General features: G+C 35.0%; 3 protein-coding genes and 1 non-coding gene across 5 annotated transcripts; 1 reads left to right on the top strand and 3 right to left on the bottom strand.

The window, feature by feature from the left end:
- Positions 1-13,325: 13,325 nt before the first annotated feature.
- LOC132600589 (ferredoxin, root R-B1-like) lies at positions 13,326-17,286 on the bottom strand. The gene is made up of 2 exons (XM_060313854.1): positions 17,131-17,286; positions 13,326-13,973 (listed from the first exon to the last, which is right to left on the bottom strand). The coding sequence occupies exon 2, from the start codon at positions 13,964-13,966 to the stop codon at positions 13,514-13,516; it is 453 nt and encodes a 150-aa protein (XP_060169837.1). The 5' UTR covers positions 13,967-13,973; positions 17,131-17,286; the 3' UTR covers positions 13,326-13,513.
- Positions 17,287-22,508: 5,222 nt separating this feature from the next.
- Positions 22,509-22,612, bottom strand: LOC132601015 (small nucleolar RNA snoR86). Its single transcript, XR_009567467.1, has one exon. It is a non-coding gene; the product is annotated as a small nucleolar RNA snoR86 (small nucleolar RNA).
- Positions 22,613-24,502: 1,890 nt separating this feature from the next.
- Positions 24,503-56,727, bottom strand: LOC132600588 (large ribosomal subunit protein uL1z-like). 2 transcript variants are annotated; one of them, XM_060313853.1, is made up of 6 exons: positions 56,613-56,727; positions 56,386-56,430; positions 55,120-55,339; positions 54,388-54,553; positions 54,071-54,276; positions 24,503-24,571 (listed from the first exon to the last, which is right to left on the bottom strand). In XM_060313853.1, exons 2-6 carry the CDS (start codon positions 56,388-56,390, stop codon positions 24,518-24,520), a joined length of 651 nt encoding a protein of 216 aa, XP_060169836.1. In that variant the 5' UTR covers positions 56,391-56,430; positions 56,613-56,727; the 3' UTR covers positions 24,503-24,517. The 2 variants fall into 2 exon arrangements, with proteins under 2 accessions (XP_060169836.1, XP_060169835.1); XM_060313852.1 differs by lacking the exon at positions 24,503-24,571 and adding an exon at positions 53,609-53,964.
- A 7,656-nt stretch (positions 56,728-64,383) lies between these two features.
- LOC132600587 (cytochrome b-c1 complex subunit 9) lies at positions 64,384-69,764 on the top strand. The gene is made up of 3 exons (XM_060313851.1): positions 64,384-64,741; positions 65,429-65,476; positions 69,453-69,764. The coding sequence occupies exons 1-3, from the start codon at positions 64,619-64,621 to the stop codon at positions 69,501-69,503; spliced, it is 222 nt and encodes a 73-aa protein (XP_060169834.1). The 5' UTR covers positions 64,384-64,618; the 3' UTR covers positions 69,504-69,764.
- Positions 69,765-72,089: the final 2,325 nt, after the last annotated feature.

Genomic DNA, 72,089 nt, shown 5'->3' with positions numbered 1-72,089 from the left:
TAAAAAATTGTGTGAGTTTAAGTCCAAAGCGAACAATAAGTGTCATGAACTTGAATCGTGACGAATATGTTATCAAAGTCGGTACTCACTCAGTATGATGGTGGGACTCAGCAAGGACACTGAGTCTCTAAGGGGTTGGGGGTGAGGTGTATGTAGGGGTGGGCACAATTTGGGCCAACCCGGAATCTAAATCGAAATCCAAATTTTTTAAATATTTGGATTATGGATTGGACTTTGGATTTTATTTTTAAAATTTATGAATTTCGGATTGGATATAGATTTAGTGCTACGGATTTTTGGATATTCGAAAATCCTAAATTTTTATACCTTATATCTAGCCCTACTTATATCATATGTGCTCAATACTAATAAGTCTAGTTTCTAAAGGTCTAATAGATTAGTACCTAAGGCCTACCCATAAAAATATTACGTCCAATATACAATTCTCTACTAAATCAAATATAATATAGGGTTTTCTTACTTCTCAAGCTCAAAAGTCTTACGTTAGTGTCACCCGCGGCAGAGTTCTTTGTTATTTTTCCAGATGACTGCTTAGATTTTATTTTGTTCATTTCCATTTTTCCAGAATGCTTTTATTTGGTATGGATTTACTATGTTGGACATGACTTGGATTTGTTAATCTTAATTTGAACTGGAAGGCTTTTTTACTAAGCAATTAAGATTTAGATTTACATATGTGGAACTAACACATGAATTTCGTTCCTAATAAGTTTGCCTTGAGTCTCAAGAGTCAAATTCGAAAATTCGAAATATCCAAACCGAATAATCCGAAACCGAACTTAAATATCCAATCCAATCCGAACTTGTTTGGATCAGATTTGGATTGTAATTTCTTCAATTCAAAAACCGAATATCCAAACCAAAAATTTCATATTCAATCCGATGGCCCGAACGCCCACCCCTAGGTGTATGTGATGCCTCTTGCTGATGAGGGCGAGTCACGCAGGACTAGCAGTACATTTAGGCTAGCAAGCTTCTGAAGATGAGGTGCACATAATACATTAGGTGAATTCCACTTTTAAATATGGGGGGAAAGTAAAAAACGTTATAAGACGTAATTCAAATTCACCTGGCACCTTTACTTTTGAAACTTGATGTGACATGGTTCAAAAAATAAATTTTCCCTAATATACCAACCAGAAAGAAGGATTTTGTGCTTTTCGTGGATCGGCCAATGCTCAAATTGGATAATACACTCCATGGAATTGAGATTTGACCCATGACAATTACTCTTTTATACTCACTAATCAGCAGAATAAACTTGAGAAGAAAATTCATTTTATTGGCCTTTTTTTGTTTTCTACTAATGGCCAATTTATGCCTTATAAAGGCCTTCCTTTTCATACTAATGATTCTCTTGCCCAAGCAATTGATCGGTTTAATATATAATAGGATCACTAATTGTAACTTATACGTTACTCTAATTTCCCTAATAATACAAAACTATCATATTCGCATTTATATATACATGTCAATGATATCACGAGGAAGATAATTTATTTAATTACTTTTCATACTCTTGTTTTTCATTGTCACATTATATGTTATTATATATTCACAAGAAAATATTCTTAATTTTTATTTGAAATGTACCTTAATTCATATTTGTAATTCCTTAATAAAATAAATAGGTTGATTAGTCCTTTGAATAACTTTATGGAGGCAATATCTTGAGATATGTTATCAATCTGCTTTAATGAATTAATCCGGAAATAAGTTTAATATAATTATCACACAAATAAATTGAAAAAAAAACCCATAAAATATGAAAATATTCTTAAACTTATATTTATAAAATTATTATATTATTTCTTGATTTTCTTTAGCAAAAAATGAATAAACGATTAATCAGAGATTCCAAATTAAGAGGACTATTACAATTTACAAGTATAGCACAATGTACAAAATCCATTTTTACCCCCAACGAAGCCCATTAATTTGCCTTTGGTAAATTATAATTTTTAAGCATTTCCCTTTTTAATGTTCAAAGTTATTTCTTAATTCATTTTTGCCAACATAAATTGTGACAAAATACAGAATACAACCTCAACCTCCATAGATCCCTTTTGATATTTGGAGAGCTAAATAATGCTTAAATGTCGACGTTTGATTGATTTTGACAATTGAGATATGAAATTAACTAATTATAACATGATCACCTAGAATTTGACCTACTCCCATCAGAGGATATTGCCCTACTTTATAATCTAATTTAAGGTCATCACAATAAAAAAATAAAAGTATAATCCACAATTTTATATCCAACTAAAGTGTATAATTTGACATGCAATGCACGAGTAACGTCCGACTCATAATAAATTCAGATAGAGATGCCTTTTAACGGGAAAAAATTTAAAATTCAGGTTGTGGGGTTTTTTACATGAGCACATCAATTTTCAAGTGGAATTTAGGGCCCGTTTGTTGTCATCAAAATTGACATTTGAATCTAAATATATATATAAATATTAAGATATTTATTAAGATTAAAACGTTTGAATATTAAAATATTGTATTAAGATTTGAATATTAAATAATTAAAACTGTTTGTTTTTTCAACCTCTTAATACATAGAACATTTTTATTTAAAAAATATTAAATACTAATTAATCTAATACTGTATCAACAATTTTTTTTTTAAAATTTATATGGACGTTGCCGGTGGTGGTGGTCATGGCTATCGATGATGGTTGTGGGTGCCGATCGTGGGTGATGGTTAGTGGTGGTGTTGGGTGATGGTGATGGTTGTTGTTGCTGATAATAGCTATTAGTGACGGTAGTTAACAATAGTGGTTAAAAGTGGCGGTCAGTGGCGGATTCAGAAATTTTATATAATGGGTGCTCAATTGTTTTTTAGTTTGGAAATTGTTACATCAAGTGGGTGCTCAGATAGTATATTTGAATTAATTACTAGATTTTGCATGTAAATAATAGTGTGTCACAAAAAGCGATGGGTGCTTAAGCACCCATAGTACACTACATAGGTTTGCCACTGGTGGCGGTTGATGGTGGTGACAACTAATAAATGTGGTGGATGATAGTGACAATTAATGGTGATGGTGAGCTAATAGGCTAATATCAGTGGTTCATGATATATATATTTTTAAAAAGATGTATGATGATTGATGGTGGTAATGACCAAATAGTAGTTATGGATGACTATATTTTAGAACAACATTATATAAAAAAAATGTTACAAATATTTTGAAGTTGTCATACATGACGTAGAAACACAGTTAGTAATCTAAATAATAATAATAATAATAATAATAATAATAATATGAAAGGACTATGAGAAGTCGAAATTGATTTCATCAACGAATACAAACATTATTATGTTGTCCAACAGAACTCGTTTTATAAGCAATAGTGCTCATTACTTATTAGCTCTCTTAAATTGACATTTGACTGGTACTATTGTCTAACTCTTTATAAAACGAGTTTTGTTGGACAACATAATAATGTTTGTATTCATTGATGAAATCAATTTCGACTTCTCATAGTCCTTTCAATTTTTTTTTTTTTTTTTTTTTTGTAGTTTACTAACTGTGTTTCTACGTCATGTATGACAACTTCAAAATATTTGTAACATTTTTTTTATATAATGTTGTTCTAAAATATAGTCATCCATAACTACTATTTGGTCATTACCACCATCAATCACCATACATCTTTTTAAAAATATATATCATGAACCACTGGTATTTTGGAGAGCAAGATCATTTCTTAGTCACCAAATATTTTGGCAACTATGTTTCCTCTTATACTTTGCCATCAAGGATTTTTGGTTTGGTCACCAAAAATCTTGGCCACTATGTGTCCTCTAATCACTTGGTCATTAAGGATTTTTACTTCTATAAATATGTGGCCATATGTTTTGTAACATAGAACATAAGCAATACACAATCTTACTCTCTCTCTTTATATTTCTCCCGTGTATTTATTTTATAACACAACTCCATTATTAAACAAGGTGAACATTTTCTCTAGAATGATTAAGGATTGAAACTCTTGTTAGTGTGATAAATTAAACAGTGTCATCAAGGATCGTGATGCGATGGATGTAATTTTTCCATCCTTTAACGAAAAATTTCGGGTAAATCCAAATTAATCAGAACCCTAAAACAAATACTGTAAACTGAGTGGGAAACCCCTCAAAAAAAATGTTTCTAAAATGATCAAGGATTGAAACCCTTAGTTAATATGATAAATTGAAGAATAGAAACCATTGAAGATTGTTGTCGGATAAATAAGACTTTTTTGACCTTTAATCAAGAATTCTGGGTTTGAATTCAGGAATTCGAAAAAACCCTAATAGTGAGTACTACTTCTTTTTACCACGCCTTATATGATGTGAATCCGGATTAATCATGTCCTCAGATATTTTAAGGCCTAAACCAAATACATGACACTAGTGAGAACTCAAAAATAATAAATTATAAAATAGTTCCTAAGTGATATTAAATTGCAAAAAGAGAATTCAAGTCAGATTCAATGTAAGGAACTAGACGAAAACGATTTTCGTGGTTTCAAGTTTTACAAGATTAGAAAAAAGCAAAATTGTTTCACATCATCCTATCTTTATCATCTTATCCTATGCCTATTTATAATTCTTTATGTCCGTGAATGGAAAGGCAGCCTACCAAAAAAACATCAAATCTTCATCCACATTTTTCCAGTTTCTCTTATCGTCTTATTTCCTTAATTTTTAACCCAATGTTTATTATTATTAATTATAGTGGTGGGGCCAGAAATTATTAAAAGATCAAACCGTCATCCACATTTTTGCAGCTTCTCTTGTCTTTTTACTTCTTATTTTCAACCCAATTCCTCCTAGTGATAATAATAGTAAATAGGCAGAGTTAGAAATATAAACTATAGTTTTTTTCTTTACACTAAACTTTCAATTAATTGAATTGTGTTATTCTGATCCCTTTGTTAGTGAATATTCACATATTTAGCATATTATTGTTACATCATTTAGTTACTCGTGTATTAGGTGGTAAATTTATATTATTACTTTATATTTGACATTACAAAGTATTATAAATATCTTAATATATCATATTTCTACACAAAGAGATTGAAAAACCACATTTTAACTAATTAAAAATCAAATATATTGCGTTTATAATTCAAGGAGCAACAATAATATTTATCAACAACTTAGAGATTGGGCTAAAAGTATTATTATTCCATGAATATACTTGCTGCCAATGCCATTGAATAATTCACACACACACAATATATATATATATATATATATATATATATATATATATATATATATATATATATATATATTCTGCCTCCATGCATCCATATTTATTTTTCATGTATTAACTTGACACGTCTATTAAGGAGCCAAAAATGAAATGACAATTTTACTATATTACCCTTAATTATTATTAAATAACCTAATGATTGAAATCAATAAAATATACTTTAAATTTTTTGCAGCCATTAAGAATTACCTGAACTTTCCAACCTAATAATCAACGATAAAATAGATATAAAATGATATATTATCTCTTGATTTTTCAGACTGAATAAGAAAAAATGGACAATTTATTTTTAATATACACGATAAATAAAAATGGTCCGAGGGTGTATAAATCTTAGCAAAAAGATAAAAAATGAATTTAGAGGAAAAATAGTTTCCATTTTTTTTTAATGATAAAAAACAGAAAATAGGATCTGCTGATATTGGTAAGAAGGGGCACGTGTCAATCACCGTCTGTGATGCCGTCCTCCTCGAAGTTCACGTCAATTGTCAAAGGTCGGTGGAATTTCTCGATGTCCTCATCACTTTCCTTAACTTACACTTTTCCCCCTATAATATCTTTTCTTTTACAATCTTGTCCGCCCTTTTTCTTTTTCTTTTTCTTTGTATTTGTCTTTTTTGCTTTTTCTAGACACGGTTTAGGTATTTGAGTAAGGTAAATCAGCACCCAAGTCCAATATGGTACAGCTCATTGTTTTAATATTTTCTATACTACTACAAAATTTCGTTAACTTGGCACTAATTCATAAACAGATCAAGACATTCTGTTTGAAGACAAAAAAAAAAAAAAAAAATCCTCTAGCCTGCTTTTTTTTTTTTTTTTGGTGACATTTGAATGAACGCGTATCTAAAAGAAAAAGAGAGGTTTTACAAATAAATTGGGTATGAACACAATAGCAAAAGCACCTTTACTACCAAGTAGTATTCTTTTTCTTTGTAATTCAGTAGAACTTACATGAAGTTGTGTCAATGACAATAAGATTGTATATATTAGATTCCCATATCTATGATAGAGAGGAATTTTGACTTGCTTTGTTTTCTGCTAACATTCTAACTTATTTATTGGAAGCTAGGTTTGCTCTTCCTTGCAGATTCTTCAAAATTCGTTAACACTGATATACTTAATCTTTGGCATGACATAAAATAAACCAGTTTAGCTTTTGGGATTGAGTTAAGTCCAAATTTAATATTCTTAATTAGCATTGCATTAGAGTTAGACTCATTCCGATCCTCAATTTACCGATGTTGGGCCCCTTTCTATATTGTCTACGCTGCAATTGATAAGTATGATCATCCGGAGTTGTTAGATTCCCACAACAGTAATGGATGGAAAACTTTGATCTCTTTATATAATCTTGGACAATTTTCAGCTCATAAACCAACTTTTGAGTCACTAGGTCTAGGATTCATTTTCATAACAAATAAATTTTACAAACAACAACATACCCAGTGTAATCTCACAAAGTGGGATCTGCGGAGGGTATAGTGTACGCAGACCTTGCCTCTATCACGGAGGTAGAGAGACTGTCATAATATAAATTTAAAAATATGCCAGTTATTTGAGATAGATAAAAGAAAAAAGAGTGTCGAAAATTAGAACCAAATGTGTGTGTGGTGTCCGAATCCTACCGGTTGTATTCTCTTCTTTCCTCCTTCCATAACTAAAAAGAACTGTATCATGGGATCTCCACGAAATTTTCAACTCCCTCCCAAAGGTCTTTTTTTTCTTTTTTTGCTTGCTAGAAAAGACACATGCAGCGTGTCATTAAAGGTTGTGATGGGTGGTGTCCTTTCATTAATCAGATAAGTTTCGAATTCGAACTCTAAAAATAAAATTGTCTCTGATAGGGAGCACTTTACCTTCTTAACTGGGACTTTTTAAGGGGAATCTAAATTAGTCGAGCCCTAAAATATTCCCTCCCAAAAGCAACTCTATTCGCACAACTCGATCCTGAAACATTTGGTTATGGATGGAGGGGTAATCAATCTTATAGATATATCAATACTGTTTTCATAATGCAAATGTTTTATGTCGATTTTTTTTTTCAATATTACTTAATTCTAGCTATAGCCAATAAAGTTTAACGCCTAACATGGTGGTAACAAATAAAGATCCAAATTCATTAATGTATTTGTCAAAGAATTTTCTTTGGAAAAACTGTCACATTAAAAACAAGCAGCCTTCACTCCACTTGAGGCATAGACACAGGCCAATGGAAAGTAGAAGAATTAAATGTTTGTTTGATCAACTAGTGATTCACTACAACTAGCTTTCGATACCACTGTATCAAGATTGTGGTGGAATAAATAAAATTACTCCATCATTAACTAGAATTTCGGGTTTAAATTTTTAAACAGAAAAAGGGATGTTACACATTTGACTCTTCAGCCAAACAAACTTATAGTTGCTCGCCAAAATACATATATTGTATATAATTATACATCTAGCGCCTTTTCTTTTGTTTGCTGTGCGATAATTTTTTTTTTGTTTGACCGCACGCCAAACCTTAATAAGAAGTGTTTTTCTAATGGACCTTATGCGTTGTGAATGCAGATACTAATATGAATCCTAAATTAAATTTCGTACGCTGATTGAGAAACCAAAAAGAGAAACTAGCTTTTGATTGATCTTTGAGAAACCAAAAAGAGAAACTAGCTTTTGATTGATCTTTACATGATTCCCGTTTAACCTTTCCCATTGAAATTGAATGACAAATCCATTATTCTCCATAATTGCCAATTATGAAATGATTGACATTTAGTTTGCAACATAAGCTAAGTGATACTACTAATTATTCTTTGTTATCACTTGACTTTCTAGTTCTTATCTCCAAATCAAGCAACTGAGCACTAAATAGCCCTTCTAATCCCTACCAACTTTTCTCTTATTGTCTTCTTTTTTTAAGTCTAAATTTATTGGGATTAAATTACATAGATTAGGAAGAACAAGAAAAGAACCACCAAAAATTGCGGTGAAGTCATGAGAACTTTTCATCTTTAATCAGAAGTTTCAAATTTAAATCATGAGAATAAGGCCGCCTTTGATAGGGAGCGCTTTTCTCCCAAAGTGAAACATTCCTATATGAATTCGGAAAATCCAGCTCAAAGCAGATACTGAAAACTCGGTATAAAAATAAAAAATAAAAAAATAAAAAGGAAAGACAATGCTTGAAGTAACAAGGAAGGAAGACTAGCTAGAGGATAATGCTTACATGCACCTTTTCTAATTATTTACTATTTTAGAGAATCTTTTTCAAAACTTCATGGAGGTCGGAACCTTCATAATATGAAAGGAACATTTACTAGCATAACTTAACATAAGGGTGTGGTAGATGTGCATTAGTTCATCTGGTATTAGTTAGTATCTCTAATTAAATTAAATTAATTTATCATATTCATTAAATTTTAGATATTTTATTCACAAAATATCAACCTTTCCGATCCCCAACGAATACTTGCTGTCAGGTTTGACATAAGTGTAGTTGGAGTCCGGAGCCTAAAGGGTATAAAAATACACGGTCACGTTATACCCCCAAAAAATTTTCAACTGTCAGACCACTGAAAAATTAAAAAAAATAAAATTAAAAGGTATAACGTGGACTGATCCACGTTATACAAAATTATTTGTATAACGTGGATCAGTCCACGTTATACCTATTTACTTGTTTGATCTCTTGTGTTACTGATTTTCCTTCCTGCTCCAATTTTGTTTCACAATGAATTCCATTATTATCGTGTAGCTCCTTGGCTACTGCCTCAACTTTTCCCTCCATCACTTTCTTTCTTGCAACTATAACCAGCAGAGAAGTATACAGAGGAAAACCCAACTTTCAAAATAATATAATGTTCTACTTTAATTTATGCCTAACATAGAGAGGAAATTAAATGGAGCCATTTAGGAGGTTAGAAAATTTAAGACTTTGTCTGAATGAGTAAATCAAATGGGACCGCAATGGATGCAGTTGAGTGATGTATTTAAAGGGACCAAATACTATACAACCTTCAAGATGAGTATCTATATACTTGTATTCTAGCTCTTACAAAGTTAGAATATAACATATGGCGGGATAAGAGCCCAAGACTTCTGTAACTTAAAAATAAATTTTTGAATTAAAATAACTCATTAAAAAATAAAGAAATTAAAATAGGCTTTACGCACAGAATATATGCATAAAAGGACCAAAGTGTACATTTACACTTAAGTTCTTTTATGCATAAAAGCACTGAAATCCAGCTTTTGTTTTTTGAAAATCACTCAAAATTAAGTTTTTTTCTGTACGTTGACTGAAGATTAGTAACGTTTCCAAACTCCAGAATATAAATATTTTATATAGAACTTAATATCTCTTTTAGCGTACAATAATGTCGGCTCATTACATCAGGTATACATATATGTTTGGATCGTCGTTTTAGGAGTTGTAAAGTGCCTCGAAGTAAGCTTGGAAACTTGTTATCTTTAAGTTTTTTTTCGTACTTTGACCAAAGATATATAAATATTTTATATAGAACGTAATATCTTTTTTAACGTACAATAATGTCGGTTCATTACATCAGGTATACATATATGTTTGGATCGTCGTTTTAGGGTTGTAAAATGCTCTGAAGTAAGTTTGGAAACTTGTTATCTTTAGGTTTTTTACGGTACTTTGACCGAAGATTAGTCAGGTTAGTATGGTGGATCAGTTCACGTTATACCTTCAGTCCACGTTTTGAAAGTTGGGTTTTCCTCTATATACTTCTCTGCTGGTTATTGTTGCAAGAAAGAAAGTGATGGAGGGAAAAGTTAGAGGCAGTAGCCAAGAAGCTACACGATAATAATGGAATTCATTGTGAAACAAAATTGGAGCAGGAAGGAAAATCAGTAACACAATAGATCAAACAAGTAAATAGGTATAACGTGGACTGATCCACGTTATACAAATAATTTTGTATAACGTGGATCAGTTCACGTTTTACTCATATATTTGTAAAATGTGGACTGATCCACGTTATACAAAATTATATGTCCACGTTATACCTTTTAATTTTATTTTTTATTTTTAAAATTTTTCAGTGGTCTGATAGTTGAAAAAAAAAATTGGGGTATAACATGGACTGGTCCACGTTATACCCGTTTTGGTTTGTAAATTTTTGGCTATCCCCTTTTGATTTATACCGTGTATTTTTATATCCTTTAGGCTCCGGACTCGTGTAGTTAATTGTGACAAGAAAAAACATCATTACAATAATTTGATGAGCTTTTGTTCAAAATTAATCATCCAACCATACGAAGGATTGTAATGAAATGAATAATATCCCTTTATTTATAACTAAATATTTCCAATTTGAGCTCTGAAAAGGAAAAAAGTTTCGGTACAGAACATTTTTCCTCTTTACTAAACCTTAATGATGTACGAATCTAAATTAATCGGGCCCCTCAAACAGTAACAGACATCGGATAATTAACAAAAATAGTATCACCCTGCCTAAAAGGATCAATCAGGATGTGGAACGAAGTTGGTCATAAAAATGGTTTACTCTCTTTATCCCAACTTATGTGAAGGGATATATATAGGAGTATGAGTATGGAGTACATAGATTAAAATACCTTTTCGATGTGAATTTGGATATAAGATTTTCACGTTCTTTGAGAGAAAATTTATATATTTAAAAAATATATGAGGAGCACTTTAAACCAATATAGTTAATAATTAAAAAAAAAACATGTAGTTAACTTTCAATACTTTTAAAAAATATTTGAATAAACAAATTGTTTCCTATAATAGTAACACCTTCACGTAAAATGAAACGAACAGAATTGTCGTTAGAGATTATTTATTGGTGAATTATGTTCTTACAGCATCATTACCACAAACAAAAACATTTGCTAAATACTACTAGTAATAAATAATCATAAAATATTGTTTCCCTTACAGCAAGAATCCTCTCCTTTTTCAATCACTAACTATTAATCATACAATTCTTTCACTTTTTCGAGAGACCTTTTAAACCTTTTTATCAAATTTATAGGGTGACTTCTTCTCAAGTGGTCACACGAAGATGCTACAACTCGGAATTTAATATTACAAATTAGTCTTAAATTATACTAATAAAACCATCTTTTTGCACAATTAACTAAGTGGATTTCACCCCAAAAGGTCCTTTCTTAAAGTATTATTCTCTTCAAGTAGTCATTATGGACAACTTTGTCTGATTGGCTCTCCCTTTCTATCTAAACTTTAGGATTGTAGGCCAGGGTTATATTGAACTTTATTCTTATTCCAATCCAATTAGCTCCAATTTATTCTTTATTTCTTTCATGTTGTTGTCCCTTTGAACAAAAAGTTTTTGACCATACAATATTACCATAAAGTCTTTTGGAGCCTCTAACATGTGTTTTTCTTGTTTTCCATGCCGCTATTTAAATTTTGTTCCCGTTTAAGGAATTTGTGTAAAAAAGGCCTCAACGTTATACACCCCGAAATCATTTATACAAAAATACATTTTAATGATAGTAAGACTTTGTTCAATATTTTAATGATTACGATCTATTTAGACCAAATAAGTGCTTAGATCTTAATGTAAACAAAATACACTTAATAGCCTAAGATTTGAATCATCCAGATTCAGACCTCCATTAAGTGCAACTATAATTATGAAGGTGGTAGGTGTTGTATTGACTGATAATAGTGGTTGTCAGTGGTGGTGGTTACTGGTGGTTGAGTGGGGTGAGAGTAGTGGCGTAGGGGTGGAGAGTGGGTGGGTGTGCGGCTAGGGTACGTGGGTGGTGGGGTTTAGGGTGAGGGTGGTGGTGGTTGACAGTGATAGTGGTTCTTGTGATGGCAAAGGTGGTTTGTGGTGGGGGGGGGGGGTTGGGAGGGTGATGGTAGTGGTGATTGTGATGGAAGATGTGGTTAGAGATGGTGGAGGTGGGTTGGGGTGAAGCTGGTGGTTGTGGACAGAGTGGTGGTAAAAAAAAATTATTCAAAAATACCTCTTAGTAATATTAAGATTTTGTTCAAGATCTTAATGATTATGACTTATTTATACCAAATAAGTGATTAGATCTTAATGTAAATAAATGTACTTAATGACCTAAGATCTGAACCATCTAGATTCAGACCTCCGTTAAGTGCAAACATCTACGGCCTAACTCTTAAACATAGTGGTACTGGTGGACTTCAGCCCTTACTACGGGTCTTTTGGGCTAGTCAAGATTGGACCCAGAATAGTTCAATTTTAGTCCTTTAAGAGATTGATGGGACCAGCTTCAGAACCTTGAAGTCCATAAACATCAGCAGGCCCTCAATTAGTCCAATAGAGTGGCCCAGAAATAGAAACTCAACATAATATTGTAAAGTAGGTCATTGGCACTTATGTCCCTATTCTGTGCTGATCTTTAATTTTTGCTCCTCACAAAAAACTTTTAGCGAGACATAAATTTATATTTTCAAATCATAATATCCCACAAGTTATGCCCTATATTACTAAAGAACTTATGCCCGCTACGTATAAGTACGACTGCTAAATGACAAAAATTAGAACCAGCTCATTTGAAGAGCAAAAGTAAAGACCAGCTCATTTGAAGAGCAAAAGTAAAGAAAGACCAGCCCATTTGAAGGCCAAATCGTGCAGGACTTTCTTCATAATAGGGAATTAACATGGCTTCTTGTGAAGCTGTAGAGTTAATACAATTTGTACTCTGTTCCCTATTATTTTGTATCATATCATTTAGTCCAAAAACAAAGTCTTCTTATTCCAACTAACAAGTTTATGATTAAGCAATCTCCATGTAACTATTAACTTGATCTAATGAGAAGCAAAACTGTGTTTGCTCGCTTATTTTTCTTTTTCTTTTATGATAATGATGGTATCCAGGCCAGATTACGCGCACCTCAACTATTATGCCGAATACATGCTACCTCCTAGCCCACCCCAGCTTCACCTAGCTTCTTTAGACTCACAAACTTGAAAGCAAATTAGCACAAACAGCCCTTATCCCATGCATGGTTGAAAGCAACAGAAGTAAATGAAACATCAAGACTTGGGCAAAATATAAAACCACCAGGCATTCATATATAAGAAAGGCTGCCATTACATAAGCATTTTATGAAACAAAAGATGTCCTTGATTGAACCTTAGTTCCAATACTAGAGGGGAAAAAAAGAAGCAAATTTCTAGCTGCTTTACCTCAGCACCAAGATCTTCATCATAACTTAGAAAATTGATTATCTAGTAAAGATCCTCCTCCTTGTGAGTGTGGATCACACAATCAGAGGTCGGATACGAAACACAAGTGAGCAAATATCCCTCTCCCATTTGGTTGTCATCCAGAAAAGAACCATCCGATTGATCAACAGTGCCCGATTTTATCTTCCCAGCACAAGTCGAGCAAGCACCAGCCCTACAAGAATAAGGGAGTTCGATTCCAGCATTCTCAGCTGCATCGAGGATGTAAGTATCAGAAGGTGCTTCAAACTCGTGTTCCGCGCCATCCGGACAAACCAATTTGACCTTGTACACGTTCGCCGATACTCTAAATCCAGATTCAGCTTTCAAGCCGAAGGATTTAGAGACGCTCCTTACTGATCCCAGGGAAGATGGGATTTTAACGAATGTAGTCTTTGTTTGGGCCTGAGGTGTGGCTTTGAACATGCAAGCGGAAGGAAGTCTCATGGTCGACATGTTTTACCTGATCAAATTTAGAAATAATCATGAAATACACGAGTAATATGAAGCTTCAGAGTTCAAAATACCAAGTGCAAGAGTAAACGGAATCAAACTCAAGAGTGTCGTTTGTTTGTTGACAACAACATACCCGGTGTACGCAGACCTTACCCCTACCTTTGTTGACAGAACCCAAACTTAAGGGGCACAGGGTAAATTCAAGTGTTCTGATTTATCAAAATTCTTTTCCAACATATCAGTGAGTAAATTATCATACTTAAAGACATGCATATAGATATCACTACTTAAAGCTATGCATTAACCCACATCTACATAAAACTGTTGATGACAAGCCCAACAGGTTAGGGAACTAATTTGACATTTCGACGATATCTGAAAGAAATGAAAATCTGATAGTCCATTTCTTAAAAGATCAAGGCTTTGAATATTTGGAGCATTATGAGAAGAAGCAAGCGAGTGGCTTCGTGCTCTTCACTCGAAGCTCCATGCAGTGAAGATAAAATCTAGTAGCATAGTAATCTATGATTCTCCAATTAAGTTCCTATTAATGGCTATGAATGGAAGGATTAAGATCCACATAACACAAATATGAAGAAGAATTAATTTGACATTTTGATGATTTATGCCGTGTGGTAGATGAAAAAGAAATGAAAATCTGAAAGTCCATTTCTTAAAACACTAGGCTTTGAATATCTGGAGCATTATGAGAAGATGCAAGCGAGTGGCTTCCCGTTCTTCACTCGAAGCTCCACGTTTTTGAAGATAAAATCTAGTGGAATTGTAAAATCTATGATTCTCCACTAAGGAAGTGTTAATCCTTGTTCCTTTTTACAATGTCAAGGTTTGGCTATGAATGGAAGAGTTAAGATGCACATTACACACAAGAATAAGTATTAATTTGACATGTTGATGATATATGCCCTGTGCGTAGATGAGAAAGAAATGAGATACTGATAAGTCCATTTCTTAGACAACAAAGCTTTGAATATCTGGAGCATTATGAGAAGAAGCAAGCGAGTGACTTCCTGTTCTTCACTCGAAGCTCCATGTTGTGAAAATAAAATCTAGTAGCATGGTATAAAGGCTTCCTATTTCAGGGAATTCAACAAAGGCTTGTTCAATTCTTCTTCTAGCTGTTCCCAACTTCTGGCTAAATTCATCAAGTTTTAAAGAATTGCATTTACTCAAAATTAGACTAATATAAATTCCTATGTATCAGAAAGCTATTATCTAATTATACCCTATGAATTATCCCAAAAAATAAAAGGATAAGCATCTATAAAGTCCAATTTTCATGTTACAAGTCCTATTTTAGGACTTGACTCAAGAACATAAATCAAATTACATTAAGAGGGCATCCCAATTCGCAAACGCTACTATAATAGTCCAATTTTTCATGTTACCAGTCCAAATCTGTAATATGTAAGCATAGAGCTAAGCTTTTCCTATTAGCTTTTATATTATATAATCCACACTAAATGACTCAAAGCCATAGTCCATTTCACATAATTCGTCAGTTTTCACCAAAGTGTTTCGGCATTCATACTTTGCCCCCCAAAAAAAAAAAATCAACCCAAAAATAGAAAAGAGAGAATACAAAACAGAGAATTGCAATAAAGACAAAAAAAATCTCCTTTTTTTTTTTTTAAGTAACTAATCAATCTTATTAATCACCAAAAGGGAACTCATTACAAATCCATAGTTGCAGTACACACACAACTATCTCAGAAAGTAAAACAGCACAAAAACAATCTCTTTCATTAATATTCACATCACTATGCAAAGCAACAAACATTATACAACAAAAAGAGAAACTCAAAGGTTATTTTCCATCTGCATGTCATTCAGCTACAAGGTAAGCTTTTTGACCTTGACTTTAAGCTCACAAGAAAATAAGAAACAATAAAATTCAAAGTATTCAAACACCCAAAATCCAGCTTTTATTAAAGAGTCACTCTTTAATCAGACACTTGTTGAGATCTCAACAACCAATAGCCAAATAAAAAAAAACAATTTATAAAACTCAAACACAAGGAGAAAACAACATGAGATGAACCAAGCAAGTAGATTCTCACAACAAAAAGAAGTTCAAGGTCATTTTCCATCTCTATGTCACAAATTATGCTTTTTGACCTTGAATTATAGGTCACAAGAAAAAAATTCCAAAGTATTTCAAATACCCAAAATCCAAATTTTCTTAAAGATTCACACTTTAATTAGATACAACAGAATTTCACCAAATGATGGATAAAAAACAGATCTCAACAACTAATAACAAAAACAGGAAAACCCCAATTCTTAAAACTCAAACACAAGGTAGAAAACAACATGCACATGAACCAAACAAGTCCACCACACAACAACAAGAGTTTCAAAGGTCATTTTCCAACTGCATGTTAAGGGGAAAAAAAATCATTCAAAATATTTCAAATACCCAAAATCCAGTTTTACTCAAAGATTCAATTTTTTAACTAGATATCACAGAATTTCACCAGAAATGGATCCAAAAAGATATCTGAACAACCAATAACAGGAAGAAAGAAAAAAAAAGGAAAAAACCAATTCATAAAACTCAAAGACATGGGAGAAAACAACATGAAACAAACCAAACAAGTAGATTCTCACAACAAAAAGAGGTTCAAAGGTCATTATTTGCATTTTATGCTTTTTGAACTTGAATTCAAGCTCACAAGTAGCCAAAAAAAAAGTATCCAAAAAACAGCTTTCCTTAAACATTAAATCTTTAATCAGAGACCAAAGAATTGCACCAAATAATGGACCAAGAAAAGAGATCTCAACAACCAATAACAAAAACAGGAAAACACAACACTATAAAAGACTCAAAACACATGGGAGAACACAACATGCACATGAATCTAACAAGTATATTCTCAAGAATCTTTTACAAGGGTAAAAGAAAGATTAAGAATTATTACCAATAGACCAAAATGGGGTTTAGCTGGTGTAGAATGAAGTTTTCTTAAAGATTCAATCTTTAATTAGATACCACATAAAAAAAAAATAAAAAAAAAAGAGAGAGAGAGATCTCAACAACCAACAACAAGAACATGCACATGGAACAAAACAATCAGATTCTCATTCTCATAACAAAAAAATCAAGAATCTTACAAAAAAGGTAAAAGAAAGATGAGAATATTTACCAATAGAAGAAGTGGGGTTTTAGCTATGAAAATCAAGAATTGGGAACTCAGCGGAGTTCTCGAGGGTCCTGATTTTATAGACAGAGAAAGGAAGAGTTATGGACTTATGGGATTTGTTGAAAGCCGGCGAGTGTTTGGCAAAGTTGGCATCCAATATATATATATAGTGCAACTGGAAAAAAATAGATACCCTAAAAACCTACCACCATGGGTGGTTTGGTGCACGGATGAAATTATTCCGGGATTATAATTTCGGAACTAATTTATTTTATCTGAGAGATGAGATAAAATAATTTCAAGGTTAATGGGATATTCCAACTTATACCATGTACCAAACGACTCCTAAGTGATTAAAAAATTATGGGAATTTTCAAAAATATAAAGCTTAAGATAGAATAATACGCCGGCCGCGTAATCCAATATACAATGTACTTTACAACATTATATCAAGGGAAAAGCATTATATGTAATGTATCAATTTTATATATAATTATATAATAGTGTGTCTAAAAGGTTTTTATACATAAATATTGACTAAACCGGATAACAAACTGAAAATATGAACCACGGGAAGTAAATATTTTCTCTGGTAGACATAGAGCGCAATTTTCACTAAAATAAATCCATTATGTTTGGGTAGATTCAAAATGCTACTTACCTCTTATAAATATTTTAATTTGGTGGTCTTTAAGAAATTATTATTTTTCTATCGAACATTTAATATTCATTTTGAAGCCTAATTAATTTTGATTCGAGGCCGATAGTCCCATTTTCGAATCGAGCTATAGATTTGTGAATAAAGATGTGGAGATACTTTACCATCACAATCTTAATTCGGTGGTCCTTAAGATTTTATTTTATTTGGTATTTGGTACCAATCTTAAGATTGATTAATTCTAATTTGCTTCGAAAAAGTCTCGTTTTGAGGGTTAAGCACTCTACACCAAAGATAACTTTATCTTCTGAGCTCTAACTTGAGACATCCGATTAGAAATGAAAGTATATTAACCACCTCAATACAATCTTAATTTAGCGGTCCTTAAAAAGAGTTAAATGCCCGCCTACTAAAACGTTATTATTGTAGTATTAATTTGTAACTAGACTATTAGTTTAACCAAACAAGTCAAGGCGAGGAAAAGAAAGCAATTCCAAATATGGGTAGAGCTAGGGCACACAGGTTCAGCTCATTAGAATTTCTTTCATTAAAAAATTACATTGTATATGTAAGGCCAAAAATATTTTATATTAAATATATAGAGTAAACGTTGAATCCTCTTGATCGTTTCGTATTTATTTTTTTATATTTTGGATTCCTTCTATAAAAATCTTGGCTCTAATAACACTAACTTCAGATAGAAGTACTTATTAGGAAATGAGAAAAAATGTTAAAAGAATTTCAGTGTTTGCCCAACCCTATTACTAAGCTTTTGCCTAAAAATTAGATTAATGTCGCCTTGTCTACTCCTTTTTTATTTTATTTTTTTACCTTTTTAGGTGCAGTACTCAATTTGGTTCACATAAAATGGTGTTGACCCGCCACTAAGAATTTCCTCATATTTTATTATGCCCTCAGAAAAATGATTAATGATTAGTCTATATCATGACTTTCTTAGGTGACATAAATAAATCAGTAAGGAAAATTTTAAAAATTATGTCCTACTCCAAATTAAATTTTGAGATTTCGCAGTTTAACAGTAATGACATTTCAGGTTTACTACCAAAAAAAATGTTTCAGGTAAATAGAACTAAAATAAGTAATTCATTATTCTTTTTCGAGCACTTCATTGTATTATCAATCTTCATATGTTTCCCTTATAGCAAAGAATTAACTTACTGGTATTTTCCTTTATCCTTCTTTGAACTTTGGATCACTTAGAGTTTAATAAACAAGTAATTTTTTAAAATCCATGATATTAAACTTTTTGACACATAAAAGGGAAGAAATCAGAATAAATTATCATTAAATTTAACATGTGTCAAATCTCATCTATCAAGTTTTTTTTTTTTTTTTTATAACTGTGGTGTCTGGGCCACCTTGTCCGTACCTCGACTAATTGCACAGGTTCACATCCCACCAGCAGCAGGTAGCACGTAACTTTGTCCACCAAGACTAGAACAGATGGGAAGAAATCACCTACTAGTGTTTTGTCTCTACTGGGATTTGAACCTGAGACCTCATGGTGCTCAACCCACTTCATTGACCACTAGGCCAAAATTTCATCGATGGTCATTTAAATGAAGATTTACTGTAAAAAAAAAAATTGGTTTCTGTCACTTATTATTCAAATATAACTATTCTTTTCACATGTACAATTGCAAGCAAAAAAATTAGTATGCGTTTGACCGTGAAAATCAAATATTTTTCACTTTATTTGGAATTTTTAAGTTGGAGTTGTGTTTGGTTATTGTCTTTGTAAAAAATATCTGATTGTTTGAATGTACTAAAAGTGAAAACAGAATTTTAGGTGTTCTCCAGATTTCTATACAACTTCAAATGTATTTGAAATTTTTAGTGTCAAACGTTTTCAAATAAAATGAAAAAAAAAAACGGGTACTTAGACCTTAGTACATGGAATCCGCGACTTTTGTAGGACAAAAAAAAAAAAGTTGAACCAAACTAACAAAAAAAAAAAAAAAAACATAAGTAGGTTTCACGCATTAATTTAGTGCGTGAAAGGACCAAATTGTAAAAATAAAAGTTTGGCCTTTCACGCACGAAATTCATGCGTGAATGAGGCCAACAAAAAGTAATGCCTCTCCTGAGGCCAATAAAAGTTGGAATTGCAAAAGGGTATTAAAGAATCAGGGGTTTCAATTACAATCTTCTCAAATGATTATGTGTCTTCAAGTTTGTGTCTTGATGAGTTAGTAATGATCTTGGATTGTAAAAGGATATCAAGGCGTGCAGTTCTTCCCATATTTTACCATGTGGATCCTTCTGATGTTAGGAAACAAAAGGGGAGAATTGGTGAAGCATTTGATAGGCATGAAAGTGGAAATGAGTGGAAAGCTATGGTTAGAAAATGGAGGGAAGCACTCAAAGAAGTTGCAGATTTGGGAGGAATGGTCTTACAGAACCAAGCTGATGGGTAAGTTCACTAACTTTAAATACACTTGAGCAATGCTTCATCGACGATTTGGTACTCCTTTAACTCCTTTCACGCACAGAGACATTACTTTTTGTTGGCCTCATTCACGCACGAATTTAGTGCGTGAAACCTACTTATGTATTTTTTTTATTTTTTTTTGTGTTAATTTGGTTCAACTTTTTTTTTTTTTATCCTACAAAAGTTGCGGATTCTAGTACATGCAACAAACGTGAAAAATACATGCACAAATACGAACAACAGATAAAACAAACAAGCAGTATCCACACCCATGCTGCCACCAACATGATTGAAAGATGTACTATTGATCTGTGTTTAAAGCTGAAAGTCACGTGATTTTTCCCGTACTTTTAAGAGTTTAAGTTTATGTACTGACGGGGAAAAAATATATTTTTATAACTAATCACCTATTTTAAAAAATTACAAATAAATTTTTGCGGTAAATATTAATTGATAACCTAATAAAAATAACATATAATCCTGTTATATTAAGTCAAATTAAAGTGTAAAAGTTTTTAAACTGTCAATACAAAAGACTTGGATCCATTAATTGACTTGTACTTTATGCAAAAAAAAATTGACGTTGTGTCTGATCCACCTTGAATTTATCTCGATTAATTTTTATCGTTAGTTGCTACCTCCCTCCCACTAGCAATGGTATAATTTTTTATTGATGATGGTATCCACACTAGCTTCAACGCACATCACATAATTTTACCGACTACCGGCTACCTCTCCCTAGCACAGGCACCACAAAACTTTGTCCATCAAAATTCAGACAATGAAAAGAAATTAATATTCTCATCTCCACTGAATTGTGAACCCGAAACTTTATAATTTTGTCTTATTTCATTAAACACTAGATCACATCCTCGGGGTGCTATCATTCTTCTAATATAGATTTATCCTTGTTTAAAATGGAAAGAACAAGTTATCGTAGTTAAAAAATGCTGTTGGACTAAGCAATCAAAAACAAGTTGGCTGTGAGCAAGTGGTACTGATCACCTTAAAAGCCAATAAAAGTAGGCAGCATAGCTATTTGATTAATGGTAGGGTCATGTGTTCTTTGATTAATGCTAAGGTCAAGTCTATTAGTCTTCTTTATTGCCTCATCTTAATTAATACCCCTTCGTACCCATTTAAGTTTGTTACGCACCTTTCTATATTTAGTAAGTTTTCCAATCTCAACATTCTGCATAATAAGTTTAAGATCACAAGATTTAAAGGATCTTTAATTTAAGATCACGAGATTCAAAAGTCTTTCTTTATTTCTTAAACTTTGTGCGAAGGAGGGAGTAGCCAAATTTTGGCCTTTAGCGGCCTAAAAACAAGACCAAATTTGCCCCTTTATACTCTTGAGTATGCAGGTGGGAGCCTTGAAACAACAATAAAGTTTTCATGTGATTTGTAACATACGGGTTCGAACTATGAAACTACCCACTGATATTTTCTTCAAAATAGGCTGCCTACCACACACTCCTTTGAGGTTCGGCCTTACCCATGAACCTACACGAACACAAAATGCTTCGTCTACCGGGTTCGTTTATACTCTTTGAGTATTCAAAACTACTACTAAGTTTGATCATAGTAGATATTACTATAACATAAACAGAACAATGGTAGTTATAATAATCATTGCAGGAACTGTTTGGTTTCTAAGGGACTAAAAGAAAATTTTCAGAAGCAGATACGCAAAAACTATGTTCTAAAAGTAGCAAAGTACCATTCTAATTTTGGAATGCTAGTCCGTGATACAACTCACTATTTCCCAAAAGTACTTGTCCAGTTATTAGTTTGCCGAAGTGATTGTTTACAGAATTGGTCATTTGGTTTCTTCAGACACTGCAGAAACAAATACTGCAAAACGAATGCTACATGCATTTTGAAACTTCACTGCAGAAATAAATATAAATAATAGTAAAGAATACTGCACAAACTATTGCTGAGCCACAGAATTGACAAAGATTTGCACTTTCCACTCCAAAGTTACAGAAGAACGACTCGTGTATTTTTTCAGTTCCTCTGCTAGTTGTCAACAGGAAATTCAAATTGAATATTAATTTTTCCAAAAACAAAAATTAGAGACTCTTCTTATTGGTATAAAAGTATGAACTAGAACTTTTGATTATACATTGAAGAAGTTTTGCAAATAAAGTTATTCAATGGTCTGTCAAACTTCTTCAAGAATATTCAACAGGAATACGTTTGTGATAAAGATAAGTAATAGTTACAGTAAACAAAGAAAAGAAATGGACGGGCTGTAGGGAAGAAAATATGGCGATTTGTTCGAGGCCATAGTCAAAATGATATTTGAAAGGCACGGAGAATCGCTCATAAAAAAATATGGCCAACCTTCATGCCAGATGCACTAGCTCTGCTAATTGGCTTTCATGAAAACAAATCAAACGCAAAAACCACGAGCAAGGAGGTAGGTGCAGGGGGAACGGGTATAAAATCTGACCAAGAGAAATACTAAACATAGTGAATACTGAATACAGATTATCATGCAAAAGAAATTGTCGCCGATAAATAAGAAAGAACAGAGCTAAAATCGCTTGAAAAAGAAAACGTCTCAGCACAATGATCCCTATACTGATGTAACATCCAACCCATAACAAAAGGATGACAACTATCCAAAACTTTCATCAGTATGCTTACAAGCAGAATGCACGTAAAGCTCCAACAATGAGACAAATACAATCATCTTAAAAGACACGCTGCGTCTTCCCCATGGTGCTCTTCAAGTACAAGCATCTTACCTGTTGTGATAAACAATTAAAGCAGATTCACCCCTTGCAACTATGGGACTTCTAATGCCGTTGCATCTTTAAGCCAAGTTAACACAATATTGAGCTGTCACGCGATTACATAAAGAAAACATAGAAACCACCGTAAAATATCCCAACCCATTGAAACCATATTTTGACTGTGATTACACTCTATCAACTGCTCCTTAACTGTTACACAGTCATAATTGATGATAACATCACTGCGCCCATCGCAATTACACCTCACACATATTCCAGCTGTTGATAAATGTATTATACAAAATATGAAGACTCAATTGTCAATTATGTATTCAACCCATTGTATTCAACTCAAATCCAATGGGTGAAACTCCAACCCCGACGCTAGCGGCACCAGCGGTAACGGAAGAAGACACAGTGGTGATACCCCAGAAAACATGGGCATCTGTTGTGGGTGGGAACAAGCTGGCAACACGAGGTATGGACTTAAAATATATAGCTCCAGTGATACAGGAAGGGGAGAAAATAGCTCAATTATCTAGAGTTGAGGTCGAAAAGGAAAGGGAAAAATGGAAATATGCCTTAATCCTCTATGTTGTGGGGGATTCACCTTCATTTGGAGCTATTGACAGATTTATGATAACTATAAGGAAGTTTGAGAGAAAACCCCGTATGTACTATCACAATGACGGCTATTTTATCATCTAGTTTGCAAGTATGGAGGACAAAGAAGCTATACATATATCAGGGCCGCATACTATAGGAAGTAAGCCTGTTATTACGAAAGATTGGACGCCTAATTTCTGCTTTGAGAATGAAATACATAGAACAATCCCCCTTTGGATTAAACTCCCAAAGCTTCCTTTGGAATGCTGGGGTGCTGAGTCCTTGAGTAGAATAGGGAGTACGTTGGGGGTCCCCATAAACGCTGATGATTGTACAACTAATGTTGACAGAGTGTCATTTGCTAGAATACTGGTTGAAATGGATGTCACAAAGGAGTTACCAAATGTTGTTAAGGTACAAGATCCTAAAGGGAATTTATTCAAGCAAGCAGTTTTGTATGATTGGAGGCCTCTATATTGCAATAAATGTCTGAAAATTGGGCACTGTTGCCCTGAGCCTAAGCCTCAGCAGTCGGGGAGAGCAGTTCAGATTCCACAACCAAAATATGGCCAACCTTCATGCCAGATGCACTAGCTCTGCTAATTGGCTTTCATGAAAACAAATCAAACGCAAAAACCACGAGCAAGGAGGTAGGTGCAGGGGGAACGGGTATAAAATCTGACCAAGAGAAATACTAAACATAGTGAATACTGAATACAGATTATCATGCAAAAGAAATTGTCGCCGATAAATAAGAAAGAACAGAGCTAAAATCGCTTGAAAAAGAAAACGTCTCAGCACAATGATCCCTATACTGATGTAACATCCAACCCATAACAAAAGGATGACAACTATCCAAAACTTTCATCAGTATGCTTACAAGCAGAATGCACGTAAAGCTCCAACAATGAGACAAATACAATCATCTTAAAAGACACGCTGCGTCTTCCCCATGGTGCTCTTCAAGTACAAGCATCTTACCTGTTGTGATAAACAATTAAAGCAGATTCACCCCTTGCAACTATGGGACTTCTAATGCCGTTGCATCTTTAAGCCAAGTTAACACAATATTGAGCTGTCACGCGATTACATAAAGAAAACATAGAAACCACCGTAAAATATCCCAACCCATTAAAACCATATTTTGACTGTGATTACACTCTATCAACTGCTCCTTAACTGTTACACAGTCATAATTGATGATAACATCACTGCACCCATCGCAATTACACCTCACACATATTCCAGCAGTTGATAAATGTATTATACAAAATATGAAGACTCAATTGTCAATTATGTATTCAACCCATTGTATTCAACTCAAATCCAATGGGTGAAACTCCAACCCCGACGCTAGCGGCACCAGCGGTAACGGCAGAAGACACAGTGGTGATACCCCAGATAACATGGGCATCTGTTGTGGGTGGGAACAAGCTGGCAACACAAGGTATGGACTTAAAATATATAGCTCCAGTGATACAGGAAGGGGAAAAAATAGCTCAATTATCTAGGGTTGAGGTCGAAAAGGCAAGGGAAAAATGGAAATATGCCTTAATCCTCTATGTTGTGGGGGATTCACCTTCATTTGGAGCTATTGGCAGATTTATGATAACTATAAGGAAGTTTGAGACAAAACCCCGTATGTACTATCACAATGACGGCTATTTTATCATCCAATTAACAAGTATGGAGGACAAAGAAGCTATACATATATCAGGGCCGCATACTATAGGAAGTAAGCCTGTTATTACGAAAGATTGGACGCCTAATTTCTGCTTTGAGAATGAAATACTTAGAACAATCCCCCTTTGAATTAAACTCCCAAAGCTTCCTTTGGAATGCTGGGGTGCTGAGTCCTTGAGTAGAATAGGGAGTACGTTGGGGGTCCCCATATACGCTGATGATTGTACAACTAATGTTGATAGAGTGTCATTTGCTAGAATACTGGTTGAAATGGATGTCACAAAGGAGTTACCAAATGTTGTTAAGGTACAAGATCCTAAAGGGAATTTATTCAAGCAAGCAGTTTTGTATGATTGGAGGCCTCTATATTGCAATAAATGTCTGAAAATTGGGCACTGTTGCCCTGAGCCTAAGCCTCAGCAGTCGGGGAGAGCAGTTCAGATTCCACAACCAAAATAGTGGACAACCAGACTTGAAACTAAGGCAAATCAGGCCAAAAAGACTGCTCAAGAGGTAGAGAAAATGGGAGAATCAAACAATATCCAGAAGGAACCAGCCCAAGATGCTCAGAGGAGGGTTCAAAAAGTGGCCAAACCTACACAAACTCAAAAGGAGACAACTAATACACCATCTCAGATCCCCAGACTGAAGCCTCCACAGGGTTATATTACACAAAAAGAGAGAGGTACAAACGCAGTTGCCCAGGTTACTTCACAATCAAACCAGCAAGCACTGTTGACTGATAAGAGAATTAGCACTGGTAATGGATTTGATATTTTGCAGAGAACACCTATAATGATAAATCAGCAGGTGGGCAACATGTTAGAGGAGGGGCAGGGTAGCCATGACAGACCAATGATAATCACTGTCACCCCCTTTAATCCTAGATGATTGTTACATGGAATTTTAGGGGACTAAATAAGCTGTACAAGCAAAAGGAGATGAAGGATTTTTTTAGTTAAAAATAAAGTGATTGTTGTAATGGAACATAAAGTCAAGGAAAATTTGCTCAGAAGGTGATAGATAAAATAGCACCAGTTGGCTTTGGTGCGATAACTATCAACACAGTGCAAGAGGTAGGATCTGGATCTTATGGAACCCTAGATTTGTCTCTTACACTATGTTGGCTACTCATACACAGTTTATACATGGGAAAGTAAAACTCCATACTAGTTCTATAGAGTTCTTCATGACTGCTATTTATGGGCTTCACACCATTGCAGAAAGAAGAAGTTTTTGGCAAGAGGTGATAGAGTTGAGTATGGATATGCAAGGGAACTGGATCACAATTGGAGACTTTAATTCAGTGTTGAAAGCTACGGATAGACACAATGGAAGTGAGGTGATAGACCAGGAAACAAGGGATTTGAAGAATGCATTGTGGAAGCCCACCTTTCTAAACTTAGAACTATTGGGAGAGTATACATGGACAAATGGACATCTGTACAGCTGTATTGATAAAGATTTTGGGAATGATAACTGGATAATGAACTTGCCTCAAGTGGAAGTGCATATCTTAGACCCTAGCTGCTCCGATCACTCTCCAATGAGGTTTCAAGTGGGCAGGCAACCTAGAGCTGAGAAGAAACCTTTCAAATTCTTTAACCATTTGGCTACTCATCCTCAATTTCTACAAACTGTGGAACAGGGATGGGGTAACCATGTTGATGGTCCAACTCTGGACACAGTATGGAGGAAACTAGCCTCAGTAAAACAGGGACTGAAGCAACTAAACACAACTCACTTCTCTGGGACAGATAACAGAATCAAAGATTTAAGGCAACAACTGGCTGATGTGCAAAGCCAAATAAGAGGGCATGACTGCCTTCCTACCATGTTTGACACTGAGAAATTACTGAAACAACAATTGGAAAAGTGGATAAATATTAAGGAGAGCATCCTTAAGCAAAAGTCTAGAGTGAAATGGTTGCAACTTGGGGATGCAAACACAACCTACTTCCATGCAAGTATGAAGAGCAGATAGTCCATTAAAATGGTAAGAAGTTTGCAAAACAGCCAGGGTGACCTCATACAAACAGAGAAGGGGATTGAGAAGGAGATTACTGATTTTTATAAAAGCTTGTTGGGATCAAATGCTAGACAGCTTCCTGCAATCAGACCAGGGGTTATGGCAAATGGCCCAGTGCTGGATAGATATCATCAATTCCAACTGATCTAACCAGTGACAAAAGAGGAGATTTGGGCAGCTTTACAAAGCATTGACGACCATAAAGCTCCTGGACGGGATGGTTTGAATGCTGTTGTCACGACCCAAACCGATGGGCTATGACCAGTGCCCGAACTGGACACCCGTATACGAACCTGCTCGATATGATCAGATCAAAACTGGAAACAATATGGCAATCTGTAAAAGAACGCTATAAACTCATCATATCAGACATCAAAAAGAACCTGTCTCTTGAGAAGCCACAACTAACCAAACATAACAAAATATACAGACCGATAAGGCTGCCACTATGCACGGAAATATCCAAAACGAACTACATCTGCATAGCTGATCAAACCATATATACGCAACCCACATATGTCTACAGACCTCTAAGAGTATAACAAAACCTATGTCAAAGGATCTGTACCAAAACGACTCGAGCTCCGGAACTCTAGAGCCCTCCAAGCAGCTAAGCTGAAGTCCTAAACCGGAGGATCACCAAACTGAGTGTCTGTACCTGCGGGCATGAAACGCAGCCCCTGAAGAAAGGGGGTCAGTACGAATAGTGTACTGAGTATATAAGGCATGAAATCAACATGTACATAAAATCCTAGAAAACATTTGAGACATGTCAATGAATGGGCAAAATAAATTCATCAGTACAGCTAGATCAAAGAAACACATATATCCATAGAAATATCACAACAAAAGCCACAGCGTCACCCCCTGTCAACTGTGCCATATATATACACACCACAACAAAGGCCACAGCGTCACCCCCTGTCAACTATGCCATACATATACACATCACAACAAAGGCCACAGCGTCACCCCTGTCAACTGTGCCATACATACACACAACAAAGGTCACAGCGTCACCCTCTGTCAACTGTGCCATATATACACACAACAAAGGTCACAACATCACCCCATGTCAACTGTGCCTTATATATATACAACAAAGGTCACAGCGTCACCCCCAGTCAACTGTGCCTAATATATACATGAAGAATGAAAATGAGTGCAGTGCATAATCAAAATGAAATAATAGAACTCTGTAATGTCACAAAATAGCATAATCAAAATGAAATAATAGAACTCTGTAATGTCACAAAATAGTTATATACATCTATTATACTCATGGCATGCATAGGAGTTCAACTAAAAACTATCGCTCTATCCCACCTTAAAGGAACAATTTATAAGGTGAGATCAACAACAATGAAATTAATCGAGAAAATCATGAAATAGCTTAACATTTTTACATCATCGTCAAATCATATTTGAGACCTTTAAGCATAAAATCATCCTCAACGTAATCCTTATAAAAACATTCTCATTTTTAACATCATAAGAAGCTTTAAGAGTCATAAACTTCTAGCTTTTGAAATCAAGGAGGTTATGGAAACACTTATGGACTCATACCATAGGAATCATGCCTTTGAAAGAAAAGGGACAAGCCTTAACATACCTGGAAGCTTACTTCTCGACTTTTCCAACTTACTTTCTGTCTTGCAAGCTACATAAGATCATTCGTAGTCTCGTAATCTACATATAAAACCATTCATACCATTGTTAGGCTCATTATCATATTCTTATCTTAAGCCTTCAAATTAAACCCTCTTAAACTTTGGCGAAATTTGGGCAGCATTTCCCCTGTTTATATCCCTAGCCCGAAATCACAATACCAACAAAACAACAACAGCAACAGCGCTAACATCAACAACATCATCATCAATACCAAAATATACTCAATAAAACATCCGACACGATGTTTACTCAATTTCTCAACCAATCAATCGACTTTACGAAGCTTTAACAACTAAATCTCCTTGATACAATTTGTAATATCAATAATAAGGAATATCCTTACCTCAATCAAGGTTGGAAGAACTTGAAATCTTATTTATCTTCAATAGGCTCCTTTGATCCGTCAAGATTTGATGTATAAAACAAGAACTACAAAACTCTCTACGCTTCCCGAGCCTCGGATGTAGTCCCGTTACTTTAATCTGCTAAAAAAAATGATTCTTCAATGTTTCTTGGGTCTCTTGGGAGATTTTTGGAGGAGAGGAGTGGAGAAAAATGAAGCCAAAAACCAGATTTTTGGTCTTAAATAGGAGCTCAAGGTGTACTGTGGCAGTTATTGTAGCACGCGGTTCTGCTCTGTCAGCCTAACTTGTAACGTCCATAATTGTCTACTCTGATGTCGTATCGACGAGCGGTTTATTGCATTGGAAACTACACTCGACGAAATTCATTTTAGGCTTTTTTTTCACCTCAAAACTCCTCATATTCTAAAAGATATTCCTTCCCCAAGTTGGATCAGAATCATCGTACGAAACCTTGCCCATCTTTTCTCCAAAGTCATACTACTCAATTTCTTCTACTCACTTCCTTATAGTATCTTCTGGTATTCCTTATATACATCCTTTACTCATAAAATATACTTAATAATGCTTCGCTTCATATATTCCAAAGTTATTTTACTTAGCCATAGCTTGACATACTTACGCTTAAATTTAACAAGTGCTTCTTCAGAAGTACGGGATGTAACAGATGTGTTTTTCAAAAAGGCCTGGAGTGTGATTGGAGATGAAATTACAGAAGCAGTATTGAACTTCTTTGAGCATGGTGTTATGTATCCTTCTATAAACTGCACTTCTGTGACAATGATACCCAAGGTACAAAATCCTATATCAGTCAAGCAGTTTAGGCCCATCTCTTGTTGTAGTGTGCTCTACAAAATAATAGCTAAAGTACTGATGAAAAGAATGCAAGGAATCATGGATTTGTTGGTGGATAGTGGTCAGTCAACCTTTGTCCCAGGTAGGGTGATAACTGATAATATTATTCTAAGCCATGAACTTGTGAAAGGTTATGGAAGGAAGAATATTTCACCCAGATGTATGCTGAAGGTAGACATACAGAAAGCTTATGATTCCATTGAGTGGGTATATCTAGAACAAGTGTTAGAATGTCTGCAATTCCCAGCAAGGTTCATTAATTGGATTATGAAATGCCTCAATATTGTGTCTTACTCTATTGTCATAAATTGGAACCTAACTGCCCCATTTAAGGCTAGGAAAGGGCTAAGGCATGGGGTTCCCATCTCCTCTTTCCTTTTTGTATTGGCAATGGAATATTTTACTAGGCTACTGAAAACCTTGCAATTGAATCCAAACTTCAACTATCATCCAAAATGTGAGAAACTAAAACTCTTCTTGTTGGGGTTTGCTGACGATTTGCTCATGATTTGTCGAGGAGATATATGGTCTGTGCAGCTGTTGAATAACTGCTTCAAGGAGTTTTCTAAAGCCTTTGGACTCAAAGCAAATATAGAGAAAAGCTCAGTATTCTTTGGAGGGGTGCAACCTAAAGAACATGACGATATATTGGCTGAACTTGGGTATGTAAAGGGAGAACTTCCAATAAAATACTTAGGGGTTCCCCTCCAAAAAACTTTCTGTGGCCCAGTGCAAACCGTTACTTGACAAAATATTGGGTCGAATCACCACTTAGACAACTAAGTTCCTCTCATATGCGGGGAGAACTCAGCTTGTCAAGAGTGTCCTCTTCTATGTTCAAACTTTCTGGGCGCAAATTTTCCTACTGCCAAAGAATATTACCAAAATGATTGATTCAATGTGCAGAAGTTTCCTATGGACTAGTGGGGCCGAGATCACAAAAAAAGCAATGTTAGCTTGGAGTAATCTCTGCTACCCCCAATCAGCAGGAGGATTAAATATTCTGGATATTATGAGTTATGACATGGAACAAAACAGCCATTTGCAAGCTGTTATGGAATCTATGCTCAAAGAAGGATAAGTTGTGAGTTCAATGGGTGCATACTTACTATGGGAAAGGGAGGAACGTATGGAGCATAGAAGCAAATACTGCATCCTGGCTAATAAAAAAGATTCTGAAAACTAAGGATACATTTGCAGCAGCAGGCTACGGTGAGATGGATATTGTACAAATGACAAACTTCTCAATCAAGAAATGTACAAACTACTTAGAGGTAACTTCCATAAAGTGTCTTGGAAAAGGTTGGTGTGTAACAACATGGGTTCACCTAAATGGACATTCATACTCAGACTAGCTATCTATGAACGGCTGCTCACCAAGGAGAAATTAGTGAAATGGGGAATAATTGACGATGTTGCATGCTCATTCTGCCTTGCAACTACTGAAACAGTAGCTCACCTATTGTTTGACTGCTCCAGCTTTTCAGGGGTCTGGAGAAGAATGCTGAGTTGGCAAGGGATCACCAGACAAATATTTGAATGGCAGGAAGAGGTAAACTGGGCAAGTGCACATTACAAAGTAAAAAATCCGGAGGCTGAGATATATAGGATGACTTTGGCTTGTGCAGTCTACCAGATATGGCAAGAGATGAATTGCAGAGTATTCCAACAGAAGCACAGAAGTGAAGTGAAGATAGTGAAAACCATAGTCCAGGAAGTGCACCACAGAGGAAGCACCAGTAGCAGATTGTGTAGGAGACTTGAAAGTTTGAACTTTTACCCTTAGTTAGAAGTGACAGATGTATAGAAATATGAAGTAGTATGGTGACACTAAAGCACTGTTAGATGAAAAGCAAATGTATAGGAAGTTGAAGTAGCTAGCAAGTCTGAGGCTGATAAGCTCAAATATGCTGGGTTTTTTTTCCTGGTTTGCAAAGCTTACTTGGTGAATAAAAAGTCAACTTATTTGCCAAAAAAAAAAAAAACTTTTCCGATTAATAACTATATACACAACTTGTTAAATAAAAAAATGTATAAACATGACACAAATACTACAAGAGAACATGCTATTTGTCACGCCCTAGAAATGGTAGGGCATGACGGGCACCCGACTCTCATCAGAGTCGAGCGAACCCTTAGACATTCGCTCTATTAAATCCTGTCATTTCAAAAACTTTTAAGAACATAAAAATTTTCCAAATAGAAATCATTATGTCTATAACGGTTATGAAAACTTTCAATCAATAAGTACTTTAGACAAATCTAAATCATCTAAAATACATACTTTTTTTTTAATCCATAAATGACTCAACTGATATCACTTTGTCGACATCTCGACAAACATACCACAGGACACTGTTTGCAGAAGTCTCTAAGGAGTAAACTGAACACTATGAGTCAGGACAGGGCCCTGACATACCCGTAATCATACGTATCTATACATGACTCAGCACAGCTCCAGAATGAGGTGGAACTTGCCAATCCCAGCTAACGTCCAAGCATCCTAGCTATATACTTAACCTGCCAAACAATCTGGGGTTGCGGGCATGAACGCAGCGTCCCCAGGCAAAAGGACGTCAGCACGGACAATGTACTGAGTATGTAAGGTGGTAAAAAATCATAATCATAATTTGATTTAGGAGAGAAGAAATCACAATCTAACTCAATACCTGCAGCCTTCGTTGGAAGAAACATAAACATATACACGAAGTCTCCAAAACAATCTTTAAGTAAATAATGCAATCTAACACACATTCTTTAAGTAATTAATGCAATCTAACACACATGCCGCTTCCGACATATTAACAAAATGGTCCCTTCTGACAGCCGCTTCCGGCTAGTATCACAATAGTCCCTTCGGACGGCCACTTCCGGCATAGTAATGATAGCCCCTTCGGGCAGCCGCTTCCGGCTTAATAATAATGATGGCCCCTTCGGGCAGCCGCTTCCGGCTCAATAATAATGATGGCCCCTTCGGGCAGCCGCTTCCGGCTCAATAATAATAATGGCATGGAATGTAAACATAAGTCGTAAATGAAATGAAATAGTAAAACATCGCACCCCCTTCGGAGTGGTTTTGAAAATCTAAATAGTAAAATATCGCACCCCCTTCGGAGTGGTTTTGAAAATCTAACTTTATGTTTCCTTTGTTTTGAAAATCTAACTTTATGTTTCCTTTAGTATAGAACTAATTTCCTCGAAATCATTAGTAAAACCTTATACACATCTCAACTGGCACATTATAGGTGTTCCCTTCAGAACAGAATAGGAGTACAATATCAATAAACCATCACAAGAAACATTTAGACCTTACTCGTCTAAGAATGGAATCATATAGAGTACATATAGAATGAATAGCACAAAAATCATGAATCACATTCGGAACCTATGAATAGAGTTACCCCAAGGCTCATATCATTCATTACTTACATCTAAGACATGCCAAAAGAAAGAAGGGTTAGCCTTACATACCTTTAGCGCTTATTCGCGAATCCTTTTCGCCTCGTCGCTCTTTTAGCCTATTTATATAAAGTAACGTTGTCGTTAGTAACTATATTTTCTGGTTCACAATTCCATAGCCCATTCCTTATAGAACTTATCCGTTAGTTCACATATTTTCGTTTTAAGGCTTTCTATTATCTAAAGACTTTACGAAAATCGGGCAGCACCTCCCCTATATATTTGCCTATCCCGAATTTCCAATTACTCTCCTGTTGACACAGAAATACCAACAACAATATATATGCACAACCATATCTTCAATTCTTTTTAATTCAACAAGAACAACAACATATCAAAACAACCCTCAACTATAACATAACGATGCCCGAAATTCTAACGAACACTTACAATACACCAAGCAGCCCATATACACTTCTTTTACCTTATTTCATGCAATCTTTTCAGCAAATTTAATGAAATACTACAGCAGCTACACCACAACTACATCATCTATCCATATGCAAGTAAACCACATTATTATCATTATAATCCCTACAACAACCCACAACAAATTTAACTCCAACTCTAACCATTAAATTCCTTCATTCTCATCACATAATCCATGATAACAACAATAATAATCATATGAACATAATCATACCCTCAATCCTTTCAATTCAGCAAGGATAACAACATGTCCATAAAACAACACAACTTTAAATTTAACCATTTAATTCCTCCATAATGCTACTAAAATCAATTCATCATTCTTACTCAAAACATCCCCCTTACACGGCTCAATTTATAGTTCAACATCAATATACATTACCTTTTACTTTTAACACATAATTCACAACAATAATAACAACAACCACAATCAAACCAATTTCTAACTTAAACAACTTTAATTCTGTCCATTTCAACACCAACACTTAATCATGAAATTTTATTACTTCCAATTCCACTTCATACAATTTAATCTTTCCATTACCACACCATTAATCCAACTATACCATAAAGTGAGAAGATCTTACCTTAATTTAATCGGAGCAAATTCTACACTCACTTGCACCAATTGCACCGCCTCTTCTTTCTTCAATTTAAATCCTAACTTTCCGCTTCCTTTGGGACATTTAAATCACCTTGGAGATTTAATCAATTTTTTTTTAACAAGGCTGGCCGTGAACAGTAGATGCCGTGAACAGTGCGCCGCCGTGAATAGTGACACCGAACAGTGCGCCGCCATGAACAGTGGCGGTGTGAACAGTGACGCTTGACCAGTGCAGCCGTGACTCTCTCTCTCTTTAAGTTTGAGAGCTTCTCTCACTAAACTCAACTTTGGTGAATGAATTATGAATGCAATATGAGTAATTTATGGCCTTATATATGCATCCCTAATGTTGACACATGTCCAACCAAGATGACATGTGTCCAACTATGACATGTCATCCTCCATGATCCAATTATATTTATCCATGTATTGTAGTGGGGTCCACTTAATAATCTAATCACAATTAATTAATCCCTAATCTCCATTAATATTTCTACACTAAATAAAATTTACAAACAATTGGTTTAGAAATTAAAAATTAAGGGTTTCTATTCCGTGTCCGAGAATGATCCTGTCTTTTAACTTGAGTCAATTCACTTATGAATAATTTGACGTATAAAAATACGGGGTATAACACTATTAGCTAGAGAAATCAGATTCCTAGCTAATGTGCATCATTAGCGATAGATTTAGCTAGAAATGCCCGATTTCCTAGCAAAATTCTTGCTCTGAAAATTTAGTCAAATTATAGCCAGGAATTAGCTACGGCCAATGTCTAGCTAATACGTAGCTAGGGATATTTCCTAGCAAAATCTCTAGTTAATATTTTGCGGGAAATCGAATTTGGCGCCAATTTTCTAACTAGGAATATAACCCATAGCTAATCCCTAGCTAAAATTTAGCTAGGGAAGTAGCCTAGCAAATCTGTAGCTAATGTTTAGCATAAAATTTTGGCCATAATTTATATTTACCAAAAGATTGTGGTTTTGCCAGGAAAAAAGTCCGTGCTAATCAGTGGCGGATTCAGGATTTTCACTCAGGGTATTCAGAAAAATAATTGAACCTAAATATACACTGTAATATATGTTCAGGGTGTTCAAAAGTTAATATATGTTCATAAACACATAAAATTTACCCTAAATATACACTGTAATTTTTTGTCCAGGGTGAACACCCTGGGTTCTTCTTACATCCGCCCCTGGTGCTAATAGCTAAAAAGTAGCTAGGGAAGTTCCCTGCAAAATCTATAACTAAGTTTTAGCGGGAATTCTAAACTTACGCTAATTTTTTTCTTTAGTTAGTCGAATCCCTTATCTAAATATTGATAATAAGATTTTAATAATATTTTTGGATTTCTTACTTTAATTGACTATTTCATTATATTATTTACAATTTGGCCCAATTTACTTGCGATATTTGGCCTAAGAAATAATTTAAGAATGAAATTAAAAATTAAAACTTGTGATTTAAAACAAGTCATAGACATTTGAAAAGCATGTAAATCATCTGATTAAGAATAAAATAAAAATTTAAAGTTAAATTATTTCTAAATATAGAATAATATTATTCTTTTGAGACAAGTTAAAAAGAAAAGTGTGCGAAGTAAAAAGGGAAATAGGTAAATTATATTAATTTCTTAAATTTATTTATTTGTTGTGTTTGAATCTTTTTGTTTATTTCGTATTGAAATTTAGTGGTAATCTATTTTATTGTAAGTAGTTTGTTTAAATTCATAGAAAATTATAAAACATGGAGAAAATGCAAAAATATAAAACACGGAACAAGGACCTCGATTGTGTTAACTCGTTGAACCCTGTTATCTCCAAACTAACCAATTGTTTCTTCTATCCACCAATCAGAGCCCTTCGATCTCGTGTCAATTGTGAAAACTAAGACGATTTTAATACGAGAGTTTATAAAATCATAGCAGCAAGAATGCACACTTTTAAAATGGTTGTTGCATTGGACAAAACATGACAAGCATTAAGAGACATACACTTGGAAGCTAAAGGATCAGGTCGACGCAACCAGGTGGATCAGTGACAATGATGGGAGAGTTGAAGTATGTTATAAAGAGGTTCTTTGTCATCCCAGCCTCAGACCTCACTCTGGTCACACGCCCTCCGCTCAAAGCTGGATGATTAGCACAATCTCTTGCCCGAAGATCGGTTAAGGATAGTCATGTTTCCCGATATTTGGGGGACCACGACTTATCCCTTTTTCAGAATCGATGATCCTTGTTCCCACAACGGCCCTGGTGTGCTTAGGGTTAGGGAGTTATTTAGTTAAATCAAACCTATATTTACCCCTCAATCCTTGATTTGTACACATAAAAAGATACATTGAGGAATACAAGTCTATTGTTTTCTTATGATCTGCTCATTACTTTCACACTTTTTTGCTTTGGTTCCCAGAAGCATCCATTTTTATCATTTGTGGATTGAATAAGCTTTCTTATCTCATTTACCTTATTATTTTCGTTGTTATAATTGTTTCGTTTAATATTGTTTATAAGTTATCGTTTCAAACTTTACATCACTGATTTTCAGAACTAACTTGGATTAGTGTCGTTGCTAAAGACCTCAAACAAATAAATTTATTTGGTTTTACTAATAAATATATTTTAGACTAAACAATTTTTCTATGTATAATTAAAACGACGATTTCCTAACTAATTTTGAAATTCTTTTATTCCCTCCAAAAGAAATGTCAAATTTGGTCTGATCCACTATCTCAGTGATCTTTAATTCCTCACCCACTACAAGAAAGTGTAGAATTCACAACAATTTTCTAGCAACAATAATATGTAAATATCAATAAATGGCACCAACTTAATTCAATTGTTGGTATAGAGTAAATTTTTTTACCCATAATTTTTTTCTTGTTGGCAAACGTTTTAATCTTGTTGCCATATTTCGTGTGTATTATAATAAACTTAAAATAATAAATTAGCAACAACATATTTTAATCGTTGGCAAAAATATTTTTGTTGTTGGTAAAACATCTTACCCTCTCAACAACTTGTTCGATTTGTTGCCTAAATATTGTTTAATTATTTTTTCATTTTTCCCAAAAAACAAAGGCGCCAAATTATTTTTTCATTTTTCACAAAAAGAAAAGGTGCAAAATCTTCCGTCGTTTTTCTCTTTTTTGGCCAACTTTCGTCAAACGCTTTAGATCGTGCAGTAGCAAAGGGAACTGCAACAAGCTTCTTTCCCTCTAATTCAGTTGTTTAATGCTTAGAATTTTGATGACTTAATTTCTTATGTAAACATCTACAGAATTGGTGTTGTTCTTCACTTTCGCTCTGTATATTTTTTTCTTGACTAGTTGTCCCATTCTAATAAATAAGTGCTCTAATTAGAGGGTTATCATCCTCTCAATGATAAAATTAAGGCTCTGTTAAGAACTTTAATTGCTTGACATTAACCGAGTTCTGGCCTCTTGAGTTACCTAATCCATTGTATATTGGTGTTAATTCCTAATTCATGCCTACATTGCCCTTTCTCTGATCCGATGGTGCCACTATCTCACCTAAACTTCCATAAACCAATCGGCCCAATAGTTTAAAGCAGAATGTTGTATTTATTGTGATGTTCTATGTGTCTAAATCCTTGAGAAAAGCAACGTTATACATGAACTTTCTGTAAAAGTTATGCTTGTGTGATTTCTTGTTGGTTTCATTACATTCAAGGTGATCTTAGTTTGTCTTATGAACATTCCTATTGTCCCACCGATTTAATTGATTATGGGAACAGATGCACAAAGTAACTGGTTGAATGCATAAATTCTGGGATGCTACAACAGATTATAGAAAAGGTTGAACCCAACATATCAAGATTAGGGCTTTGATTTCCCGTTTCCAATTCCCTCAGTGATTTAATTATATTGGAGAAGAGAAAAATAATGGTTTTAATTGGAAGCCTAAACTGAAAAGTTGAACTAGAAAGAGAAGATATTGAGTAAACTGCATAAATACAGGCTAGTTGGAGGGTTAGAATCCGATGCGATCTTAGAGCTATTGACCCTACCCAACTAACTCTCTCTAAGTAAGAGCTCGTCCTGACTTATTAGTCTTATTGAAGTCGATAGGGAAAAGAGAAAAGGTCAGTGCTTCTTCTGTGAGCGACTCCGAAGTGGGCTCCTTTCACTTGACTATTTCTCTTTTTTAGGAGGGAGGGACTGAATCCACCTAAAATCTAAGGGAAGCCCGGAAGTATTCGAAGGCTGATAAAAAGAGACGTGTACTACGAGACCACCAACATTGATAGGCATTCCGACCAAAAGGGGAAAGTTTCTTATCGGATCCACCCTCCCAACAAAAAAAAAAAGAATTCCTTGCTGTGGATAAGCTGTTCAAGTTGAAAAGCATAGAAATTAAGTAAACTGCATAAATACAGGCTAGTTGGCACCTTTTGTTAGTATTTGTTGTGTGTGCTTGCTTCAGTTTTTGTTATGTATATTGCACTTGAGAAGAAATTGAGCATATTATCTATTGCACATGGTCCTTCTAAATAAAAGATTGTCTTTTGTGATATTATAGAGATAGCTTGAGTAATGGTAAAATGCTTTTGATTCTTGTATGTGGCCAGATAGACAGACAACACACGTATTATTTTCATAGACTGGTTTAAAGTCTTCATTTCAATCATAGTATGACTAATCATATGGACTTTGTAATCGAAGCCTCATGTGAATGAAATTTAAAGGTCAAGTTGTGAATCTTTTTAAAAAGATGCTAAAGAATTTAGTGGTATCAATTCTGTGATTTTTATACAGTGGCATTTTATTAAATTTGTGGGTGCTGATTTGAAGGATTGGATTGGGCAATGAGAGATTAATTTTGGTAGTATAATTTTATATATGGAGTCTGTTTGATAAGAATTTAATGGGTAGAAACTTTCTTCAACTTCGTGTTTTAATTTGAGTACTCTTGGTGCAAGTAGACCCTTGATAAAAGCAATCTCAGTAACTGAATGATTTTCTTCGACAAAATTGAATAAACTAAATGATTACTGGTGCAAAGCACAAGCTACAACTTGGGTTGTTCTACTAATTTAAAGTGAGGTTTTATATTTGATTTTATGTTCAAGAGCGCTTGCTTGTTTAAATTAAAGAATGCTTCATATTGATTTTATGACATGCTTGCTCTTGAATTGTATCTCTGCTTCACAGTCCCTAAGCCAAACCAATGAATTGTATCATCTAACCATTTCTTGCCGTCAAATCCCTCAGCCGGAAATGTATCACAGGATCTTAATTCGCTGCCACTGGATTTGGAATTAGGTAGAACTCACTTATCTGTAATATGCACCTAAATATTATAAAATTGTTGATGATGATTTGCTCTTTGTTCTCCTATCCAGGAAAAAACTATTTTTTCTGCATGAATGTAGTTGTATTGTTCTCTGTGGAATGTGTTGTTCTGTACTTTTAATATTCATGCTGGAATATAGGGGTGATTTAGTTGACCTTTCAGTTATGAGAATACGATAGATTCGGTTAAGAGATTTAACTAAATATACCAGTGAGAGTTTAACTTGAGATGGATGAGGTGTCAAATAGTAGTATATATCAGTAATAACCTTCTTTTATTGTTCGTGGTCTGAAGATGTATCATGTACTTGGGTTGATCTGGCACACAACTGGCAAAATCTCTCGAAATAGAATGGAAGAAATTTGTATCGTGCACGTGCAGTGCTCTATCTCTACTCCTGCTAACATCCAACATTTGTAGTCTGTTAGGTGCATGAGTCGAGGTAATGGGATTCTGGGTAAAGGATAGTATTTGCTCCTTGCCGTTGGACATATAGATGCAGAAAGTAATCATTTGCTAGAAAGAACTGGAGGGAAAATATAGATAACTTTCATTTTAACAAAGGGTATCTGCCCCGACGTATGATTCCAACATATATGTGTATCAGTCATAGTGGAATGCTGGTACAAGAGGAATTATTTACAAAAGTATCAGCTGTAGTAGCTTGTGCAATATTAAAAACAGTAGGGATCCACATATATGTTATTAAGTTGATAAGTTCTGGTTTCTTTTTGTACTTTTATTGCATACTTATCACTGTTTATGCTTGAATTTCACAGCTTTAGTACACATTTGAATGCAACTTTTACTTTTCGCTAAAACGTCCAAATTCCTTTAGTTCAATCTTAAAGGCTAGTATTGCAAAGTCTTCTCAATGCAGGCCAAGCTTGTTACAAGCATTATATGGAGACCTTGTTCTTTACTAAGGCAATGTTCGTATTACATGTTCATTCGTCTTGATGTAATCTTGTCTTATATGTACAACATGATTATTAGGACGAAAGGAAACTAAAAAAAGTTTTTTATGAGCTCTAGAGGCGCACGTTAAGCAAGGCTACACTAACGTGCACCGATTCAGCCATGGGAGGACGTCGGAACAAGGCAACACAACAAACGGTTCCTAAGGAAGCTACTCCAGCGCCGACGGAGAACTTGGATATAGTAGTGACACCAGATATAGGTATTCCACAAACCCTAGCTCCTCGGAATTTAGGACAATTCATAATTGGTCGGGGCAGCGCTCCAACGATACTGCAAGCACCAATTCAAAGAGCAATAGGGCTTCTATCGACGGAATTGGGTGCAACAATTCCAACCCCACAAAGGGTAGTGCTACCCCAAGGGGAAACAACAGAGCTAGTGGAGGAGGAAGCTACGGCAGCCAGGAAATTGACATTTAGCAATGCTCAACTTGTCATGGCTGAAGTAGTACAAGGAGTACGCAACGAGATGGGCATCAACTTGATTACTTTCCCCCAACTCTAAAGGATAGAGTAAAGGTGGGTAAGTTGAATGTGAATACCTTAGCCGAACAGAAAGCTAAATGGAGCACCGCACTAGTTGGGTATGTTATTGGGGGTATGCCAAATTTCAAAGAGATGCTTAAATTTGTATATGGGGTTTGGAATTTTGTTGCTGCTCCTCAATTGTACCTACATGATGATGATTACTTCATATTTCGGTTTGAAGATAAGAATGACAAGGATAAGGTATTGAGGAGTGGCCCATTCACCTTCAATAATCGACCCCTCGTTCTCAAATAGTGGACTCCGAATTTTCAGGTCAAGAGTGAGCAATTAAAGGAAGTGCCTATTTGGGTGACTATGCCTGGGTTGCTTATTCAATACTGGGCTGCTGAAAATTTGGGAATTATAGCTAGTTGTTTGGGAAAACCAATATGCACAGACAAACTTACAGCTCGGGAGGACAGGATTTCCTATGCAAGGCTATTGGTTGAGATGGATATTTCACAACCTTTACCTGATAAAATCCAAATTGAAGAGCCTGATGGGACGTGCATATTTCAGGAGGTAGAGTATGAGTGGAAGCCCATGTATTGTCAAGATTGTCTGCAAGTTGGCAAACATAGTACTTTTTGTAAGTCTTTGGTTCAAGATATTGCACCTGCTGCCAGACCAGTCCATAAGAGGAGAGGGAAGACAGTCCCCACTTGGCAGCCAACGCAATAGGAAACTGCCAAAGTCCAGCAAGAGATGCAACCAGAACCCACTCTTGAAGGAGTTCAACACAAAGAAGCAATAGACTAAGCTGCACAAACACAGCAGTCTGCTTTACCTGAACCAGTTGCGGTACCAGAGGGAGAGGCTCAGAGCAAACAGTTGCATGAAAAAGACAAGCAGAAGATGGAAATGATTCAGCAAAAAGTTAACCCAACTGTGGAACAAGTGGCACACTTCCTAAGGAAAAATAGAAATGCCCCACTAAAGCTATACGATAAAGCTACAAATAATGTAGCTAAGGAACAGCCTCAACCTGCTAAACACCCCCCATGATTTTTGGATCATGGAATATTAGAGGGTTGAATAAGCCCTTCAAGCAAAAGGAACTCAAGACCTTTCTGCAGAAGAATAAAGTAGCCCTATTGGGTTGTCTTGAGACTAAAGTTAAGGAAAGCAAAGCTAGTACAGTCAAGAGGAATCTGGGAGCAGACTGGCAGGTCTTTGTTGATTATTCAATAGAGCCCAATGGTAGAATTTGGATATGTTGGAAACCTCAACAAGTTCAAATAACTATACTATTGGTTACTCCTCAACTAATACATTGCACTGTTAAAGATAGGGACTCCTCATTCACTTGTCAAGCTTCATTTATATATGGCTTGAATACCATTCCTGGTAGGAAAACAATATGGGAACAACTTAGGTTAATGAGTCCTGGTATAGATGTACCCTGGGTTATCCCGGGTGACTTCAACACAATTATATCGGTTCATGATAGGATCAATGGAGGGCCTGTTCACCAAATTGAGACAACGAATTTTCAGAGCTGCATACAAGACATTGGTTTGGGTCAGATAAGCAGGAAAGGCAGACAGTTCTCATGGTGTAACAATAGAGATGCAGAGGCTAGAGTGTACAGCTTAATAGACTGGGCATTTGGAAATGACAAATGGTTTGTGGAATATAACAATTTGGAAGCATACTATCACAATCCTCATTGCTCAGATCATTCCCCTATCTTGATCCAAACTGAGGTAGTAAGGAACCATTTACCTAAGTCATTTAGAATGCTTAATGTGTTGCTACACCAGGCACAATTTAAGCAGCTAGTTACTGATATATGGAAACAAGCTATCCCTGGTTATGCAATGTACAGAATATGGAGAAAACTTAAGTTAATTCAACAAGCATCAAAGCATGTGAACAGAGGGATGAATTCACTGGAAGTTAAATTAGCAAGTATACAGGAACAATTGTCTATCACTCAGCAGTCCCTGGGGTATGGCATATTTAGTGAGCAGTTAATAAGGTAGAAAAGGAGCTGGTGGTGCAGTTGGAATATTAGAGTCATATACATGAGCGAGTGTTGAGGCAAAAGTCAAGGGCAGTTTGGATTGCACATGGGGACTCCAACTCAAAGTACTTCCATGCTTCCCTAAAGGCTAGACAGGCTAAGAACAAAATTTCATCAATATTCAATGAACAAGGGCTACATCTGATTGATCCACAACAAGTGCAGCAAGAATTTGTTCAGTTCACTCAAAACCTGTTAGGTAGTGTCGCTGCGGTAATGCCATGTATTAATCTAACAGTGGCTAGAGATGGACCATGTCTAAGTTTTGAGCAGAAACAATGGTTGCTCTAACCTGTTACTAGAGCAGAGGTGGTTGAAGTTATTAGAGAACTACCAGCTGACAAAGCCCCAGGGGCAGATGGGTTTCCTGTTGAATTTTTTAAAACATTCTGGGATGTACTAGGAGATGAGGTAATAGAATCTGTAGTTGATTTCTTTGACAATGGAAAACTCCTTAAAGAGATAAACTCTACAACTGTGACCCTAGCACCTAAAGTCCCTAACCCCACCTTTGTTAAAGAATTCAGACCCATAACTTGTTGCACAACTATGTATAAACTGATTGGCAAATTTTTAACTGCTAAACTGAAGCTAGTAGTGGATTACTTGGTGGGACCCTCTCAGTCTGCTTTCATTGAGGGCAGGAATATCCTTGACAATGTCATTGTTGCCCATAAACTTGTCAAAGGATACTCTCAGAAAGGAGTATCTCTCAGGTGCCTTATCAAAGTGGATATTAGAAAAGCGTATGACTCTGTGGAATGGGGATTTTTGAAGATGATTTTAGTGGAGTTTGGCTTTTCTGATAAGTTTGTGAAATTGATCATGGAATGTGTCACTAGTGTCAGTTATTCTCTATTGATTAATGGTGGCTTGACTCCTAGATTTCAGGCAAAAAAAGGGCTTAGACAAGGGGACCCCATGTCCCCTTACCTATTTGTTCTAGTTATGGAGTACCTCAACAGATCACTTAAACAGTTGGAGCACAATCCAACCTTCAAGTATCACCCTAGGTGCAAGAAAATGAATTTGGTGCACATATGTTTTGCTGATGATTTGATAATGTGCTGTAAAGCAGATAGACCATCCATTACTGCTATGCTCTAAGCCTTTAAACACTTTTCTGCAGTATCTGGACTTAGAGCAAACATGGAAAATAGCTCACTCTACATGGCTGGCACTACAACTGAATTCAGAAAACAGATCCTAGAGGATATGCATTTTACAATGGAAGAGTTACCATTCAAGTATTTGGGAGTCCCCTTGTCTGCTAGGAAAATTACAGTTCAACAATGTATGCCTATTGTGGAGAAAATGATAGCTAGGACAAGGTGCTGGTCAACTAAGTTCCTATCATACAGTGGTAGAGCACAACTCATCCAAAGTGTTCTATTTGAAATGCAAACTTATTGGGCTCAAGTCTTCCTTCATCCCAAAAAAGTAGTTAAGCTAGTGACTAGTGTGTGCAGAACCTTTCTTTGGACTGGTAGTCATGAAAGCTCAAGGAAAGCACTTGTTGCATGGGAAAATTTATTTATGCCAAGATCTGCTGGGGGGCTGAACTTTATTGATTTTGGTTGGTGGAATAGAGCAGCCATTTTTAAGCTCCTATGGGCAGTCAGTACCAAGAAGGACACAGTATGGATCAAGTGGGTGAACACAGTTTACATCAAGAATAGTGAGCTGGTTACTATGGATACACCTAAACAGGCATGTTGGGTAGTGAGAAAAATTTTTGATGTAAGGAAATGGTTCCCCAACCAAAATGTTATCTCTGAGCTGCAGAAATATTGCTATAATGGACAGTTCAGTATCCGGAAAGCCTATAGAGCCTTTATGCCACAATATCATAAGGTTTACTGGAAGAGTTTAACATTGGGGCCTCATTTGGTTCCTAGACATCAATTCATTACCTTGTTAGCCATTCAAAATAGACAAGCTACTGTTGATCGATTACAATAGTGGGGGATTCAAGTGCCAAAAGAATGTGTATTATGCAACACCACTGCTGAAGAAACATTGATTCATCTATTTTTCACCTTTCCTTATTCAAAGCAAGTATGGAGTAGTATACTCAACTAGGTAGGAGAAAGAAGACAAATACAAAATTGGGAAGCGGAGAAAAGATGGATTTCAAGAAGGGCCACTGGTTCAGGGGCACGAGCTGGCATACTGGGATTCCTATTCGCTGCTACCATCTACCATGTATGGGTTGAACGTAATGCTCGGAGATTCCAGTATACTAGTAGAGACTTCAGATGTCGTGTGAAAGAGATAGTACTGCAGCTTCATCTAAGAGGCCAGCAACAAAGAAAATGGTCCAAAGTTCTGGATAGTTTGAATAGTTTTCCTACCTACACATAGAATAGTTGTATAGAAAGGATATAGAAATTCATGTTGGAGCTAGTTCTAGAGTCCAAATGAACTAGTAGCTTTGTAATTCTCACACTTGGTTGAAATAAAATTTTCTCTTTCGACCAAAAAAAATTATTATTAGGACTTCAAAAGGTATAGCTCAAACTAAATCAGAACCTTGTTTACAGTAGAGTATTCAGACCGGCTTAAATTGGTACTTTACGCTCCTTACAGTTGAAGAACTTGAGAATGAATATGTGCCCATTTAGATTTAAATCTAAGAATGTCTAAAAGAAATTAAATGAGATTATTGCAGATGATTTATGTTTGTGTTAAACATGGAGATGTATGTACTCCTTCATCTCTACGAAGTAAGATCAAGCTCATTAGTATATTATCTCATGTCCAATCCATGTTTGTTAACACTAAATAAACTCATATGAAGTCAGAAAATAATGCAAAACTTGTTTGGTGCTTAAGAGGGCTATTTCCATCCCTTTAAATGCTTTCCTATTATACTATGTTCTCCCTGTGTTTCCACTTTTCAAAGTAAAACTTTTTATGTTTTCATAATTTCTTTTTCTTATTTTTAATTTTCTTACTTCATCTATAATGGGTTTGATTAGTTTAAAAAGAAAGTTCAAATCAGTGCAGCTTAAATTTTAAAAGTAACTAAAAGATCATCTAATTGAGATCTGATAGGCATTCAATCCTCTCTAGTCCTCTTTCATCATCAAATTAGCTGTGTTAAATTTCTTTTCGTTGTTGGTCATTAATACTAGTTTACATTATTGGCAGTAATAATGCAAATTCAAATGTTGTTGATGAGTAAGAAAGACACTAACTTCACAGCAAGTTCCCCTAGAGGTAATTTTTTGTTTCCCTTTTATTAATTTAGTATCCATCATTTATTTGTAAAATAATAAATAACACAAAGAAGTGTTAGAAACATAAACAATCTTCAAATTTGAATTTGTCTATATGTGTTTCTGTGACAAAGATATTTAGTGGTAAAATTACCGATTCGATCTCAAAGGCTCTTGAATTTAATTTTATATCACTATTACTTTCCGGTATGTTATGTCTTGTGGAATGACTTATATTTCTTCCTTATTTATTGTGTTCCTCTCTTTTCCTTTGCTTTTTGTCACCCAAATGGGGTTTGATATATCTTTATGAATAATCACTAGGAGCAAGTGATAGTTCATGTATATAGGTTCTATTAGAAACTAGTAAGCATAAAGATATTAGAGTACTGTTAAACTTTATTTTTGAAATTTGGTAGATTTTGTTTAAATATAATGACTAATTACCTTAATTTTATATGCAGGGTATATTTACAAAGAAAAGGAGGTGAATGTGACTTGTATGCCAAAGAATGAAGTTTGTGTTGAAGTCGAGGAGGTAGATGTGGAATGAAATGACAATAAATGAAGACAATGGTACAGTGGTTGTATTCTTCCTTTGGACCAACCTTAAGATAGTGGGGACTAATCTTATTATCTTTTCAGTTGAAAGCATTTTTTTTAATCTCATTTGTAAACATGTACATCATCTTTTTTATATATCTAACAGATATTAATGATTTGTTGGAGAGCTTGTATGGCTTCTATTATTGTTTTTGTCATATTCCAAATTATATATGATAATGCATGTTTCTTGTGCCCAGTAAACGTTGAGAATGAATAGGGAGTGACTCTGGCTAGAAATATTTTGGCTAAGGATATTCCTAGCTAATTGTAAAGAAAGGTGAACATCCTAAATAAACTTAGCTATGACTTTAGCTATGAAATTAAGCCTAGCTAACTTTGCTACAGAATATTGCCTAGCAAAATATGCTGGCCAAATTAGCTACGGCTGACCCAATATTCCTAGCAAATATTTAGCTATGAGCCTATTAGCCACGGAAGTTAGCTAGGGTCAATTTCCTAGCTAAAACAATGTTAGCTAGGGATTTCAGTAAGTTAGCTAGGGATTTGGTCTCTAGCTAATTGCCCGTTCTCTGGTAGTGAAATACATAAGGGCGGCAATGGAAATCCACTCGGCAGTTATGTGGTTAACGAGAAGCAAATCCAGGACAGCTAGCTAGTAACACATTAACTAGAATGAAAAGAATGATTACCTCCTCCACGTGTTGAGCATCTCCGAGCATGCAAATCTTCATCTTAGGGCGAGGAATGTGAGGCAACCTCACGGATCCACTGAAACGCTTGTCCTTTTGGGGATCATAGTTCTTAAGACCAATCTGGAGCTCAATAGTATCTGAGAACTTCCTCTTCTTCTCAGCCGAATCATTCTTAATTACAGAGATGGCTTCTCTGACGGCCTCACTCTGTAGCTTACTGTAAAAAAGGGCAGCCCGGTGCACTAAGCTCCCGCTATGCGCGGGGTCCGGGGAAGGGCCGGACCACAAGGGTCTATTGTACGCAGTCTTACCTTGCATTTCTGCAAGAAGCTGTTTCCACGACTCTGTAGCTTACTGTAGAAAAGGTAAAATTGAATTATTTTAATGCAAATATTCAACAAGACAAACAAAAAATAGTAAGGCTAATGTCCATAACTATAATATATTAAGAAGATGACAACGAATTTACATACTAAAAGGAGCAAAAGAAAAAGAGATTCGTGCTCCGATATTTCAACCAAACTTATAAAACTGTAGAAGAAAACAAAAAAAAAAAACTCTTTGCAAAAATAGATTCCTCAGCATACTCAAAATCCAAAAATCTACACTATTTTCACATTTCACGCAAATGAAAAAAAAAAACTCAAGATAGTGCTCCTATGAAGTAAAAGACCAATTTTTTTCCTCAGTTGACACCCAAAAAAGTGTTAAAGTTTCCATTTACACAGGGACAAAAACAAACAGATCCCACAAATGCATCAAAGTTCAATAACAATGTAACCAAAGTAATGTCGAATATTCGTCGAATTAGCTTTTTAATTTCCAAGCAAATATTTAAAACTGTCGAAGCAAGAAAAAGCTCTTTGCACTAACAAATTCCTCACCAAAACCAAAATCCAAAATCTACATTGTTTTCACTTTTCACATAAATAAAGAAGTCCTTAGAATAGTACTTCCTGTTAAGTAAAAAACATGATTTTTTCTTCAGTTAGACTTAGACACCCAAAAAATTGTTAACTTGACATTTACACAGACCACGAAAAAAACAAATTCATCAAAGTTCAATCACGACGTGACCAAAATAATGCCAAAATATTCATAAAAATTACTCCCTATGTTCACTTTTACTTGTCAGTTTAGCTTCCCGAGAGTCAAACTACATGGATTTTGACCAACATTTTTAGGTGCATTTTCTCATTCTCATCATATTAATGCACAAAAAAATTGCAACTTATAGTACTTTCTCATGCAGTGTTTGAACATCTAAATTTTAACTTTAAAACATTAAATTAATCTAATTCAATTTAGCTTCAAAGATTAATCAAATTGACTATGGAGAAACGAAACATTGACCATATCAACAAAACCACAACAAAGAGAAACATCCACATATTACAAGATTAACTAACAACAAAACAATAAAAAAGAACACTGAAAACATGTACAAAAAAAAATGAAATTTTGAGTTTTTTACATACCTCATGGCTCAAATACTTTGGTGTGTCAAGTTAAATATGAACAAGTAAAAATGGATGGAGGAAGTATTTGATATTCATTTTGAAGCTGGATTGATTTTGATTCAGGCCTCAATGTCCCCTTTTGGAATCGAACTCCAGACTTCTACATAAATATGGAGAGATACTTACCATCCACCACAACCTTAGTGCGATGATTCTTAAGAAATTATTTCTTTCTATCTCGTGTTCAGTACACTTTTTTAACTTCAATTAATTTTGATGTCGAAAAGTCTCGTTTTAAGGGTTAAACTTTCTATAGCAAAAATAACTTCATTTTCAAGGTGCACATTTGATTATAAATGAAGGTATACTTATTAGTTATCACCTCAGCACAACTTTAATTTGGCAGTCCTTAAGAAATAGGCACTTCAACGTCAGCCTATTAAAACGTTATTACTGGTATTAGTTTGTATTTAGACTATAGTTTAACCAAACAAGTCAAGAAAATGAAAAGAAAGCTACTTCAGACATGAGTGGACCTGGAGGAACAAGGGCCGCTTCATTATAACATTGAACTCCTTTATCGAAAATTCACACTGCATATATATAACGTCAAAAATTTATATAGATAGTAATTGTTGAATCATTTTAGCTTCTTCCTATATTTATTTTTTAATTATATTTTAAATCTCCTCACTCAGCCACTTATTTCAGATGTTTACTAATTAGTAGGAATGGTAAGAGTTTCGATGTTTGCCCAACCCTATTGCTAAGCTTTTGTCTAAAAATTAGATTAATGTCAACTTGTCTACTTTTTTGGTTTTCTATTTGAGGTGTCGTACTCAATTTGGTTCATAGAAAATGATGTTGACCCGCCACTAAGAATTTCCTCATATTTTATTATGCCTTCAGAATAATGATCAAAGATTAGTTTACATCTTGACTTGCATAGGTGTAAATAAATAAATCAGTAAAATAAGAATTAAAAATTATATGTCCGGCTGCAAATTAAATTTTTAGATTTTGCAATTTGACAGTAACGTTTCAGGTTTACTACCAAAAAGAAAAATATGTCAGTTTGATAGAATTAAAATAATTCATTATACAACTTGGAACAATTTGTTGTATTATCAATCTGAATATGTTTCCCTTAGAGCAAAGAATTAACTTATTGGTAATTTTGTTTATCCTCCTTTGGACTTTGGATCAGTTGGAGTATTTTAATGGGAAAATTTCATCGATGGTCATCCAAACGAAGGTTCTTAATTTTTACTATCACTTAAAAATCATCCAAATAAAAATTTATTATACAAAAATTACTATTCTTTTTACATGTACAAATGCAAACAAAAAATAGTACATGCACAAATACGAACCAAAGATAGTACAAACAATTAGATTGAAAGAGGTACCATCTCAGTGTTTAAAGCTGAAAGTCACATGATCTTCCCTCTGTAGTACTTTTTAAGAGTTAAATTTCATGTGCTGATGGTAAAAATAATGTATGCAACTAGGTCACTTATAAAGAAAACGACAAATAAATTTTTGTGATAAATTTTACTATATTGATAACTTAATAAAAATGACAAATAGCTATATTATAATAAGCTAAATTAAATTGAATAAAAAAATTTACATTATCAGTACATAAGACAATACCCATTTCACTTCTATCATTTTATGTAAAAGGAAAAAAAATGTGATGGTGGTGGCTACTGCACCTTGAACGCACCTCAACTAATTTTACTGTTATTTGCTATCTCCCACCAGTACAACTATAATGTTATAAATAATAATGTTGTCGGAGCCAACTTAATTCGATCTGCACCCGTTTAATTTCACCGGATATCTAATACCTCTCACCAACACAAGTACCATGTAACTCACCAACCAAAATTTAAGCAAAATGGGAAGAGATTAACAATTTTTTCAATATCCATTTGAATTTAAACCTAAAATCTTACGATTTTCTCTCATTTCATTGATCACTAGGACGCACTCTTAGGTGCTATGTTTTTTTTGCAAATTTGTCCTTGTTTAAAAATGGAAAGAACAAATTATCGTAATTAGAAAATGTTGTTGGACTAAGGTTTAGCCAAAACAAATTGGCTGCTTGAGCAAGTGGCACTGATCACCTTGAGCCAATAAAAATAAATAGTTGCACTTCAATCGCTCTTTGAATAATGGTAAGGTCAGATCTAGGTGTATTCATTATTGCCTAAGCTTAAGAGGCAAATTCTGGCCCTTTAGGTGGCTTAAAAACTAAGAGCATTTTTGCCCCTTATACCCTTGATATGTAAATGGGAGCCTTTAAAATAACAATAAAGTTATATTTGTACAATTTTTAGGTCACAAATTCAAGTTGTAGAATCAGTCATGATATTACCGTCGGAATAAACTAACTCACACTCTCTTGAGATGCGGCTTTTTCTGAACCTTATGTGAACAGAAAATGCTTTGTGTACCGACTTCCCTTTATGCCTTTGAATATTCTAAAATAATAGCTTGATCTTAGTTGATATTACTATGAAAAAAAAAGGGAACGAATGTCATCCCATAGTGACTATTGCAGAAACTTGTTGTAGTTTGTAAGGGTCTAAAAGAAAATTTCCGTAACCAAATATGTGTTAAAAAAAAAAAATAAGAAGAAGGTATTATTCTTATGGCCCTTTAGGCTCTTAAGAGTTCCATCATTCAGATGGACAAGACAGATGGCGAGGCAAGAAGCCCCGCAAACGCAATTCAATAGGGAAGTGCGCTTTCCACCTAAGTTGGTAACTTTCCTTAGCCATTCATTGCGTCTTGAGCCACACCGTCCTCTATGTAAGTAGAAAGAGAGTTTTGGTCAATAAAGTTGTTTCTGTATAATCCATAAGTCATGTGCTCGAAGAGATCATGGAGCAACTATAAATTATTTTTGCCTGACTTATAAATTATAAGTTCGAACTGTAACCGTAAAATCAATAACTAATGCTTACATTAAGATAAGCTACCTGCATCACACTCCCTTGGAATTGCAACCCTTCTCTCAATTTGCATATATGTGAGATGCTTTGTACACATATCTGCCCTTTGAACTTTTTAGAATTCAAAACTAATAAGTTGATCTTAGAAGATAATATTATTAGAAGAATGGTACTTTATAGCAGTAACTACTACAGAAAGTTGGCAGTTTAAGGATCTAATAGCAGGGCTACTAGGACTTGGATCCCTCTCTTGGGCGGGGCATCAAGTATAAGTATCTTTACCGATTAATCAATTTCTAAACACTGGAGTAGATCCTAAAGAGAGACCACTTCCTCATGAATTTATCTTGAATCGAGATCATGTTAATTCGAGCTCGCTCGATCTGTTCAATTGAGACCTTATAATGCAATCGCATTCTCTGGTCCAATTGTTGTTTTTGTTTCTGTATTTATGATTTATCCGCTAGATCAGGCTTGTCGGTTCTTTGCACCTAGTTTTGGTGTAGCAACTATATTACAATTCAATTCTCGAAATCAAATATGTAAAAATCATGTTCTAATACTACTATTATAATTAACTATAAAAGACTTTGATACCTCGCTATTTCCAAAAGAGTTCGTTAACCAATTTTTGGTTCGAATAGGGGTCTAGAATATAAGACTGTGAATTGATCTTAAACCTAAGCTAATGCTGGGTGCAGCTAGGGGACCAAAAACTTGATATGTGGAGTGTAATTAATTTTGAATAACTAACCGAACCGAATCATTAACACTTTTGTAAACGAAAAGACAACAGCAATCACGGCTAAATATTCACTGAAAGCTAAATTTCTTTTACTCTACACAAGCCATCTTGGTTTCAATCATGCTAAATTCTTTTGCTCTGCTAGTTGTTCACAGGAACTTCAACAATAAACCTGTTAATTTAAAAAAAAAAAAAACATAGAGTAGATGTTTCTTGTTAGTATAATCAAGTATGAACTTGGACTTTTGGTACATTGGAGAAAGTTTTGCGTCAAAATATATTCATCACTAAAGCCGAACCTCAAAGTGCTGAACAATTTACAAATTATAGGTATGACACTTTAAGAGGAAGATTACGAGCCATAATTAGGGTTTGTTAAACTTCTTTAGAACAATATTAAAGAAAAAACACTTTTGTGACAAAGATATGTTAAAGTAACAGGACTATAGGAATAGTACTAATTGCTGACCAAGAGAAATACAACTACTAAACATAGTGAATAGTACTGAATACTGAATACAGACTATCACGCAAAAGAAATTGTCGCCGATAAATAAGAGAACAAAGAACAGAGCTAGTATCGCTTGAAAAAGAAAATGTCTCACCAAAATGATCCCTATAATGATATGACTTTCAAAACATAGTGAAGGATGACGACTATCCAAAATTTCCATCAGTATCTCTTACAAGCAGAACGCACGAAAAGCTCCAAAAAAGAGACAAATGATCTTAAAAGACACGTTGAGTCTTCCCCATGGTGCTCTTCAAGTACAAGCACCTTACCTGCAACAATTTAATCCAGATTAATAAAAGAAAACAATGTTTTCGGTCTTGAACAATAATTCAAAGTTAACTGTAGATGCCTAACTGGGATGCTAGATGGACTTACGTTCTGCCAGTTCTTCTTTAGCAACGACACTAAGAAGTTAACACTCATTTGCACGTTCTGGAAGATTTGTTTCTCCTCCATATCACAATTTCCAACAGCGACACCCATGCAAAGCACCTTCTTCAACTGAAACTTGATGGTAGCCTTGCTCTCGTTCACCTTAGACTCAAGCGACTCCTGGTGGGTAACGAGGGTGGGAAACTTACCTACATTTACAATTCAATAGAGCCAGTTAAAAGATGATCTTAAACAGGTTAAACCACTTCAAGCAAGAATAAATTTCAGAGAGGTATTATTAAAAAATCTATTAAACTTGCCTGCCTTGTTCAGACCAGGACCCAAGAGACGAGGAATCTGCTTGATGACAGATTCTGAAGCCAAGAAAGCATGGTACTTCTTTGCAAGCTTCTTAACTAACTTCTTGTTCTTGTTAAGCTTCTTGAGGCTTTCAACATCCATGTACTCCAAACCGATCTTTTCTGCCTGAAAAAACATGTGCCAAGTTCTGATTATCACCATGGAAACTAAAGATTCAGGAACAATTCACCTAAGAGTAGCTTCTAAATTTTATATCATTAGTAACCACAAAATTTACCATCAATGGAAAAATATAAAGTAAATATCATGAAGCTAAACTAATGGGAGTTCTTATACCACTGCATCTTTCAGCCAAGTTAACATAACATTGAGATGTGACACAATTAAATAAAGAAAAAGTAGAAACTACAGTACCAAGCTAACAAAATAAAGCTAGAAAAATATCCCAACCCGTTACAACCATATTTTGTATGTGATGCCACTCTACCATCTGTTCTTTAACATCATTGCGTCCATCGCAATAACACCTCACACATATTCCAGCAGTTGATAAATGTATTTTACAAAATATGATGACTCAATTAGCAACAACCATGACACAAATACATAAGGGCGGCAATGGAAATCCACTCAGCAGCTGCATATGCACTTCCCAAATACTGTATGTGTGGTTAACAAGAAGCAAATCCAGCACAACTAGTGATATTGATTAGCATGGAAAGAATGATTACCTCCTCGACGTGCTGAGCATCTCCAAGCATGCAAATCTTCATCTTAGGTCTTGGAATGTGAGGCAACCTCACGGATCCACTGAAACGCTTGTCCTTTTGGGGATCATAGTTCTTAAGACCAATCTGGAGCTCAATAGTCTCAGAGAACTTTCTCTTTTTCTCAGCTGAATCATTCTTAATTACAGAGATGGCTTCTCTGACGGCCTCACTCTGCAGCTTACTGTAGGGGAAGGTTCAAACCGAATTATTTTAATGCATATATTTAACAAAACAAACAAGAAACAGCAGTGCTACTGTTCTCAACTACAATTTTATATTAAGAAGCCAACATGTTTACATACAAAACAGAGCAAATGAAAGAGATATTTCCTTTTTAATCTGTAGATGCAATAAAACGCTTTCTGCAATAAGAAATTCCTCAACAAACCCAAAATCCAAAAATCTACACTTTTTTCACTTTTCACATATATGAGAAATGTCATAGTACTCCTATGAAGTAAAACAAAAAAAAATTCTTCAGTTCGGCACCTAAAAAAGTGTTTAACTTGCAATTTACACATATGATGAAAACTAACGAATCCCACAAAAACCATCAAAGTTCAATAACAAAGTAACCAAAGTAATGTCAAATATTCATATGAATTAGCTTTTAATTTCCTACCAAGCATTTAAAACTGTAGAAGCAACAAAAAGCTCTTTGCAGTAACAAATTCCTCACCAAAACCAAAATCTACATTGTTTTCGCTTTTCACATAAATGAACAAGTCCTCAGAATAGTACTCTTGTTAAGTCAAAAACATGATTTTTTTCTTAAGTTAGACACCCAAAAAATTGTTATTGACATTTACACAGACCACGAAAAAAAAAATCATCAAAGTTCACTACAAGGCAACCTAAATAATTCCAAATATTCACATGAATAACTCCCTTCATTCACTTTTACTTATCACGTTTCACTTCTGTCGCGACCAACATTTTTAGGTTCATTTACTCATCATATTTAATACAAGAAGAATTGCAACTTATAGTATTTTTTCATGCAGTTTTTGAACATCTAAATTTTAATTTTAAAACATTAGATTAATCTAATTCAATTTTAACTCCAAAGATTAATCAAATTGACTCTCAAGAAGCGAAACATTTACCATACTAACAAAAACAGAACATACAGAAACATACACATATTACCAGATTAATTAATAACAAAACAATAAAAAAGCATACATAAAACATGTAAGAAAATGAAGTTTGAAGCTTTTAACATACCTCATGGCTCAAATAATTCTCTTTGTTAACTTCAAAAATTCACTTCTGTCAATCAAATAACATAAAAAATAAAAAATCAGCATTACAGCTAGATAATAGCAGTATTTTAAAAAAAAAAAAAAAAAAAAAAAAAACTAGCAACCAAACAAAACCTTAACACTGTTAATCTGTAGGTCCAAATTCAAGACCCTAGAAATGGTGATAGAGATGGAGAAGAAGAGGTATACCTGTATGAGAAAACCCTAATTAGGGTTTGTGAGCAGCCGTATGAGTGACGAAGAGTTGGGTCAGTTTAGTTAACTTTTATACAAATAGGGCTACAAAGTGTATATTGGGCTTGGAAAGATTGATTAGATAACCTGGGCCTTTTTGTTTCGGGCTATTCGCACGAATGTCCTATCTTGGGATGGTCTTTATTTTTTTTTATTTTTTTTGGTGCAGATTTCCCTTCAAAAGCACTAGTCTTTAACTTTGCCCCCTCAAATTTGAAATCTTTAATTTTTGTCCTTTACCTAAAAATTTGTGAGTTTCTGGTTTGAATTTTCGCTCAGACAAAAATTTAAAAAAAAAAAACAAAAAAAGCAAGGCAGAAGTTCAGATTTGATAGGCAAAGTTGCCTGCAAACTCTGCCCACTTATGCCTGAAGGCAAATTCTGCCTTAAGGTAGAGTGTGCAGGCAAACTATGCCTAATAGCTTGCAAAACTATGTCTGAGGCCTAACTTTGGCTTGCAAAACTATGTTTAAGGCCTAACTTTGACTTGCAAAACTCTATCTGCAGGTAGAGTTTGTAGGCAAACTATGCCTGAGGCCTAACTTTGGCTTGCAACACTATGCCTGAGGCCTAAATTTGGCTTGCAAAACTCTGCCAGAGGCCTAATTTTTGCCTGAATTGGCCTAACTTTGCTATAAAACTCTGCCTTGCGTTTTTTTTTTACTAAGCCGGAATTCGAACCCCAAACCTCATGGTATTAGGCGGAGGGCAAAAATTAAAGACCACCAATTTGCTGGGCAAAAATTAAAGACCACCCCAAAATAAGGGCATTCCTGCAAATTGCCCTTTAATTTTCATCCCTAAAATCGATGGTCTTTAATTTGTTTTTCCCTTCAGCAATTTAAGTAACAAAAAAGTGATATCGAAAAAACAAAAAAAGAAATCCGGCCTACCTTCATCTATGACCTAATTTCACAAGGCAAAGTCCGGCATAAATTCTGTAGAAATTAAGTTATGTGGCATAACTTCATTTCTAAGGAACTTATGTCGGACAAGGCAGAACTTATGTCGGACAAGGCAAAGTTTCTATAATCTTATGCTGAGCGAATTAGTTACTACACAATTTATGCCGGACAACTTCATTTCTACATAACTTATGCCAGATAAGACATAGTTCGATGAGACTTTGCCTTGCGATTTTTTTTTTTTTTGCGACTCTGTTGGGGATCAAACCTAGAATCTCTGATTTCATAGACCAGCGAATAAGAATACTTTGATCCATATTTTTTTATTAAATGAGAAGGAGGGGTAAAAATTAAAGACCAGCATTTTGAGGGACAAAAATTAAAGACCAGTCCGTATGAAGGGAAATTCGCTTAAAAAGTTGTTTTATTTCAATCATGTTTTTAGATGTTGAAATGGCACCAGGTAGCCACTTTTAGAACCGTTATTTAAGTCTTAGATAAGATTTGCAAATATGTTAAAAATTGATAATTAATTAAACTTCAAGATACCGTGTCCTTAAGTTTAGATTTTTTTTTAATTCAAACTTCAAGTTCAGCTACAGTGTCTTGGTTCAACCTTCTTCAGTTTAAAATTCGGCAATAGTATGTCCTTAAGTTTTAACTATATAATTCAAAATAAATTTGCGTCTTGAAGTTTAACTATCATGGTTCCAACTTTAAGTAATAAAAAATAAAAAAGAAGTAATAGTAGTGATCAATTTGATGTAGTCTTCTGAGACTTGAATGACTAAAACGATACCCATGTTAGTGAAATTGTGTTAGTTTAAAATCATTTTTTTGCGCGGATTGCCCTTCTTTTGGGGTGGTCTTTAGATTTTGTCCCTCATATTTGTGGTCTTTAAGTTTTGTCTTTCGCGTAGAAACCCTGAGGTTCTTGGTTCGAACCCCCGCTCCGACATAAAAATAAAAAATAATTTCACAAGGCAAGCCTTGGGAAAGTTATGCCGGAGCCGGCATACGCGCACTTAAGGCATGACTAAAGTTATGCCGGATTTGGCAGAACTTTTTGCATAGTTTAGTTGTGCCTTGTGGGACAGAATTTTAGTTAAGCCATAATTAAAAGTATACCCCATAAGGCGGAATCTTTGATATATTTATTGGATCCGTCAAGACTGACGGGGCTCGAACCAGCAGCTTTCGCCTTGACAGGGCGGTGCTCTGACCAATTGAACTACAATCCCAGGGAAATACGGGATCTAGCAGAAAATTTGATTCTTTTTTATCTCCGGATCGGGTATTTCTGAAGTACAAAGGGGGTTATATCATCTCATGGAGGATTGGCGAATTGGCGAGACTTTGCCTTAAGGAAAAGTTACGCCTTATGACTTTTCCTTAAGGCATGGTTTAGTTATGCCTTATGGGGCAGACTCTTAGTTAAGGCATAACTAAAAGTATGCCCTATAAGGCGGAACTTTTCCTTAAGACATAACTAAAAGTTTATCTTGCAAAGTAAAAATAAAATAATATATATATATATATGCCTTGAGGCAAAGTCTGCCCCCTCCGGTAGACTTTAGTTATGCCTTAAGCGTGCGTATGCCGGCTCCGGCATAACTTTCCCCAAGTCTTGCCTTGCGAAATTATTTTTTATTTTTATGTCGAAGCGGGGGTTCGAACCCAGAATCTCATGGTTTCTACGCGAACCTCGGGATTTTTATATGAAGGGCAAAAATTAAAGACCAGCAATTTGAGGGGCACAATTAAAGATCACCCCAAAAGAAGGGCAATCCTGTGAATTGCCCGTTTTAAATCATTTTTTTGCGCGGATTGTCCTTCATTTGGTGGTCTTCAATTTTTGCCCCTCAAATTGGTGGTCTTTAATTTTTGTCCTTCGCCTATGTTACACCTCGCCCTCCCAGGAGCTAAGGACGTTTCGTACTTATGGCGTATTTTCGGAAAAGGAGCTTATGGAGGGTTAACGTCGTGAGCATACGCGGGATATAAGTCATGACAAACGGGTGTTACACCTTGGAAGAATTTCGTATCGTTAGTACCGTTACTAAACGAATGTGATCCCGGAGAGGCCATGGAACTATTATAAGGCTAAGAAAGACTTGTAACAAGTAATAAGAGAATAGCTAAAGGTTCCGGGGTCAAGCGGGTTGGAGAAAGTAAGTTGTCAAAGCTTTGGAAAAAACTGGGCAAATTTCAGACAGGATTTTTGGTCCAACTTTAGCGAGGTATATCTCCTAGCGTATAAAGAGTTATGAAGTGAATAAACTATCCAAATTGAAGATCATCGAGTCTAGTTTCCAACGCAACAAACTGTTCGTCGATACGACATCGGAGTATGGAGTTATGGGCATTTTAAAACGGACATTGGAGAAGTTGGGTGTTGAATTAAATGGGTTGTTGGTATTGTTGTTGGTGTTGGTTTTGTTGTTATGATTATCATGGAAACGGAATATAAGTAGGGGAAATGCTGCCCGAATTTCTGTAACTTCGGATAATTGGGAAAATTGGCACCAAAATATTTGCATGCAAGTCGAGGGGGACTAACCCAGGATTTGTATGTCCTCGTATAGGTGTAGAGGAAAGGACAAGCTCGGGATAGGAAATCCCTTCAGGCAGCAAGTTAGAGAATAAGGTATGTAAGGTTTTCGCTATCGTTTTCCTTGGCACGAATCAATAGAACCCCTAGCGTGCATTATCAATCCATTCGAGTCTATTTCGGATTTTCTACATTTTATGATATATATTTTACGAAAAATATGTATTTTATGAGAAGTACATATATTTTATGAACGATGCATATTTACTTTTCCTAAAATCTCTATTTTTAGGGAATTTCCGATATTTTACGAAATTAAGTAAACGTCCCCAGCTAAGCCGTTCATTGACTCCTATTAAACCGTCTGTATACTTTATGAAAGATCCCTATGATGTTAATGTGAGTATTATCATTTGAGTCATTCCTTGTCCTCGATATGTGTCCCATAATATACTCGGGGGTATAACGACCTTACGTCACTTCGAAAGTCCCAATGTCACTTCTTTGACCCCTCATGCATTTATATATATATATATATATATATATATGTATGTATGCACTATTTTACTCCACCGAGCCGCGCTATAGTCGGCCGGGTATGGCACGTAGATGTGCAACCACTGATCAGTTAGGTATTCACACCGAGTCCCATTAGGGTCAGGTACGTTGATACAATGATGTTTTCCAGACACGAGGAGGATGATGATATGATGATGATGATATACACACCGAGTCCTAAAAAGGCCGAGTACGTTTTACACCGAGTATTGAAAGGGACGGGTACGCTTCACACCGAGTCTCACTACGGTCGGGTACGTTATATATATATATATATATTATGTATATTTACTTGGATATGAAAAATGGTTTTCTCATGCATGGCATAGAGTATGGTTTCAGTTGTCGCAGATTACCAGTTATCACTATTCTCCCATGTTTACATTTATATTTTACTGATGTCATTACTTCCCTGCCTTACATGCTCAGTACTTTTATCCGCACTGACCGTCCCACTTGTTGGGGCGCTGCATTTCGTGCTGCAGGTCCTGACAGGCAGAGCAGAAGAACCTTCTTAGTAGGATCGCCAGCTTCAGCGGGACGTCAGCAAGTACCACTACGTCGGGCTTGCTAGTTGGGTATATATCGAGTCTACATGTTATGTATACGACAAATGTACGTACTCTTAGAGGCTCATAAGACAGTGTAGTGGGTGGTAGAGTCATGCATGTTTTCATTATTCTTATGATACACATGTTATAGCCTGGGCGGCTATATGATATTTTATGATGTTCATGTTGTGGCCTTGTCGGCTAGCTTATGTATACAGTTTTTCACAAAGAGGTTATGTTATCCTTGTGTTGGGCCTTTGTGTGTACCGGTGCTCTTATATGTACATGCTAATGATTACGATTAGGATTGTTGTATTACGGTTATATTATGTCACGTCAGGTGGTACTCGGCTGTTAGGGTCGGGTGCCTGTCATGCCCCTCGTCCGGGTGTGATAGTCTAATACCCCGAGGTTCTGGGTTCGAATCCTAGCTCAGTAAAAAAAAAAATTGCAAGCCAGAGATTTGAATTCGCAAGGCAGAGCTTGCCTGCAAAACTCTACCTTAAGGAATAGTTTGTAGGCAAACTCTGCTCTATCAGGCATAATTTGTAGGCAAACTATGCCCGATGGGGCAGAGTTTGTAGACAACCTCTGCCTAGCAATTTTTTTTTTAAAATTTTCGCCTGAGTAGGGGTTCGAACCCGGAACCCTGAGGTTTTAGGCGAAGGGCAAAATTTAAATCCTTTCATTTTGATGGGCAAAAATTAAAGACCACCCCAAAATAAGGGCATTACTGCGAATTGCCGGTTTAAAATTCCACATGGATTATGTGTTAGTAAGTTTGAATTATGTAGTTTAAACTTCAATTAGTATTACGACAAAAATATGGAGACAAGGCTTATAAAATTTTAGAGTCATGCTTAATTGCAAAATGAAAATCCTCATTTATCTGGATATTACGAAGAAGCGAGTAGGAGAAAAAGAACAAAAAAAGCAGATAGTGAGATACAAGGAGAATAAAAAGTTAAGGAGAAGATGACAAAGAGAAGAGGGTAGTTCTCTTTTTTTAAGTAATAGTTAAACTTTAAATAATTTGCAAGCCTTCGTTAAAGCATACACATTAGCCCAGAAAATGATTGTCGGTGCACTTCGCCCCTGTTTAAAGGTGTTAAATGACTTTACAGTACAATTATCGGCTAGCTCGTAACTTCGCACAAATTCAAGAGAATTTGGTATATGTGCTCGTCTTTTATAAATGCATTTTGTTTTTCGTTCGGTGTTCACTGCATGTGCTGAGGTTTGATTAATCTGAATTTGCATTGAGAAATCTCACTTTAAGTGTATAACATTTCCTACCAAATGCGGCTCCATTTGTAGGGCTCGAAATGAACACCTCTAATTAAGAAACAATGAATACTTACTATCATACCAACAAAGATAGACCTCTCAATTGTTATGCATTTCAGACATCAAACAGACCAATATTAGCAAAAACAACACATTGGGTTAAGCACGATTGTTATCTTTAATTGGTGTGCAAACTTTTCTATGGCTAATGCAAGATGAAGGCTTGTTTTGCCCATGGAGTTGATGATATCAGCTTGTTCTAGGACTTATTTATAGCATGTTTGGCCAAACTTCTAAAAATAATTTATTTTAAAAAATATTTTTTTTTAAAAACACTTTTCAAAAAAGTATCGGCTAAAAGCAGTTGGTGTTTGACTAATTAATTTAAAAAGTACTTTTGAACAGCAATTAGTGTTTAGCCGAGCTTTAAAAAAATGCTTTTATGTGTATTTTTCTCAAAAATATTTTTCAAAAAAGTACTTTTAGACAAAAACTTTTTTTTTTAACTTCTGAAAAACTGCTTCTGCTACTTCCCAAAAGCACTTATTTTCTTCCAAAAGCTTGGCCAAACACCTCATTAAACGTGATCTTAGAAAAATGAGAGTGATAGCATGTCCAACTTGCTATGTCCGCTTCGGGTGATTGAGCATTTTTTACTCACCAACTATGACGGTAGTGGTTTCCTTTTTAAATAAAGATAAATAAATAAATAAGAGGGATATATATGAATAATTTTGCAAAGTTTAAGAGTGATTCAAACTTTTTTCTGCGCATCTTATTAGACAATTTGAAATGATGAACATAAATAAAATAAATAGAAATAGAAATGAAAACACATATGATAGGTCTGATAACAAGAAGGTTATTTTTTAAACAAAGTTTAATTGAAGAGATTGAAAATTAATTTTACAAAGTTTAGAAGTGAATTTTTACTTTTCTATTTCGCCAAAGAAGCAATATGGTCGCAAATTAAAGGTCTAAACTAATGTCCACTTAATTCATTTGTTTTGTTTTTTTAAAGTCGGTATATTAATTACATGACTAATTTCCATAGTCTTGATTTTTAAAGATGCAGATATTAATATTAGACCATCAATGATTGTGGTATGACGAATAAGATCCTTTCATTCTTAATTAGAGCTCTCAGACTGAAGACATGAATATGAAAAAAAGTAACATAAGGAGCGCTTTCTCTTTAAATGAGTCTTACTCAGTACGAATTCAGATTAATCGAAACTCATGTATGAATATGGAACATTGAGTGGGAAAAAAGAATTACAATTGGAAAAGAACAAAGAGGCAAAATAAGAATGACAAATAGCCAAAAACAAAATAAGAAAGACTTTTCTTAGTGACCGTTTTATCATGAATATCTTTTACACTTTTTTTCGCAGTTGAATTCCAAAAATCATGTTTGGCTATGAAATTCCGGAATTTAAGTAGGCGTTTGGCCATAGAAAACAAAAACAAATTCATTTTTTTTAGAATTTTTGAAGTTGGAGGTGGAGTTGGAGTTGTGTTTGGCCATAGTATTTGAAAATAATATTTTATTGTTGAAATATACTTTTTCAACAAGGTTTTTTTGTGAAAAAAGTGAAAAACAAGTTTTGATTATTTTTCAAATTTCAAATACAACTTCAAGTTGTATTTGGAATTTTCATGGCCAAACAACGATTTTTGAAAAAAGTGAAAAATACTCCGAAAAAAAGTGAATAATTCTTATGGCCAAACGGGTCCTAAAAAACCCCAAAAGTTATTTTCACTCCAAATCCCTCAGAAAGATTAAAAAAACAATTCCAACTTACACAACTCCAATTTTCCCTTTAGAACATTTTTTTTGTTTTGTTCAAATTTCACAATTTTCATGGCCAAACGGACCTTACCAAAAAGAGAAACAGCCCAGCGGTCTAAAAGTCAACCGGCCTAATGTTACCACAAGCCACAAACCAAACCGTATCGACCTAGGTTTATAATACACATACACAAGGGTGAATAAAATAGCTTTGTTGTCAGACCAAACCAAGTCCAAAAGCAATCATCGCATTTCTCTTCAAAAAAAAAAAGAAAGTAGCAGCAGATCTAAGCAAAACCTTTTATACATTCAAGAAAATGGAAACAACAGCTAGAAGAAGCGGTGGTGGTGGTGTTCTTGAAGGATTTTACAGAGTAATTATGCGCCGTAACTCTGTTTATGTTACCTTTGTCATCGCTGGCGCTCTCCTCGGTGAAAGGGTCAGTCTTTCTTTGTCTGTATTTCTATTGGATCTGAACAAATATTGGTTTATCATATGACTTATTCGCTTTCGTTATTTCTATTTTCATACTGCTTTTAATTGCTTTTCCTTAGGGGTAAGACCTGACTTGTGGAATTATACTTGATATGTTGTTGTTTAATGGATTTAATTAATTAAGTTGGCGTTTGGCCATAGAAACCAAATATTTTTCACTTGTTATTTGAAGTTGGAGTTGGAGATGAAGTTGTGTTTGGTTATAGTTTTTTGTAAATAATATTTGGTTGTTTGAATGTACTGAAAGTGGAAAAAAAAAGTGAAAACAGTGAGGGGTTTAGGTGTTGTTTATGGAATTTTCATGGCCAAACGGGTCCTTAGGAAAAATTACGTTCTATGTGGAGAAAATATTTACGCCAAGTAGCCCATATTTTGAGTTTGTTATCTGGTTTAGCCCATATTTGGGTATAAGCACCTTTTATATATCACTATTAGACAATTTTGTACAAGGTTGATGCATTATGTATAATGCTTGCCCCCAGGTATAATGTTGTATAATATTGTATATTGGGCTACGTGGCGTAACATTTTATGTTGGGCTGTATATTTTTGAAAATTTCCCAAATAATTAACCCATATGGGTGTGACCCAGTTTGATGTTTTTATTAGTTGTTGTTTTGTTGGTTTGCAGGCTGTGGATTATGGGGTTCATAAGATCTGGGAGAAGAACAATGTTGGGGTATGTTTGAATTATCTAAACTTCTTTCCCTTTATTTTGATTGTATAAATATGCATCGTATTTATCGTTTTATGTCGTGTTCGATTGCCAATCATGCCTTTTATATTGCTTTGAGTTGCTGGTTCTTGTGCTTGAGGGTCTATCGGAAACAATCTCTCTACTTCCTAAGGTAGGGGTAAGGTCTGCGTAAACTCTACCCTTCCCAGACCCCACTTTTGTGGGATTTCACGGGGTATGTTGTTGTTGTGTTCGATTTCCTGTGTTCTTTTGCTATGGTATTGTAGTAGGGATAATCTTTTTCCTTTCCAGTTGCATCTTGTTTTGGATGATTGTTACATATCATTTCATATTGTATTCTAGTGTTTAGAGGTGTGAGACTGGCTATGGATGGTTTTAGGAGGGGTAAAGGTAGGCCGGCGAAGTATTGGGGAGAGGTGATTAGACAGGACATGCCGCAGGTCCGACTTACCGAGGACATGACCTTAGATAGGAGGTTATGGAGGACACAAATTATGGTAGAAGGTTAGTAGTTAGTAGAGTGTGCCATACTAGTAGGCCGTAGGCATAGTGTTATTCTTGTAGTCTCTTGTCTTTCGAATTCTGATACTATTTGTTGTTTCTTGGACTTTGATTATTGTATTTTTTTTTCCCTTTTCTCCTTTTCTTTTACAGACATCTCTATCATGCTTTTATATTATTTTGCCATGACATTTTATATTGTTTTGAATTACTTGTTCTTGTGCCAAGGGTCTACCGGAAAAAACCTCCCTACCTCCCCAGGTAGGGTAAGGTCTGCGTATATTCTACCCTCCCCGGACCCCATTTTGTGGGATTTCACGGGGTATGTTGTTATTGTTGTTATATTGTTCTATATTGTTTTGATGAATATAATATTTGGATAGTGTATGGTTTCCCATCCTTGCATAGTGTCACACATCCAAAGGATAAACCTACAATATTATAAAGAGGGTAGGAGGTCGAATTAATATTGAGAAGGTCGGGTGAAGGATAAGATAGCATTATTAAATAATAAGCAAAGGCGAAATGAGAAAAAATAAGATGACCAAATTGATCATTGCATAACAATGGATTTGATACAATACACTAAAATTTTAGTAACAATCAAATCAAACATTGTATTTGAAGTAAAAATACAATACAATGGCTAATAACTATCCAAACAAGCTGTTAAGAAACGTGTCTGAATTAGGTTGCAGTTGGGACGTCTTATCAGGTTGCAAACTTGCATATATGTCTAGGGCGTGACCATTTCTTCATAGGGTGTTTCCTGATTGTTTAAAATATGTTGTGCTTTAGGGCCCGTTATCATTGTTATGATGCATCTTTTTCATAGACTTTGGTTCTTTAAAGAAAGGACGATGGTAGTAATGAATGGGTTTTTCCAAAAGCAATAGCCTTAGAATTCGTTGATGGTATTTTAAACTTTGTGTTGATGAATTTGGCAACCATCATGGGGTTCTGTAGATTGATTAAGAATTTCAAGGAACTAACATTGAGTTCTTTTGGGCGAGTTGTGTTGTAGACTATCATATGATTATGTCTGAAGTTTGAATGTTGTATTGGTTAAGTGCCTTAGATGGATTAGTTCCCCCTATTGTAATAGTTCATGTAAAATGCGATAGATGGAGTATTCACTATAGTGCTTTGCCATCTTGTACATTCTACACCACCATTTATCACACCTTTAGATAACTGTGTAGTAGGATCTTACCTTAGACAACTTCTACTTTGCCGACCTCTCAGTCCATACCATTTCCATCCCCATCCTCTATTGAGCATCTTTATTTTTCTGGTTACGAAGAGACCTCCTCACATTTCTAATCATAGATGGTCCTTCTGAAGGTTTATAAATTTCAAGTAATCCAGTGTCCACCTCTCCCCAAGTAGTCAACCACCTTAGCTTCACAGTCATTCACCACGCGATACAGCTGTGGACGTGCCTCCTCTGAAGTTGTTCCTTTTTGCACATGAGAAACAGATTCTCTTGCCATTTCCAAGTTTGGATTTGGAAAATCAACTTCATCCCTTCTTGATTCATATCCGTGTACTCACCTTGTAAGAATGCATAACCTCCACTGAGATTGATCTACTATTTACTGCATATTTATCGCTCTCCTTCCCCTCTCCCTCTTCGCCTGTTGTTCTTCTCTATCTCCCAAGCCTGATCCTTTTATTTGCATTTTACAAATAGTTACTAATTCTTTGGCTTTTATCTACTTTTTCCATTTCTCCTTGTTCTTTCAACACTCAGCTCCTCGTTTTCCATTGTCTTGTATTTGTTTAAATATCTCAGCTTTACTATTTCTGTTTTCCATTTCGCTTCTGATTTTGCCCTTTGGTACCTCCTGTCACTACCTTCTTTCTTTTGCCTCTTCTATTTTCCCCTCCCCTCTCTCCTGTTTGATTTTTTTCTCTTCGTCCACCTTTATAACTTTTATTTTTCATCAGCTTACAAGAGTTATTCACCTGATTCTTCTTTACCTTTTCTCTCGTTTGTCTCTCGTTTGCCTATATTCCGGGTTCCTTCTTTTTCTTGCATAACACTGGTGCCCGGACAATATTGTACGCACCTGTACTCTTCCATTCGTACTTGCTGTCTCCTACCAGTGTAAGTACCCTGTAACTTTTCTTTTCAATGTTTAGGCAGATGTGAAGAGTTTACCTAGTGTCGGCTCGGTTGGAATTTGAACCCCTGGTCCTATGTTTGTCATCTAGCTTTCCGACCGCTAGCCCATCTCCTTGGTGTCTCTATGTTCCAGTACCTTGTTTACATACTTTTTCTCTTTGTCCTTTTCTCTTCTCCAAATTCCTCTATTGTAAAATGACATCATTTTTAGGACACATTTTTCGCCAGTTGGGATTTTGACAGAAAAAAAGGAATTTGCCAGTGGTCTTGTGGTTATTAGGGACTTGAAGAGTTGGCATCTGACTTCGTGGTTAGATTTAAACTAAGGAGAAGTCTTCAAGAAGTACGAGTTTCAAGTTTTGTACCTTGTGGCAGAAATGATAAATGATGTGTAGAAGCAGACCAGTAGGATGAAACAGGAAAGCCAGGATAACTTTCCTGCCCAAACTCTGCTTATGAAGTTGTCGAATGTTGAATGTCTGCTTCGATTTTGCTTCAGTGTAATCAGTCAGTAATTGCATTATTTTCTCTCTTAATATAGTGGAAGACTGGTGAACCGAAGTATGACCTAAAAGTCCCTTGGAATTTGGTCTAGTGGTAAGAGTGCAACTTGTGATGTGTGGGTTAGAGGTACGTCGTAGGTTCTAACCCCGTCATAGACAAAAGCCTGGTATTTAAGTGGGGAAGGATGGTGGGCGGGTGCATTATCCATTGGGTTTCGATTGTGTGCTACTAGCGTTCGAGGATTTCTTGGTTATCAAGAGAAGTATGACCTAAAAGTCAAAATACCGAATCAACCTTGAAGAGCGAACTTTGGTTCTGCCAAAACATTACGATAGTAAACCAAATTGAACAATGAATGTTAAGCAGTACAAGGTATGCTTAAGCCAATTCTTATCCGAAGTAGGTCTTTCTTATGTGTATCTGTATTAGCTCAATTGATATGAATATCTTTTAGAAGTGCTTGGTACATCTCGCTGTTATATTCTGGATATTTCTGATCCCATGCTCATAATTAGAGCCCGTTTGGATTGGCTTATAAGTTAAACTGTTTTCAGCTTTTTTGAGTGTTTGGCCGGCCAGCTTATATGCCATTTTGTGCTTAAAATAAGCCTAAAAAAATAATTGGGCCCGTTTGGCATAAGCCAAAAAAATAAGTTGGGTTACCCCAAATTTTTTTTTTTTTTTTGGCTTATAAACTGTTTTCAGCTTATAAGCTGCTTTTTTTAAGCCCATCCAAACAGGCTCTTAGTTCTCAATAGTAACTCTTTTGGTTGGTTATTGGGATATCATCCATTTCTAACTTGCGAGTTTTTCTGCGGAATACAGAAGCGTTATGAGGATATTTCAGTTTTGGGACAGCGGCCGGTTGATGAATAAGTTCTCACTAATGGAGTTTATTTGGATGAGACAGAAGTTCTTGTTATCAATCTTTCAATAATCGTTTTGCTAATCGGCCATGCTGGCTTTCTTTTAAACATTTGCTGTAGTTTTGGGAGGAAGTTCATTGAATGAAATACCAACTTGAAATTTATGTCATATTGGCTTGTGTTTGACACTATGGGGTTGGACAGGAAATAATCAAAATTGTGCCAAAAAGAAATACTTTCTTGCATTTTATATGAAAGTATTTGATGTTAATTTGGGTTATAAATTATTTTAGTGATAGTATTTTTGTTATAGCAAAGTAACTACAAATGTTATTTGAATTTAGAACCTCATATATTCTTTGAAATCCCTTGACCAGTGCTTGGATTTTGCTTGTGTTAGTGGACTCAATAATATGTTTTGTGAGCAAAGCATTTGATTTTTCTAATTCAAACTTTTTAAGAGTAAAAACGTATGCACCTACACTATTATTATTGTTGGACCATAGTTAAGTACTTAATATATATATTCACCTTATAATTATGGTAAATTAGAATGATTTAGTGTAAACATTAAGGGGTTGTTTAGTGGATGTATTGGTTAGAATTACACTGGTATTGAATTTTTGTACAATATTTGGTTGCAAATTTAAGTCTAGTGCGACTAATACATTACTAATATACCATATCACAAGCGACCCCAAGTGCGTGTAAGTTTTTACTCTCAGCTGGTGATTAAGATCAAAAAAGGAAAAAAAGAAGAAAATAGTCACGAGGCAAGTTTTGATATCAATACTTCATCTGAATGATAACATGACACCCTAAGGAAACGTTTGGTATGAAGTGTAAGCGAAAATAGTTTTGAGATAAAAATTTAGTTACACATCACTTGTTTGGTTGCTAATCCTAGGATAAGTTATCCCAGCATTAAAAATAGTATTGAGATAACTTATACCCATCAGAGGGTGGAATAATAATTCTGGGATAACTTATCTCACGATAAAATAGGGAAATTGACTAAAATAGCCCTGAGGGGAAATTTTAGGCATTTTAGGCTAAATAGGGTGGAGGGTATTTTTGTAAACAAACAACTTCCTCTTAAAAATTAGGCAATGCATGTTATTTCTAATACAACATACCTAACAGTAGATAGAAAATAATACCAGGATAACTAATCCCAGCATTACTCGTCTTCAAACCAAACGGCCCCTTAAATTTTAAAGGTGGTGGTAGGATGGTAAGTATTGCTTCATTCTTAATTAGAAGTTTTGAATTAGAGTTCTGGGATGCAGTCGTTGAATCCGAATAGCGAATGATGACATGGTCAAACACAGTTAAACCAGAAAAGCTTAAAACATAATTTGCCCCCAAACTGGCAACGAACCCCTTTGGCATCTCGGACTTCTACAGCTAAACTTTTATGTTTTTCTCAAATTGTGTCTAATACACACCAATTTGGGGACAGAAAAAGATAGCACGTTACTGCCAAACCTCTCTATAATTGTCATTCGTTATAACAACATTTCACTATAATGACTTGATTTTCTTTGGAATCGATTTTTCATGTTATATTTTACTTTCTATAACAACATTCTACCTATAACAACAGTGACATTCATTATAGCGGTACGCTCTTTGTAAAGTTATCTTTCTATAATAGCCATACTGAAATATTGTGTAATAATATTTTGTAAGAAATACCAGAATTCTACCTATAGATGACAACCCCAATGTTACAGTGAAATTTTAGAACTTGTTGAGGATATTGGTAATGTGTCATTACTTATAGTCCAAATCCCATCTCATAACACCAATCAAGCAATGGATGCTATCACTTATATGGAGTTTGACGCAACAGTTTCAATCTTTGAAACTCACACTTATGAAGAGATTATTGCACAAGTGATTGGAGCGGAAGAACAAGAGACAACGGATATGTTGTTTAGATTTTAATTCTTTATCGGTATGGTACAAATAGTTATGAATTTATTAGCCTTTTCAATTTAAATTAATGAGATATGAAAATCAATTGAGATTTTAAAATTAACAAGTATATAGTTTTTGTTTATAACATAAAAGGTAGAATAAAATAATTTTGTGTACTGTTGTTTATAACAGCTAAATGAGATCTAAACATCAAATGCCGGTATACATACATAACAACACCTCACTGTAGCAGCCATGAAATTTTCGGACAAACACTGCCATTATAGAGAGGTTTGATTGTATATAAATTAGGAAGCTATTATGATTACTAAATTCTAGTCTGTTATTGCAAAATAAGGTACGATTGATACAAATTCGCCCAAACTTAACAATAAATTCACCAAACAAAGAAATTTGGAACTAAGATCTAAAAGCTCCGATAAGCATTTATTCTGAAAAATCCTAATTTATGACCTTACTAACTGAATATAAATATTCTCATCCTACAAATCATGATCTTGGCTAATCAAGCCACATCAAACCATTTTTTTTCTTCTTCTTCTCACGACTCTCTACTTCTGATTTCGAGCATTCTTGAAATTAAAGTTGTACTTGAACCTAAATACGCTCGTTTTCCTTGAGACATCAAGGCTTCACGAGCAAATTAAGCCAT

The sequence above is a fragment of the Lycium barbarum genome, chromosome 6 (genome assembly GCF_019175385.1).
Source record: "Lycium barbarum isolate Lr01 chromosome 6, ASM1917538v2, whole genome shotgun sequence".
NCBI classification, from domain to species: Eukaryota; Viridiplantae; Streptophyta; class Magnoliopsida; order Solanales; family Solanaceae; genus Lycium; species Lycium barbarum.
This window is presented reverse-complemented; position numbering and strand designations above follow the sequence as displayed.

Bases quoted from the DNA above. Each gene is read 5' to 3' on its own strand.
- LOC132600588 (XM_060313853.1), bottom strand. The intron at 54,277-54,387 runs GCAAGTTTAATA...TTGTAAATGTAG, and splicing joins TCCTGGTCTGAACAAGGCAG to GTAAGTTTCCCACCCTCGTT. The intron at 24,572-54,070 runs GTAAGTCCATCT...TTATCACAACAG, and splicing joins TAAAGAAGAACTGGCAGAAC to GTAAGATGCTTGTACTTGAA.
- LOC132600589 (XM_060313854.1), bottom strand. From the start codon at position 13,966: ATGTCGACCATGAGACTTCCTTCCGCTTGCATGTTCAAAGCCACACCT.
- LOC132600587 (XM_060313851.1), top strand. From the start codon at position 64,619: ATGGAAACAACAGCTAGAAGAAGCGGTGGTGGTGGTGTTCTTGAAGGA. The intron at 64,742-65,428 runs GTCAGTCTTTCT...GTTGGTTTGCAG, and splicing joins GCGCTCTCCTCGGTGAAAGG to GCTGTGGATTATGGGGTTCA. The intron at 65,477-69,452 runs GTATGTTTGAAT...TGCGGAATACAG, and splicing joins GGGAGAAGAACAATGTTGGG to AAGCGTTATGAGGATATTTC.